At 41.7% G+C, this 72,089-nt stretch overlaps 1 protein-coding gene across 2 annotated transcripts; it reads left to right on the forward strand.

Moving 5' to 3' along the window:
- The first annotated feature begins 32,745 nt into the window (after positions 1 to 32,745).
- MMD (monocyte to macrophage differentiation associated) lies at positions 32,746 to 59,318 on the forward strand. 2 transcript variants are annotated; one of them, XM_058560617.1, is made up of 7 exons: positions 32,748 to 32,974; positions 40,500 to 40,581; positions 43,809 to 43,969; positions 47,140 to 47,214; positions 48,857 to 48,958; positions 51,082 to 51,151; positions 57,428 to 59,318. In XM_058560617.1, the coding sequence occupies exons 1-7, from the start codon at positions 32,949 to 32,951 to the stop codon at positions 57,626 to 57,628; spliced, it is 717 nt and encodes a 238-aa protein (XP_058416600.1). In that variant the 5' UTR covers positions 32,748 to 32,948; the 3' UTR covers positions 57,629 to 59,318. The 2 variants fall into 2 exon arrangements, with proteins under 2 accessions (XP_058416601.1, XP_058416600.1); XM_058560618.1 differs by lacking the exon at positions 48,857 to 48,958 and having other exon boundaries at positions 32,746 to 32,974.
- Positions 59,319 to 72,089: the final 12,771 nt, after the last annotated feature.

The raw sequence follows: 72,089 nt of genomic DNA on the forward strand, positions 1-72,089 counted from the left end.
TAGGTGAATAAAGACAAATCCCTTGCTCCTTAGGTACTAAATTTGTCATAATAAGGGAAAGATTCTTTAACAGAGAGTTTCAGAAAGTAGCTCTAGGGTCCTAGAGGAGGAAAAAAAGACTTCTATAATTCCTTAGACACAGCAATTGGCCCCCAAAGGAGCTCTCCAGGGTCCTAGACCACATCAGAGCCCCAGGACCCCATAGACCTGAGCTTTCTATCTCTGGGCCTAACACATTATGAATTCTGCTGTCCAAATCACAATGAATGATAAATACTGTGGATTGTTAAGTACTTATGAAGTGCCAGCTCACTGTACTGGGGTTTTACATTCTTTATTCCAAATCCTCATGACAACCCTACATGCTAGCTTTTATTAGCCCATTTTCCAGATGAGGAAATAAAGACCCAGCGAGGTTAAATAACTTTTCTGGTAAAAAGTGGAGAAGCCAATTGTGAAATCTATATCTAGCCATCTAAATCCAAAATGTAATTCAGGGCCATATACTTTCCACTGTACTAGACTGCTTCCCCCAAAATCTGCCCTAAATTATTTAAAGTTTGACCTCAGCTAGCCCCCAAAGAAGTTAGAGAAAAATATGAATTTGGCTACCACCCATTTCTACAGGCTTTCCCATCTGCTGCTCCAAACCAATCTCCCAGTGGATTCCTAATGTAGCCTACATTTGCAGCCTTCTTCTGCAAGAGGTTTCTGCCCTGAATTGTTCTATTTACTAACCATATTACAGAATCAAAAACAATATGACTTCAAGGATACATTTAACTCACTGAGGGGAAGTCTTGGAAGTGTTTTTCCTCATTCAAGAATTGAGACCATAAAAATAAACAAGTTGTATTTTTATGGATACTCATAGAAATGTATTTGCTTTCTATTTTTAAATGTACAGTGCAATTTTTACATTCATGAATAATTTATTTTTTTGTTTATTGTAGTATAATTTACATAGAGTAAAATGTACACTTTTAAGGTGCACAATTCTGTGAATTTTGATTATACAATTGTTATTATGGACTGAATTGTGTACCCCCAAAATTCATGTTGAAGTCCTAACCCTCCATATGACTGTAATTGGAGATAAGGCCTTTAAGGAGGTAATTACAGTTAAATGAGGTCATAAGGGTGAGACTAATCCAATAGGACTGATGTCCTTATAGGAAGAAGAAAAGATAGCAGGAGTGTGCTCCCACCGAGGAAAGGCCATGTGAGGACACAGGAAGAAGGTGGCCGTCTGCAAGCCAGGGAAAAAGGCCTCAAAAGAAAGCAACCCTGCCAGCACCTTGATCTTGGACTTCTAGCCTCCAGAACCACAAGAAAATTAATTTCTATGGTTTAAACCACCCCATCTGTGGTATTTTATTATGGCCGCCCTAGCTGACTACTACAGTTGTGTAAGCACCACTATAATCAAGATATAGAATATTTCCATCATTCCAAAAAGTTCTCTCTTTATCCTCAATCAGTCCTCTTGCCCCACCTCCAGTCTCTGGCAATCACTAATCTAATTTCTGTTGTGATAGTTTTACCTTTTCCAGAATGTCACATAAATGGAATCAGACAGTATGTAAGCTTTTTAAGTCTGGCTTTATTCACTTAGCTTTAGCTTTGAGACTCATCCCTGTTGTGGCACGGATAATCATTTATTTTTGATGAAGATGTTTAGAGAGTGTATGAGCAAGAGAAAAGAAAGAGAGAGAGAAGGAAGAGGAATAGGACGATAGTTTCGAGGAGTACAAGGATGTTGAGTATAGAATCAGGTATTTGAGAAACTGAATGCACTCAAAATATGGTACGAAGTTTAGACAAATCTCTCCCTTCTCCCTCTCCTTGGCCTTAGGTCAGAGTTGAGGTAATCATATTTCTCTGTTCTCAATATCTTATTACCCTTAGTCTGTGAGGCCTTACTCCTGCCTGATTTTATTATGTTTCTCAATTTATTCTCTACATCACTCCCATTCTCCTGCCCCAGACTCACTCTCTCTAACGTGTTCATTATATGTGCTTAGGTGTATATGGATCCTTAAAACCTACATAGTGCTGATTTGTATATTTATGTGTTTTAAACTGACATAAATGATATCGTGGTACAGGGCTTTTTTCATGCAGTACTCTTTTTAAGATCTATCCATGGTGAGTTAATGTGCAGTACTTTGTAAACCATAAAGAACTCTACAAATATTAATAATAATATAATAACAATAATAATAATTTATTCAAGAAATCTTTTTTTAGTATCTACTATATTATAGGCACTTTATTAAACCCTGGGTATAGAGAAATGATTTTTTAAAAGATACAGTTCCTTTTGGACAAATATAGTAAACAAATAATTGCATAACTAACTATATAAATGAGATTGTAATAACCCTAAAATTGTAAAGAACTAAGTGGTATGAGAGTTTCTAACAGGAGGGCCTAACCTCATCTTGAGTCTCAGGGACAGCTTCTTTGAGGTGGGGACACTTCAGCCAACTTTTTGTCCCTTAAGCTCAGCCTCATAAAAGACCCGTATAAACACATAAATTGTGCATATACCAGATGGGTTTTGCATTTCTTTCAGAAGAGTAAGTTTGAACAAAAGAAATCTAGGACTGAGCTGCAGAAAATTGGGTCCGATGACTGCTTCGGAGAGATGAGTCAAACCCAGGTGACCTGGAGATGACTTAGAGCTACACAGATCGTTTAAAACTGGAATCATCAATAGTGTGAGTCAACTTCTCATTCCACGCAAATGGGTGTCATCAGCAGCACACCAGCATCATCATAAGAAATATGAATTAAACTCCCTCCCATCACGGTGCATTGTGAGTGTGGGTCTGTTTGTTTGCTTGGGTGGAGGAGCAATTTAGAGACAGTAAGGAGCCAGCCCTGACGGTCTAGTGGTTAAAGTCTGGCAGTTGCTGGGTGCGGAACCACACCACTCAACTATCAGTAGCCATGCTGTGGTGGTGGCTCACATAGAAGAACTAGAAGCACTTACAACTAGAATGTACAACTATGTACAGGGCCTTTGGGGATGAAAAAAAGAGAGAGGAAGATTGGAAACAGATGTTAGCTCAGGGCGAATCTTTCCCAGCAAAAAATATATATATATATTAAATCTAGAAAAAATAATGAGAGAGACAATAAGTAATAGAACACCCAGACACAGGATCAAGTCATTACTCTCAACTTTAGTACTGAGTTGCACCAAGAGAAAAAACCCAAGATCAAAATAAAGGATTAAGGCCCTCAAACTGACTAAGCACTTTATTGCATTAATTTCTATTTAATATGAAGGAGGAAGGAGGAACAAAAGAGAAAAAGCACAATCTGAAAACAAGGAGCACATACCCAAGTGTGGATGTTCAGAGAGCAGGCAAATCCCAACTCTCTACTGCCATTGGACTTGAGAACATGCACTGTCCTGTGGGTTAATGGCATTTACAAATGTTTTTCTCTTTAGCGAGAGAGCCAGATAAAGATCTTAAGAACTGTCAACAGGAGTTTGTTTGTTTTTAAATGCAAGCCTATGTCAACACTGCTCTTCATTTAGAGAGCATTTATGTATTTTCTAATAATGCAGACTTACTTGAAAACTGCCTGGTTTATCCTCTCCCAATCTACCCCTACCCCATGAACTAATCTCCTAAAAATCTGTGTCCCTGCACTGGAGGAATAACATGACATTATAACTGCTTACTGATTTGCAATCCTCTGACTGAGGAAATCTGAAATTGCAAACTGCTATGTAGGATTCACCAAAATGCTTGATGTTTAATGGTGCCTAAAAGACTAAGGTCATGGCCTATTTCAAATGTGTTTTGAAAGCCTCTCAGTCTGCTTTTTTTTTTTTAATGTGTTGACATGAGTGGAGATTTAATACCAAAGGTGACTAGAAAGTAATAACATTTATCTGTAAGCTCCAAAGAGTAAACTCACATAATTTTTTTTTTTTTTTTTTTTTTGTGAGGAGATCAGCCCTGAGCTAACATCCGCCAATCCTCCTCTTTTTTTTTTGCTGAGGAAGACGGCCCTGGGCTAACATCCGTGCCCATCTTCCTCCACTTTATATGGGACGCCGCCACAGCATGGCTTACCAAGCAGTGCGTCGGTGCGCGCCCGGGATCCGAACCAGCGAACCCCGGGCCGCCGCAGCGGAGCGCACGCACTTAACCGCTTGCGCCACCGGGCCGGCCCCTCACATAATTATTTTTTAGTCTCACCACGTTGCTGTTTGAATGTGATTCATAATAACAAATACTCATTGGGCCTTCCTACTATACTCAAGAGTAAAACAAAAATTAGCAAAACACTTAAAGAGCCACAGCGCTTAACCTCAGGTCCTTAAATGGACTTCCAGTGACAGTTCAATGACCGTGTTGTTATTAAATATCCATGCCTCTAAACCCATTTAGGGGAAAATAGGGCTCCAAATTTTCATCAGATTCTCGGAGGCTGTGGCTTCAGCAAATTTAAGGATCTCTGTCCTGGTTGTGGAATAAGTCGTATATAAAGACTGAATAATAAATTTTTAAATGTGAAATGGTACTTAAAAGTCGTCTAGCCTGAATCAGTCTTCTTCAGTTTACAAATGAGAAAACTGAGGAAAAAATGACTTGCCCCTAGTGCCAGATAGAATTAAGAAATGGGCCACAGCTCTCATTCTGGAACTAGGGATGTGACTAGGGTAGAGTAAGATAATTAACAGGAAAGACTTGCGGGAGAAAAAGGCAAAGATTACATCTGCTTGAGAGTATCGAAAAAGACCTGATGAGGGAAGTGGCCTTTGAAATAGTCTCAAATGATGGATTTTGAGACATATTACTGGAAGGCTACAGTAAGAGTGGATGGAGTATGAGTGTCATCTGGGCAGAAGAAACATAGAAAAAATAAAGTTAGGAACGTATGAATCTTGTTTGAACAAAAGTCATTGTGTGTGTGTGTGTGTGTGTGTGTGTGTGTGTGTGTGTGTAGAATAGAAGGAGACGGGACCGGAAAGATAGGTGGTGGCCGCATTGTGAAAGGCACCAGAGACAAGACGAGAACTTAACACTTTGTGCACAACCCAAGTTAAGGATTCCACGAAATGCCTATATCCCCTATCAAACTTCTAAGGACTTCTTTAAACACTCGTACCTACTCAGCATTGGCAAACCCTCATAAAAACTGCTGGCAGGATTGTAAATCAGTGCAACCTCTCTAAGGGCAATTTGGAACAAGGATCAAAATGCTTTGAAAAGTGCATAGCTTTTGACTGAGCAATTCCTCCTCTAGGAATTTATTCTATGTAAACAATAACAAATGTGCACAGAGATTTCTCTCTAAAATAATCCATTGCAGTGTTCATTCTAGTAATGAATAATTAGACATCACCTAATGTCCACACACAGAGAATAAGTTAAATTATGGTACTTCCTAGAGATGGAAAAAATATGATCATTAAATATCATATTGTAGAAGAATAATTAATGGCAAAATGTTCATGATAAATTGTGAAGGTTTTAAAATTGTTTTGATTATTTTACCTTCCCTATCATGTTTTTCTCAAATGAGAAGCCAGAGGTTTTGAACTTGCCTGTGTGCCTTATCTGCATAAAAGGTCCATGACACATTTTTAGAGAAATAAAGCAAATTGCAAAGTAGTAAGTATACTATCATCATTAGTGTAAAAAGGCATATAAATACATGTATATAGACTAAATGGATAGTCATCAAAAAGTTAATAGCGGTTATCTCCAATTGTGAAATTAACATTTTAAAAATTTTACTTTCTGTTTGTCTATGTTTTCTAGGTTTAAAAAAATAACAGGTGATAATTTTAAAAGCAAAACAATACAGGCGTTATTTTTAAAAAGAGGGTAATCCGTGAAGGTTGTTTATTTTTTGGTGAGGAAGTTAACCTAGCCAGGATGAATTCTGACCCACGCATACCAAAATGCCACAGGACACTTCCCTTTCTCTGTCCTTCCCATCTTATTTTGAAGACTTGTCTTGTCTGGGATCATTTATTTAGCGGTTTCATTTACCTCTTAGTACTTCCTCCCTTTAGTGAGCATCTTTCTAAACCCACTTTTTGAACACAAAGATTCCAAAGATTCCTACCAAACACATATTCAAAACCTACTTCCTGGGACAGTTACTTCTGGTTTTGTCAAAATTTCCCTCACTGATCAGATGACACTGAGTGATCAGCTGGTAATGACCCTTCTGTTGGAAAGAGGAGGAAGTAGGCTTGACTCTAACTTGCCCTGATGGCCTTCCGGGCTGACTTCTCTCTGCATGAGAAGATGGGGTCAAACCAGAAGTTAAATTCCCATGAGGCCATGCCAGTGGTAGATATATCCTAGAGAATCAGGGCTCTGCTACTGACTCTCAAAAGAGGAAAAAACTATAGGTTATTCCAGATATCACCCAATGAAGATCCCTCCCACTGCCATGCTTAAATTGTCTTGACCAACTGTTCTGAGCATCTGTGGACTTTACTATTAAAACTTGGGGACCTGCCATCCAGTAGACTGGATAAATACACTGTGGTATATTCATACCTGCAGCGGGCAGAGGGAGTGATGGGGATTTCCAGGGAGCTGGTAATGTTCTGTTTCTTGTTTTCAGTGCTGGTTATAAGGATGTGTTCAGCTTCTAAAAATCCATTCTGTGTACATATGTGCCCTTTTAGTATATATGATATACTTCAATAAAAAGTTAGGGGGGAAAAAACTTGGGGATCACTACTGCCATTTTCAGTTGGAGAGCAGTACTGAACTTGCCAAGAGACCTGTAGGATAATGTAAAAGATTTGTGGGCCTCTTGAAAGTGAAAGGAAGGGAGGAGAGTGGAAAACAGGAGTGACCCATATGCTTGGAAACGGAGTTGTACAGCCTCATATTCTGAGGAACTGCCTAGATGGTGTGTACTTCAGAGAAAAGGGTGGCTGAGAGTATGGGAACACACCCTCCTCTTCCCATCACCACCATCATCACCATGGAGACTTGGATCACTAAGCATCTCACTTTTCCTCTCTGAACTTCAGCTCGACCAAATACAAAAGGAGAATATTTGATCTAACCTAATGGCTTTGTTCTCACTGGGGCTTTATGTTTAAGGAAAGACACAGTTGAGGGGGAGGGGCAGAGTCCTACTAAAAAAAATACAGCAATGACTGACGGATTCATTCTTCTTATTAGAAAGCAAAGTCAAACATTCAGAGGTCACTCTCAGGTCACCCATAAACAGGATGTATGCTGAGTGACGTCCAAGCCCATTTTCTGGAACAGGATGGCTACTGTGTGAGCTGACCACTTGGAGCCAGCAGAGCTGGAGCCTTCTGTGGGCTGTTCACAGTAACTTCTTGGTTTGTCCAGACTCATGGTCAAAGTCCTATCGAAAAGCTGAGAACTTGTTCCACCTCATTTCCCCTCCATTCAATGTTAATGATCCATGGGCCAGTGTCAGTCTCCTACTTCTCCATTCTGGGAGTTTTCCTGCATCACCATCACTAACCCAGCTCTATTACCGCCTTTGCTCTGCTGTTTCTATACACAAAACTGTGTTTTCAAACACAGGTGTACAGTCTGGTGTCAACTGGCTATTTGCAAACAAACTGGTAGCCTAACTGGATGCAGCAGGATTTTTACTCCAGAAGTTCCCAAACTGTGTTCCACAGAACACCTACACTCAGGGATATTTACACAAATTCCTTGACAAAAGGATGTGTTGTCAAATAAGCTTGGGGAATGCTGGGTTTGTTCAAGTGTTTACGTGAGAATTTCTCAGAGCCTTTGATAGGTATTGTGAATGTTCAAGAAGATACAAAAACTCAAACCTTTTTTGTAGGGAATAAATAGTAATTCCTCAGGCAGCTTAGTTTAGGAAAACAAGCAAATTCGTTTGTTGAACAAACATTTATTAAGTACCTACTATGTATCAGGCACTGTTCCAAGTGCCTGGAGGATATATCTTTCTCAAGGTCCTTTTCAAAGCATTTTTATTGTAGTGGCAAGAGAAAACAATACACCAGTAATAAGATAGCTTCAGCGTGTGATCAGACACATATGGAGGAAATAGCCAGGGCCCACTTTAAGCCCTCTCTGGGAGCTATTGGAGCTGAAACTTGACAGTAAACATGAGTCAATCATAGCAAGAGCCATGAGGAAAGCATTCTAGGCAAACAGAAGAGTAAGTGCAAAGGTCTGAGGTAGGAAAGACCTTGGGCTTCTCTAGGACCAGGCCAAGGTGTGACCAGGCTGGTGGTGCTGGAGGGTAGTGAGGGATGGAGACAGTTGGAAGAAATGAGGTTAGGGAAGAAATATGTTGGATCACATAGGGCCAGAGAGCAACAATCAGGAATTTGGATCTTAGTCTAAGGGCGACGAGAAGCCACCAGGGGACTTTAAGTAGTGAGGTACTGCCAAGGGAGATGGAGGGAAGTGGATGGATTAGAAATGTATCTTGGAGGTAGAGCCTATGGGACTCTCCAGTATTACTGTCTGGACTCTACTGGTGCCTAAACACGTTATCTGTGCTATGCTGGTACTGTCTTGTGGTTGTGAGCTTCTGTCTCCTAACTCAACTGCAAGTTCCCTCTTTCTAGGCTGTAAGCAGAAAGCAAAGAGTAAATACTGAGGATCAGAGGAGCTGGGTTCCAAGTCTAGGCTCCCATTAAGCAGTTGTGAGAGTGTGGACAAGTCACTTCACTTCTTGGGCCTCAGTCATCTCCTGTGTAAAGTGAAACCAAAGGACTAAGTAGTCTATTTCTAACATTCTGAGATCTACATTCTATGCCTCTCAAGGCAGGGAGGGACATAACTAGACAAACAGAAGGGACTTGGAGATTTGCCCACATCACTTGAAAGATAGCAAGGAAATACAAAAGGTCAAAGATTAGCTTCATGACATTGGGCTTAGTAATGATTTCTTGAATATGACATCAAAAGCACAAGCAGCAAAAGCAAAATTAGACAAGTGGGACTACATCAACTAAAAATCTTCTGCACAGCAAAGGAAACAATCAACAGAGGGAAAAGGTAACCTACAGAATGGGGAAAAAAATATTTGCAAACCATGTATCTCATAAGAGATTAAATTCCAAAATACAGTAGGAACTCCTACAACTCAATAGAAAAAAAAATCACCCAGTTTAAAAAAGGGCAAAGGACTTGAACAGACATTTTTGCAAAGAAGACATACAAATGGCCAACAGATATATGAAAAGATGATCAACATCACTCACTAATCTTCAGGGAAATGCAAATCAAAACTGTGATGAGGTATCCCCTCACACCTGTTAGAATGGCTTTTATTAAAAAAAAAAAGATAAGTGTTGGCAAGGATGTGGAGAAACTGCAACCTTTGTACACTGTTGGTGGGAATGCAAAATAGTGCAGCTGCAATGGAAAACAGCATGGAGTTTCCTCAGAAAATTGAAAATAGAACTGCCACATGATTCAGCAATACCACTTTGGGTATTTATTCAAAATAAAGTTCAAACTCACAAAATGTGTACATTAAATATGCACAATTACAAAAAAGTCAAAGATTAGATATTGTATTAGTTTCCTGTGGCTGCTGTAACAAATTACCACAAACTGAATGCCTGAGAACAACAAAAATTAATTCTCTTACATTCTAGAGGCCAGAAGTCCAAAATCAAGAGGTCAGCAGGACTGAATTCCCTCCAAAGCCTCTAGAGGAGAATCGTTCCTAGTCTCTTCCAGCTTTTGATGGCGCCAGGAGTGCTTGGCATATGGCGATATCACTCCAATCTCTGCCTCTGTGGTGGTATTGCCTCTTCCTCTTCTATCTCAAAACTCTCTGTCTTTTTCTTTCTTTTTTTTTTTTTTTTTTTTGTGAGGCAGATTAGCCCTGAGCTAACATCCAATGCCATCTTCCTCTTTTTGCCGAGGAAGATGGGCCCTGGGCTAACATCCATGCCCATCTTCCTCTACTTTATATGGGACACTGCCACAGCACGGCTTGACAAGCGGTGCATCGGTGGGCGCCAGGGATCCAAACCTGGAACCCTGGGCTGCCAAAGCAGAGCGCACAAACTTAACTGCTACACCACCAGACTGGCCCCTGCCTCTTTCTTATAAAGATACTTGTGACTGCATTTAGGGCCCAGCCAGATAATCTAGGATAAGCTCCTATTCTCAAGATCGTTTATTTAATCATATCTTTTGCCATATAAAGTAATATTCAATCTTTTGCCACATAAAGTAATACTCACAGTTTCTAGGGATTAGGATGTAGACATATCTTTTTGGGGGCCATCATTAAACCCACTATAGACATCAATTACCACCTCACCCCAAATACGCCCTCATGCTGTTTTCAGATATTCATTCTTTCTCTCTAGCATCTCCATTCCACCATGACTTTTGTTTCTCCTTCATAGTGCCCAGTAAAAGACTTTGCATAGGGTAGGTAGTTATTCAATGAGCACCGTTCTCAAATAGAAACCTCCAGAAACCCTTCAGTAAGAGTATCCTGGGTGCTTCCCTTACTAGTCAAAGATTAGAAAATCAGCTAGATGTCAGCTCATTTGTAAAGAAATCAAAAAACACTTAGCTAGGCATGAAGAGATTTGGGTTTTAGTCCCTACCCTGTACCAATCTGTTTTATGACCCTGGCTAGGCAAGTATCTCCAGCTGTCTTGACATTGGCTTTCTAAAGAGAGGGGCATAGTGCAGTTGGCTTCTAGAAGCTCTTAAACCACTTATATTCCACAAGAAGAATTTGTAGGGGAGGGAAAAATAATATTTTCCTCTACTCATCTTAGGTTCATTGGCCCTGCAAATTAGACTGGCAAAAGAAAGATTAACAAGAGAAAAACACAGAAGTTTATTAACACGTGTGTAGCACATACACACAGGAGTATTCAGTGATAAGTAGCTCAAAGAGTTGGTTAGTATTTGGGCTTATATAGCTTCTTAACAAAAGAACAATAAATTTGTAGAGAAATGGCAAGACAAAGAAAAAGGACTTGGAGTTTTTAAGGGCAGCAAATTGTGAAAAGGTAAATATATAAGGGAAACTAACAGAAAATAAGGGCTAGTTAGTAAAGTTTATTATGTAGATTCCTCTGGTGCCATCTCAGGGCTGGTAAGAGTCTAGAGTTGTCTCCAGTGGTGAAGAATCATTCTCCCCTTCCTAATAGAGAGGGTGAGGGCAGAGAGTTTGTCTTGTGTCTGCTTTTTCTCAATTGCCTTCAGCTCAAAATAATCCTCATATCAGAGTGGCATATTTTCAGAGGTGGCATGCTCTAAACCCCTTCAAATTCAAGATTAAACATGTTCTTTCTCAGGATCCTTGGAAACACATATTTTCTCTAATTTACAGAAGAAAAACATAGCCTTTTGCCCTCTCCTACTGCAATTTGGGGAGAAGCATCCGCCCTAGAAAGAAGAAAAGGATGAACATTGAGATAAAAATCTTCAAGTTCCAGTCCTAATGGCCCAGATCTGAACACTCCAGGCTTTTGCAAAACAGAGGGTCAAGTTTCAACGATTATTATCTCTACAGTAAGCGCTACTGCTGTTTTGGAAAAAGTTAGCAGATCCTTCAGCTAACAAACATTCCTAGGCCTAGCAATATATAACCAACTGGATGCCTGTTTCTGTCTTCTACCAGTATCTTTTCCCCTCTATCCCCCCTTCCCACACCGCAGCAAATCCTCATGAAAACTTCCTCCCATAAATAATTTAAAGAGCCCAGCTATTACTTAGAGATATTATAACAGAGGATCAGACAAGGCACAAGAAAAGGAAAAGACTTATCCTATCCTCTTCATCATATTCCCTTACTTTAGTCCTAAAGGAAATATATGAACTTTTGTACCAGAGAAAAAGGAAGAAAATAACATTAACTGAGCACCTACTATGCACCAGGCCTTTTTCTGGTTTTCTTATCCTCACAACAACCCTGTGAATAGATATTATCAACTCCTTTAAAAGATATGGACAAGCAACCAAAAGGTGGAAAAAAGCCATATGTCCATTGTCGGATGAATGGATAAACAAAATGTGATACATATATACGCTGGAATATTATTCAGCTTTAAAGAGGACTGAAATTCTGACACATGCTACAGCATGACTGAGACATTAAGACAGTATGCTAAGTGAAATGAGTCAGACACAAAAGGACAAATACTATATGATTCCACTTATACGAGATACCTAGAACAGGCAAATCCATAGAGACAGAAAGTAGAATAGAGATTACCAGAGATTGAGGAGAGGGGAAAAGAGAGAGTTATTGTTTAATGAGTACAGACCTGTTTGGGACGATGAAAAAGCTCTGGAAATAGATAGTGCTGATGGTTGCACAACATTGTGACTATGCTAATGCCACCAAACTGTACACTTTAAAATGGTAAAATTTATGCTATGCATATTTTACTACAATTTAAAAAAAGAATATGGAGGGGCCAGCCCGGTGGCGCAAGCGGTTAAGTGCGCGCGCTCCGCTGCGGCAGCCCGGGGTTCGCTGGTTCGGATCCCGGGTGCGCACCGATGCACTGCTTGGCAAGCCATGCTGTGGCGGCGTCCCATATAAAGTGGAGGAAGATGGGCACAGATGTTAGCCCAGGGCCGTCTTCCTCAGCAAAAAAAAAAAAAAAGAGGAGGATTGGCGGATGTTAGCACAGGGCTGATCTCCTCAAAAAAAAAAAAAAAAAAGAGAATATGGAAACTGTGAGGTTAATTGTCCAAGCCACACAGCCATTATAAGGGGAAGCCAGGGTTTGAACCCATCTGTGTGACGTGTGATAAATTATCATGTGGAAGAAAAACATCAGTAGATCATGACACACTTATCTCCAAAGCAGATACTGCACTTGAATAAACATTAGCTTCTCATGTCTACTCCAAGCTAATTCCTTGAGTTGAGGTTGTTTTTCAGATGAAAACTGGGTGAGTGGAAAGAATATGAACACATCACTTATTGAATATTTTCTAATCACATCCTTATAAGTCTCTTCTGGAGATGGCCTTGTTTGCTGTGTTATCCCCTGATTCCACCTCCGTTTGAAATTGAGAATAATTGAAGAAAGAAAAGAAAAATAAATCAGACTCCTAAAGCCTACAAATAATGTCCTTAATGAGAATAAACATAGTGATTCCCCTAGCCAGTGTTAGAGAATTTTGAGAAGTCACTAGACTGTTACACTTAAGGTCATCTTTGTCTCCCATCCCAGGTATTTGGCACAATATCTGGCCTATAGCAATATTTGGAAATGTTTTAACTAACTGAATTAAAATTTGAAATTTGAACCTCAAACCTGACAGGAGAAGCTCTATATGACCAGCCTAGATACTGAATAATCCAAAGTCTCTAATGGAAAAAAGTGGGCTAAGGTTTTTTATTGGTTCCACCTGTACCACCACCACCACCGTTATACACAGAGATTAACTCTCCTCTCTGGTGCCATGTCCTGGGCGTGTTCACCAAAGGACCACTGAAGAAGGTTTAAGTACTGTATCCTTTTTTGGTAATAATGAAAGCTAATGTTGACAGCCTGACATGATGTGCCCAGCAAAGTGATACAATATGAAGCACCAAACATGACCTGGGAAGCACTGCATTTTTGCCCAAAATATTTATCCTGAATATAATGAGGCCTTTAGACCTAGTTTCCAATTTATAGGAAATACATAAGACAGATGAATAAGTGAACACCACAAACAATTAGACCCTGACAGAATGTAAGACATCCTTCAAGACAATTGGCCTTCTTCACAACGTCAATGCCATGGGAAAGTGAGAGGGGGAGGGGAGCTGCTCTTCTAGATTAGAGGAGACTAGAGAGATATCAAATCAAACTACATTATGTGAACCCTCAATGGATTCTGGTTCAAAAAAGGCTTAAAAATGGATAATTAAGAACATCTGATTATGGACTAGAAATTAGACATTTGAGAATTATAATTCATTTTCTTATGTGTGATAATGGTACAGTTATGAAGGAAAACATCTTTTTTTAGGGCATCCACACTGAGGTATATAGGGCTGAAGTGCCATGAGGTCTAACACTTATTTTCAAAAGTTTTAGCAAAAGAAAAGCAGTACATGTGTGCACGCCTATGTGTAGGTAAAGCAAATATGACGAAATGTTGTTAAATCTGGATGTTGATATTTGGGTGATGATTGTACTAGTCTCTCAATTTTTCCATATATTTGAGCATTTTCAAAATTAAAATTTATTTTAAAAAATCGAAATCAAAATTACAACAAAAAAATAGCTAATGTTAATCGAATGTGTGCTATATGCCAGGTAAGACTTTATATTAGCAGCTCATTTAATCTCTCAACAACTCTGTGAGATAGGTACCAATATTCTTCTCACTTTAGCGATGAGGAAACTGAAAAACTTGCCCTGAATCACACAGTAGTTGAAGCGAGCTGTCATTTCTGGTCACTCTGTTTTGCTATTCAAAATATTCAATTATACAGTACAGACCTCTCCAGGAGAGAATATGGGGCCGTTTCAAGGCCAATTCCTGACAGGTCTGAAGTGAATTATTTCACTTACAATAAATGCCAAAAACTGACATGATGTAAGCTCAGAATGAAAACTCCCACCTGAATTCCAGATCACTTAGTGCTCTCCTGACCCAGGATCATGTCTTCCATTTTTACCGCTTAAATATTCATGAATGCAACTACCAATATTGCTAAAGCTCCATCTCTTAGGAAGTTGTGTAATAAGACGACCTCAATCCTGCCAGAATATTGTCTAGTTTTTCATTTAGCGGTCAACTCATTCAGTTTTGGTAGCAGGAAGAAGAAGTAGTCAAGTGGGCTCAGTATACTTGGCCATTTGTTCCACCTCTGCAACTAACAGCTGTGGGACCTGGGGGACATCACTTTACCTCTCTGGGCCCTTCTCTTGTGAAATGAAGACTTTGGCCACAAAAAGTATAAGATTCTTTCCAACTCAGCCTTGCTGTAACCAGAGCTTAGAATAATCAGTTTCACAACCAATCTGTTCTATTTTTTTCAGTTATGGAATTTTTTTAAAGCAAGTTTCTCGCAGCTGGACAAATCACCTCCCCTCTAAAGTTTTATGGTTCTATTTCAAAAGTGTCCTCCGTGGCCACTCCCTGGCCTCTTTTTCACCTCACGAGTCTATTTATCTGGTAACCAAGCGCAGAGACCCCTTGTGATCTGAGGCAAGAGATTCACGGTTCAAACAGTGTGGGGGTGGAAGGGGTGAATTTTAAATTGTGAAGTCTGTCCCTCAGGTCAGAAATGATCTAGTATGCTGAGCTCAAGTCTCAATCTTCTTCACGTCCTCAATTTCATATTCCACTAATAGTAGGAGATGCACTACGTAAACCTTAAACTACCCAGGGTTAGGAATAGTCAGATTGATAAGTGGAGTGTACAAGGACGTTGCTAAAATCTGGTCAGTCTCCAAAATTGTCCCAGTCAAAGAGCCTTTCCATCTCGTGGTCAGCAAGAGTGACCAAGGCCATTTCTTCCAAGTGGTTAGAGGTGACGTGGATTCTAATCTAATTGAATGGTCGAAAACGGGCCCCGGGTTTAATTTCTACAAGTTGCATGCCGGTCTACAATTACCCCCATATTTCAGGTGGAAACCTCAAGGCAAATGGCAATACAGATAACCTTGCACTTCTACCTACCTGCCCACCTTCTATCCATCTGGCTGCCACCAGCCCCACCCCAGCTCCCCCATGGAGTGTTTCCTCAACATTTTCTTACTTAGGAAAAGGCTTTTAGCAAAAGGAACTTTGCATTGTGATTGATTTTTCACCTTTACTTTACACAAACACTAAAGAAATAAAACTTAAAATGGAGGCCTTTCAAACTTCTTTTAGAAGAGATTTAAATTTAAGGTTGCCAGTATTATTTGTTGTCATTGTTAGTTTTAAAAATATGTACAGAGGTATGTTAACTTCAAGAGCCCTTTCCCCGCCTCCTTTGTTGAGGGAGTCCTTTCACCACCACCACCCCCCAGCAGCCGTGGGAAATAGACCTGGCTCATTGCCAAGCTTGGGTGGGGACACGGAAAGGCCTTGCTCCGCTTTGGTAGTGCCATCCTTGCTCAGAGGCTGACTTCCCTCCCTCCTCCCAGGACATCTGGCACCAGTATTTCCAAATCAGGACCAAAGGCAACAAAGTGTAAACTCTACATTCCATGCCTCTAAGAAAGCGCTGTGAAAGTTCCCTTCTTGGGAAGGAGGAAGGTGGGGGAGTAAAGGGAGCTGCCACAGGACTGCATATTTTCAAGGCAAATTCTCCCATCTTCCCATGGAAAGAGACTTCCAGAGGAGACTGGTTAGGGTAATATGTCGTGTCCCCAAATGTGGTCCACGTACCCTCTGCTACAAAACAATCCCATTTTTAAATAAGGTTGGGGAACCATGCGTATTAATGACTCTTGGAGATTCACGCTGCCCATTGTCAAGTTAAAGTTCCTGAGAAAGCCTACTGTACAGCCTACTATGCTTAATGCAAGATTTCCAAAAGCCATTTGACCATACAGACTTTTCTTCTCTCTTTTTGTAACACCTATTAGCATCAGTTCTGAGGAATACAAATTGGGAAATGCTGGTTTAATGGAAAATCATGACCTTTGGTGTTAGCAAATCTAGATTGGAATCACCTGATGACCTACTTACTGTGGGGCCCTGGGAAATTTACTTAACCTCTCTGAGTCTCTGTTTTGCCATCTTTAAAAGTAAGCTAATCATTCAACCTCATAAGGGTATGTGAGGATGAAATAAGCGAAGATATTGTTCGGCACTTGATGGGAGCCCGATAAATGGCAGTTGCCATTTATTAAAATGACACCTTGTGGAGTGGAGGTTGTGAGGCACTTTCCAGATCCCCCTTCGTGAATAAAGGAAGGACTTGTTTCCCCAGCTGCTGGGAATGCTGCCAGAGACAGCCCTCAGCTCTCAGCCATCTTCAGGAATTGTCTTGGTTGAAGAGAACCACCTGGCCCACGGACATGCCACATCCTTAGGGCAGCTGTGGAGGGAACAAAGTTCTGACTCTCCCGCCTATTTGGGGACCGGTCTGAAGGGCTATCAGAGCTTCCCACGGGGTTGGCTAAGGCCTCCCTTGAGATTGTATGCAGCCTGTCTTCTCATTCTCCTTCAGTCCCCCTCCCCTTTCCTTCCCTCCTGCCCATTCCTTTTCTCCTCTCCTCCCCTTCTTCCCTTCCCTCCCTTCTACAGGTGTTAATCCAAGAGCACTCCCTAATAAACCTCCAGCACACAAATTTCTACTTCAGAGTCAGCTTTCTGGGGACCCAGTCAGCACTACTGTGATTCTAATAGCCCACCCTCCATGAGGACTTTGATGGCAGGAAAGAGAGGCACGCATGGCCTAAATGGCCTCAGCACGACCTAGATTTAGGCATGTAATAAGTATGAGTTCCTTAAAGAAATGCATCCCATGCCAGGAAAATGTCCTCCCCATCAGTGTCTCGGACAGGTCCCCTCAGTGACACAGGGTGTGGTCTTGCTTCTCAAAGTCTGGCTCATCTGCAGCACCTGAGCAGCTTGCAAACGACGGGGCTCACGGCCCACCCCAAACGGTCTTAGGAGTAGGGCTTGGATGATACCGGGAATCAACATTTGTAACAAATCCTCCAAATGATGCTGACGCAGGCCATCCTTGGGCCACCCTTGGACAACCAGTCCTGCAAACTTTTTCTACTTTAGGCATGGCAAGCCATATAGTCTCTGTTATAACTACTCAACTCTGCCGTTGTAGCATGAAAGAAGCCACAGACCATATGTGAGACAAACAAGCATGGCTGTATTTCAACAAAACTTTATTTACAGAAACAGCCAGGAGGCTGGATGTGGCCAAAGGCCACACTTTGCCAACCCTCCGTCCCAGACTCATTATTCAAGGCATGGTCCTGGGATGGTCGACACCACCTCGGGCCCTGCTTGAAAATGCCAAATCTCAGGCCAAGCCCCAGAATTATTGAATCAGAATCTGCAATTTAACAAGCTGGTCAGATGATTTCTAGTACATTCAAGTTTGAGAAGCAATGCTATATAGTGTCTATTGGGACAAGGTCACAGATCAATATCGCCATGAGCTGGTTAGCTTCTTTCTGTGATTACAAAGGAAAGACTGGAACCTAGGCTGTGCCAGCTATCATGCAAAAGTGTGCCACATAGAGCAGGTCAGCTCCAAGTGCCCCTTTTCTGGGCAAACTAAGTAAATTCTGACTTTCTAACTGGAGGCCAGTGGTTAATTATAATCAAGCTGATATAGAGAGAGGGAAAGAAAAAAAAAACACCTTCTTATCTTTGGAGGGAAGTAGAGTGGAAGAGATCATCTTGATTGCCAAGCACTAGAGCTTATCTTCCTGATTCATGCAGTCCTGTTTTTCCAGTACAGACTTTGCAATATTACATTAGTCAAATGATGCTGCAACTTCATTTAAATGACATAAAATGTCCGCTTGTGTCTGACCATGATTCTGAGGGTGGCTCATGCCAGCCCATCTGTTTCTCTGGAGAATATATCCAGAATTAATTCTATTGGAAACAACAGGCTCATTTTGGCAGGACAACCCTGGTAAGTGAATTTAAAAGGTCTGTGTGCTATCTACTGGGGCTTTGGGGAAAAAAGGGAGTAGGATTGGCAATAGATGTTAGCTCAGAGCAGGTCTTCCTCAGTGAAAAGAGGAGGATTAGCACAGCTGTTAGCTCAGGGCTGATCTTCCTCACAAAAAAAAAAAAAAAAGAAAAAAGGTCTGTGTGCCAGAAGAATTGTCCTCACGAGGGACATCACCAACATAAGGGGAGAGACATCTTGATATATCTCCCTTCTACCCATATCCTGACAAAAGCCCAGAGATGCTTTCTTGGCCCCACTTAACCACTCCATCCTCTAAAGCAGTGGTTAACAAAATTTTTCTGAAAAGGGCCAGATAGTAAATATTTTAGGCTTTGTCAGCTATAAGGTCTCTATCACAACCATTCAACTCTGCGTTGCAGCGCAAAAGCAGCCATAAACCACATGTAAAGGAATGGGGGGTGGGGGAGCTTGCTTAATAAAACTATATTTACAAAGAAGCAGGCAGTGAGCTGGATCTGACGTTTGGATTTTAGTTTGCTGGCTCTAGAGTCTGGTCTAGACCACTGCTTCTCAAATTTTAATGTGCATAGAAATCACCAGAGTATCTTGTTAAAAATGCAGATTCTGATTCAAGAAGTGGGGCCTGAGATTCTACAGTTTTAACCAGCTCCCACATGATGATGAAGGTAGTGGGCTAGGACCAGACTTTGAGCAGCAAGGATTGAGTTTAGACCAGTAATTCTCAACCTTGGACCCTGAAATCACCTGGAGAGCTTTAAAAATACCAATACCCAAGAGGAGTGACACTGATGCCCAGTTCCTACCCTCGCCCCCTGAAATTCTGATTTCACTGGTTGGTCTGGAATATGGCCTGAGCATCAGGATTTTTTAAAGCTCCCCGGGTAATTCCAATGTGCAGCTAAAATTAATTGTTAGGATAGAATTTAGAAGGTGAGGCATTCATGTCAACTCTTCTGTAGAGGAAGAGATACTCAACCAGCAAACACTTTCTGAACACTTAGCACATCCCAGGGAAGGTCATCTCCTAAATGCGAGAAATGGAAGTGGAGTGAAGGACTTGAAGAGGATAACGAAAATTCAGAACAGGTTCTAAGAACATGGGGAGAAGATGCAGAGCAGGGGACAAATTGATTTCCCAGTGCTATAATGGGCCAGTTGCAGCTAGAGACATTTTTCAACTGAATAAAAGGAAGAATTTGCTGACAGTAAAACTGTCCAAAGTTGTCATGGGCTCCCATCAAAAATGGCGAACGCCCAGTCACTGGTTGATGTCAACCACTTGTGAAATCAGCATTTTTCATGCACAAAACTTATGTAGAAAGGACAGCAGAGTGGAGCGTTACTAGTAATTTTGGCTATTAATAAACTGCCAACCTTTGCAAATGAGTGACTTTAAAAATATAGTTTAGAATGCAATCAAGTCTGTCTCTGTAATCGCATCCCTCTTAATTATTTGCATTATTGATTCACTCTGAGTGGAAGGAAAAGGCGTGGCACAAAGCTTGCCAGGAATTTCACACAACCCACAAACTGTCTTATCTCATCTGCACAGGTAATGTATCTCACACGTGAGCATTATCCATCAGGTGTGGGGTAGTGGGAAAAAGGGCTGCGAACTGCTGAGACGGATGGCAACGTGGTAGTGGGGGGATCCAAGGACTGAATTTGGAGCGGAGGTGTTGAACCCAACCGCAGTTAAAAGTCCTTCCCACTCTGATACTCGGTGATTCTAAGAAAACACCTGTGCTTCTGTTTGTTCTTTTGGTTTGAGAGGAAAAGCTTCATATAAGTGGGAGAATGAGTCGCTTCATAAATTATTCAGGGCTTGAAGTCCTTTAGAGAATTGCTCTCTGGTCTTTGATTGAGACAGGGATCTTCTCCCATATCTCAAGTATGGGTCGAGGCTGCGTTTTTGATCTCTCAGATGCAGAGAAAGGCCACACATAGCTAACTAGGCCGTAGGTAACTGGGCTTCCTCCATCTCGTATCTTTATGATTATCAAAAGCATCATCTTGTGCATAGCTTGCAATACATTCTTTTCCTTAAAGCCCAGAATTGTTGTTTGAGCTAGGTTAGATGTTGCTGCAAATGGATTTCATAACTAGCGGGAGGCAGTGTGACATAGCAATATACCTGGATTCAGGTATCAGCTTTACCACTTTCCAGGTGGTAACCTTAGTTGGGTTGCTTTCTGCTCAGTGCCAGCCTTACCATCAGTAAAATGAGGATAATGATGCCTACCTCAGAGCGTTATTATGAGGACATAATACATATCGAGTGCTTAGATTAGCACCTGGCAGGTACAAAGGTGTGTACTCAGGCTATGTTGGTTATTATATAATTCTCACCTTCTGGGAGCTGGGAGAAAAATACACTTAAATGGCATACTTTTACAACACAAGCAGCCAACAAAATAAGAACATAAAACAAAAACAAATTTATTACTTCTCTTTTATAGATTTTACTTGTTTATAAAATTAAGCACCAACTCTTTAGCTTGGCATCAAAGTCTTTCATGATCTGATGCCAACATTTCTATACACATAACACATTCTTCCCCATTAAGTAAATAACCTATACTTGAAATAAACTGGACCACACTAACTGTGATCCCAATAGGCTCTATGCCTTCCCATCTCTGAAAACTTATTCGTGATATTTACTCAACCTGTATGTAATATACTCTTCACTCACCTTTGCTGGTCATTATCTACCCATTCTTCACCAGCCAGGCCGAATGACTTTTTCCATGAAGACTTTCTTTAAAACCCCAGCAGACAGAATGTATCTATACTTCTCTGTGGTAGCTTAACACTTCATGCCTCCAATACCATATTTATCATACTCTCTCTTGGTTTAGAGTTATTTTGTGAAGCCCATCAGATTTTAACTGTCTTGAAAGACAGAAATTACTCTCTATATCCCATCCTCTGACCAGACCCCACCATCACCACCTTCGCAATAGGCACAGTGCAGGCCATGGTGCCTTATACACTGTAGGCATTTGACAAATGTGGGCTGGGTATGTGAATCTCTGGGATGCAGAAAAGCATATCATTGGAATGGAGATTGGGAAGAATTTCCCATCTACCCAAGTGGGGCAAGAAAGAGCAGATGGCTATAATCCAGGGGCTGCGAGCACTTATTAATATTAGATATTTAATATCTGAGAACAAAGTCTTGCACGCACTTAGTATTGAGCATCTTTTAGGTGCTCATACCCATCCTCCCTTCTAAAAGCACTGCCCCCCACTCACAGCCCCTGATGAAATGGTGGGTAAGTCATCTGTCTGTTCTACCACAGTCCACCCTCTAGCCTGAGTTGATTGGATCAGGTAGCCAATTCAGAGAAAGCCTAGTGACCTAAGGCCTTGTGAGACAAATTGAGCTCAGCCAATGGCTCTCTCCATTGAGAATTTCGAATCAGGACTTGAAAGTACTCAGTCAGGAGCTGTAAACCCCAGAATTGCTGTCATAACAATAACAACAACACAGCTGTATTTATTGTGCTTATACTATGTGCCATCACTGTGCTGAGAATTTGAGGACATTATCTTACTTACTCCTCTCAACATCCTGTGAGGCTGATGCTGATATTAGCTCCATTTTATACATGAGGAAACTGGAACACAGAGAAGGTAAGTGGCAAATCAGGAGTCGATCTCAAGCAATCTGTCTCTAGAGTCTGTGCCCTTAACCTCTGTGCTGAAATGTTTATTTCCCCAGGGCAGGGCAGGGCAGGATGAAATGTCCTGAAGACTCAGAGATGGGGCACCCCTTCGAAGGTCACGGACAAGCCAAACAGTAAGCAGAGGAAGCCAGTCTACAGAGGAAAAAACAACAGCAGCAGCAGGAGAAGCATAGAGAGAAACGTAAATGAAAGATTATGCAGCCACAGAAAGACCTCATTTCCTGTCAGCTGTAAAATTCCCAGGGGCTTGGCAATATTGCGTTTCCTGCCTTAGGATTTTGTGAACTCGACTGTTTATGATAAACTGACCTTTGTGTGAGCTAAATTGAGTGGGGTTTCTTTGAGATGAAAAGAACTCATGTGCACTTGTTCAGAGCCTGTGTTTCCATACTGAAGGTTCAGCCCGTGGACTCAGAAGTCACATTCATTGCATGGTCCTCAGCTCAACTCAGCTCCAACTCTGCAGACCCTCCCGCTCGGGAAAGAATTCCTTACTCAGAGTCAGAGGACCTTGTTGGAGTTCTAGATCTGCCATCTTATTAACTGGTGTGACCTTGAACTGGTCCTTCATGTGTTTGAACCTCAACAGTTTCATTTATTAAATGGGTGTGGGGGAGGGGACAGCCAATAACAGAACATTTGTCCTGCCTCCTACCTCCAGCCAATAATTGTGGCTGTAGCTTAACTCAGACAGAGGATGTGAAAAGGCTGTGCAAATACAGAGCATTTTTTTAAGCCAAGCATTCCATAGGACTTGTGTGTAAACTATGGCTTTTATCAGTGGTGCTGGGCCAATCAGTAAAGAGAAAGGTAATGTTATCACCATGGCATTTCCCTCACTGGATTCTGTGTTTACAAAGTCACGGGTATTGCCAGAAAATACTCACGTTCCTTTGTTCTTGCTAATGAATCAACTCTGGAAGCACCAGACTCTTTATCAGTAAGACGGATCTACTTTTCCAGGGCCCTATTTACTCAACAGCAGGAACACTCTCCTGGGCCAGTTCTCCATAGTCTTGGCTCTGAGTCTTCCCATGTTTCTCTGCTTTGCCAAACGTTACCTTCTCTGCTACCTTGGGCCTAGATGGCCTCCTCCACACCCCCCCCCCCCAACAAGGTTGTGATTCCAGGGGACCCTTAATTGATTGCAGAGAAAATTACATGGCAACAGAGAGATGGCCCAGAGAGATATCAGCTCGAGAGTCTAGTCAACTGTGTGATTCTCTGATACTGTTAAGTTTACAAGATGCAGAGGGTTTTAAATTTAGTTTAATTTTTATGGTGGGTTTGTTTATAAATGAACCATGCCTTCCTCATCAATATTACTTTGTGGGGTTTTCCCAACTTCAGAAAGGTTTAGTGTCTCACCAAAACCACGAAACTCACTAAATGAGTCTTCCTGTCTTGTAACTCATACAGACATGACCAAAATTTCCTACAAAGAAATTATGAAATAGTTCATGCTTGCTTTACTAAGTTATGGAGTGGGAAGGACGCTGGGAAGAAGAAGCCCTGAGATAGGGTTGCCAGATAAAATACAGAATGCTGAGTTAAATTTGAATTTCAGATAAATAATGAATAAACAACCAATACTTCATGGGACAGACTTATACCAAAAAATTATTTGTTGTTAACTGAAATTCAAATTTAACTAGGCGTCCCGTATTTTTATTTGCTAAATCTGGCAACACTACCCAACTCTGACTCTTACAACAGATAATATTTAAATTCTCTGGATCTTTGGAATCCTCTGCAAAATGAGAAGGCTGAACAAGATGAACCTTAAAGTTTCCTACAGCTCAATAATTATGTAATTCTGTGACTCAAATACTAATGAACTACAAATGTGATATTGGGTGAGTTATTTAATCTCCAGGAGGATTAATTTCCTCATCTTCAAAATAAGGATGTCACAGAAGCCAATGTCACAGAATTGTTAGATGAATGTTCTGGCTCATGTCTTTGTCAAAGAGAGACAAAGCCAGAGGTTACAGTCATGCACCAACTAATAAAGTTTCAGTCAACGACGGACAATATGGTCCCATAAGATTAGTACCATATAGCCTAGGTGTGTAGTAGGCTATATCGTCTAGGTTTTCGTAAGTACATTCTATGATGTTCACACGACGACAAAATCGCATGATGATGCATTTCTCAGAACGTATCCCCACCATTAAGTGATGCTCAATTGTACTTAAAGTGATGAAAATAGATTTTATTCAGTAACTACTGACAGTAGGGGAAAGAGCTGAGCCCCATTCCAATTTGTGCAGAGGTGACTGGGCGTTTAAAGGGAGAATGAGGGAGTTGGGGTGGAGGAGTGATCAGGGGCTCAAGTAGAGTCAGGGAAGTGAAAAATTACAGAGGACTGGTTAGTGTAAATGCGATTAAGCCAGCTGTGTCTCTTAGCTGACAATTACTGAACCAGGATTCTATCCTCTCACAGAGACTGAGAGACAGAGGCCCTATCCTTTCTGATGATTACATTTCAAAGGAATGGCTTTCAGGTCCTTGAGAAAGACACTCCTAAGTTGTAGGAGACACATATACATCTCAAAGGGGCAGAGGAAGGATTTACAATTTTAAGTGTTTTTTAGTAAAGGCTTTAGGAAAGGGAGGCCAGGGGCCTATTGTCAGGTGTTGAACAAACAGTAAATTATTTTAACAACCCTGAGATTTTCAGACAGGAACTCAAAGGGGGCTAGGTCTTCCCAGCGACAGACCTTAGGCTGCTAGAAGTCCTGTGAGAGTTGGTCAAGTCTCTTAGTGCAGGGGTTTGGATGGAATCTTTATGTGCCCAGAGTTCTTTGCAGTTCTCATCTTCAAAAGTGCCTGGCATAGGAACCTGTGCTTAACAAATGATCATTCATTAATTCACTCAAAATACTGTAAGATCCTTCATAATCAAATTGTATCCAACTAGAATTTTTTACAACTTGTGCGTAAAGAAAGAGCTTTTGATGCAAAGTTTTAGTGCTAAAAAAAAGGAATAGAAAACTTGCTTAACTTGCTTAAAATATCATTAAGTCTTAGGAAATTGTTGGTAAGCAATGGACATGCCGCAATTTAAAATGAATCATTTTTTCATTAAGACATCTCTTAAAACATCATCAATGTTTTTGTTGACATGGAGTTGATGCTCTACAGGCACCAAATACACATATTTAAATTATTCTAGAATTTGTACTGTACGTTAGCTCTCAGTTTGTCCTCCCTTCATTTAGTCCAAAATAAAAAGATTTCTCCATTTCTGAATAGGTCAGGGTACTGTATTGATTTAATTATATCTATATTGCAGCAGATCTGAGCTGGGTCTAGGGAAGAGCGTATGTCCTATTTTTGTTTCTCTTTCCTCATTAGATTTCTATTTTTAAATGGCACTGAATTGTGAGTTGAGCGTGATGCTCACAGAAGCAGTCATGAATGGAATTGTATTCCTCCTTGAGTTTTCACAGATTTAGGCTTTGTATAAAGAACCAGTTCATCCTGCTTCACTACCATTGGCATCACCTTTGTTCTGACCTTGATCGCTTCTTGCCTGGATTATTATTCTAGTCGTGTTCTGACTGGTCATGCCACTTCCAGCTTCACTCACAGTATCTATTAGGATAACCCGCATGTGACAGTAGCCCAAAATAAGAGTGCTATAAATGAGATAGAAATTTATTTCTCACATTCTTAAATGTCTGAGTGGCATGGCAGCTCTGGATCAAAGCCATCAGATCCCAGGCTCCTTCCATCTTACTGCTCTGCTATGTTACTGTCGGGGAAGAGGGAGAATCCCCCTCCGCCCTTTCCCTTAAGGTTCTTATGGCTGGCCAAATAATTAAAAGACAGGGTAGCAGAAGAAAATAATACCAAGTTTAATAACATGTATACATGGGAGAAACCAGGGAAACTGAGTTTCTCGACAGAATGGCAGAGATTCTCATCTTAAATACCATCTTCAACTAAAGACAGAGGATGTTGGGGGTGGGGGGTTTGGGATTTCAGAGGGAAAGAAGACAATTCACATGGAGAGGAAAATTTAAATGTTTGTCAGACAATTCTTTGCAGGGCCACCTATAGAGAATGTGGCCGGAGAGACAGAAATTATGGTAATCAAGAGTATGTAGGTTTAAGTCCTCTTCTTCCGTCCAGATAAGAGTTTCCAGAGATAAGGTCATCCCCCCACCTCTTCCCAGTACACAGAGGGAGATACCTTTACAAATGTAAATATTTGGTAAACAGAACTTTGAAAAGAATGGGCTTAGCAAGGACCCTGCCAGTCTGTCTGTCCATACCCAGAGTTAAATTCCTTTAGGCAGTTAGTGGGGGAGGTCAAATGTCCATCAGAGAAAATAATCAAGGTAAAGAGACATATTTCAGAGTGGCCAATTTTAATCTCCCACATTACATAATCCAAATGCCTTTCCCCCATGTCCACATTTCAGCCTGTGGAGGAAAAGGAATGAATAAAGGGATGGCACAACTTACCTTTAAAGGCATAACCCAGGGCTGGCCCCGTAGAACAGTGGCTAAGTGTGCGCACTCCGCTGCTGGTGGCCCGGGTTCGGATCCCGGGCGTGCACCAATGCACCGCTTGTCAGGCCATGCTGTGGCGGGATCCCACATAAAGTGGAGGAAGATCGGCACAGATGTTAGTTCAGGGCCAGTCTTCCTCAGCGAAAAAAGAGAGGAGGATTGGCATGGATGTTAGCTCAGGGCTGATCTTCCTCACACACACAAAAAATAATAAATAAATAAAATAAAGGCATAACCCAGAAATTGCACTTCAGCTCACATCCCATTGCCCAGAACTCATGTGGGTCACACTTAGCTATAAGGCAAGCTGGAAAATGTGGTCTTTATTCTGGGCAGCCATGTGCTCAGCTTAAAAATTGGGGTTTCAATCAATAGAGATAAAGAGGAGAAGGATCTATAGTGGTGCTGTCCAATATGGTAGCCACTAGCCACATGTGGCTACTTAAATTTAAATTTATTAAAATTAAATAAGAGTAAAAATGCAGTTCCTCAGATGCAATGGCAACATTTCAAGTGCTCAATAGCGTAACTGGCTAGCCACTATGGTATTGGGGAGCACAGATACAGAACATTTCTATCATCATTGAAAGTTCTACTGGATAGAGTAGACAACCAGGAATCTTGTTCACACCCCTCCAATCCATTCATTCTCCATACAAATTTTATCAGAGAGATCTTTCTAAATATAAAAATCATCACCTCATTTGTGTGTTTAAAGTTTTTCAATGAATCTCTACTGCTTTCAGTATAAACTTCAAATCTCCTTGGCTTAGTGCATCAGTCTGTTGTTTAATCTGAACACTTACCCCTCATCTTCATCTAGTATACAATGCCTTTCATTTGTATCATGTGGAACTGCAGGTCTTCAGACACATCGTGCTTTTGCATATGCTGTGCTCTCTCTCCTTTGAATGTCAACTTCTTTATTGTTGAGCTTACTTACTCTCTCTTATCTAATCACTGGGTACTGCGACCCAATGTCATGTCCTCTTAAAAGTTCTTCTTCCCAACCTGCCTCAATGTCATTAGAGATTCTTATTATGTGCCACTAAAGCATCATGAACAATCTCCATCATAGCATTTAACACACTGAACAGTGATTTATGGTCAATTGGTTCTTTCTCCCACCACCAGGAGGTTCCTTGATGATAGGGCATCTTATTCAACTTTGTACGCAGCACCTATATGCCCATTAGACTTTCAATAAATGTCCATTGAATAAATGTGTGATAAAGAAAAATAATAAGTTATTAGTTATTTTCAAGTCCTTTCCTTCCTGTATCTTTTAAAGAGGGTAGATCTCCATGAAGACTCTTTGTTTTGCTCAGCAGAGTGATTGTTGGGGATGCAAATAGTAGAAACCAAAAGAGAAAGAGCAAATTTTCTTGCATGAGAAAATATACAGACAGACTTCCTGGAGGTGGGGAGTTTTCCCCATTGGTGTGGAGAACATATGTTAGTGGGGAAATAGGGTTATTTGGGAGAAAAAGAAATAGCAACTCCCAAAGGATGTAGAACTTTGGAGAGACAGAGATGTTTATGGGTGATGCACAATGTAATTCCCTTTTCCACATTCACTGAAATCCATATAGCAGGTGCAAGGTGGCCCAGTCGCATTTGGTTTACAAATAAATGAATGACGCTAGGACTGGACACTTGACAACAGCAGGTGAAGTTTCAGAGCAGTATCTTTCAGTGTGTGCGAGTTTAGAAATGTTCATGGGTATTCACACCCACATACTCTGCTTTTCTCTCTTCGAGAGAAGTTACACTTCATCTTTGTCAGCACTTCTTATTTATCATGAGCAAATAAAATAGCAGAGACCACACAAGGCACCAAGAACCTCTCAAATCTTTTCAGTTCCTCCTTGACCTTGGTAGAATAAAAGATCTCACAGGTTGACTAGCCTCACTAATTTCCTATTGCCCATACCTAAGTAAACAAAAAGTATTAAAATAAATGCTAAATGACCCCAATTAAGGGGTATCTGCATTTTGTTAAATATAATTCTTTATTCTTTTTGACTGAAGCAAAAGTGTAGACGTGAGTTTCTTACAGACTAATACGAAAGTCCCTAGTGTGATCTTGTGGCCTCTGACTCACACTATGAGAACCACTCCCATCAACTTTTGTTTCGTTCCTGTGTTGGTCTTTTGGGGTCCTCTTTGTATTCACTTATCCTCATCACCTCTAAAATCTTCTTTGGAAGAAAGAGCTGCAGCAATCCTGACCCTCTATGCTCAGCAGGGACTTTAAAAACATAATGAGGGATCTACGTTCAAATAATGGTCTTTTTGTGGAAGGGGGTGGTGGTCAGGGAAACAACCATTCTGCCAGCAGAATGTCATGTATTGATTTTTCACTGAGAATAGAACACGACTGGCTGCAGTGAGGAATGACACACAGTCATATACCTTGATGAGGCATGGAGGGAAAAAGCATTGGTCTTGGAATCAGAAAACCTGAGTTCAAATCTTGATTTTTTCACTTATACTTTCAAATTTAAGTAACTCACGAAACCTCTGTTAGCTTTCACTTCTTTATGTATAAAATAGATATGATACCATGTACCTTACAGGATGGTCTTAAGGATAAAATGAGCTAATAGATGTAAAAGTTTCAGGACCATGCTTGGCACTCAAAGAGTTGAAATTGTGTAACCATTGTACATTCCCCACCCATGTGGTCCAGTTTCTGAAAGAAATCATCTTCAAATAAATACAACCAAACAGCCAAGAATAATAAAAAAGGGACTTTCAACTTTAGTTGTTGGAAAATACTAGAGTATCCAACTCCTACTCTTAGCAGAACTTCTCATAATCCCTTTCCTGTTCTCATATCCCACAATTCTACAAATCGTCTTACTTAAATCCCTTCCCACCTCAAAAACCTTTACTAGTAACCCCCAGATCATGGAATGTTTTTTCTCCTACTCATCTTCATCTGGTAGATCAATATAGCGTATCTACCAAGGCCCTTCCTTTCTCTCTGGATCTCTTTTTCTTCCCATTGTTTTCTCCAACTCTTTTCATCATGGAAGTCCAGGAACCGGGCATGAAAGAGACAGGTACTCCTCAAAGGTCAGGTGTCTTAGTCCAATTAGGGTGGTATAACAAAATATCACACACTGGCTGGCTTATAAACAACAGAAATTTATTTCTCACAGTTCTGGAGGCTGGAAGTCCAAGATCAGAGTGCCATCATGGTTGAGTTCTGGTGAAGGCTCTCTTCCAGGTTGCAGACTGCTGACTTCCCCCGTGTCCTCCCATGGTGGAAGGGCCAGGGAGCTCTCATCTCTTTATGAGGGCATTAGTGTCATTCACGAGAGCAGTAGTTGACCTAATCACCTCCCAAAGGCCCCTCCTCCTAATACTATCATATTGAACATTAGGATTTCAACATACAAATTTGGGAGGGTGGGGCACAAACATTCAGACCATAGCATAAGGGAATGTGGGCAAAAGATTAAGTAGGAAAAGACAGCATTCCTCTTTTCAGGAAAGGGGAAAGGCTGGGAGCATTTACATTTTAATAATTACTTTACTTTGTCATATTTGTAAAGAGACAGAGTGAAACCAGTCACAGAACAAGACCTGTAATCAGAAGTTCAGGCAACCTTCCTGGTGCATCTGGAGTCACAGTCTGGAGCAGAGCTGCTACTTTCTGATTGGATGATCCCGGCCAGTGGACTAGATTCCAGGTGCTTCCTAGTACGGTTAGCATCCTGTTCCTCAGCGAGCAGAGCAGGCGTTCTCCCAAGAGTTTCCTTTGCAGCTGGCTTCGGCTACATCACAAATCCTTTCTTCTAGGCACAGGCCCTGCCCATGCAAATATGCCTGCAGTCTTGCAGAAAGAACTATATCTCAGAGCTCAACAAAAATATCACATCCTGCTAATGCGGAAACCTTTCCATTTTCTTCCTCTCCTGCAACACTAATCTCTAAGTAGAATCTAGTACCTCTTCTCTGTAAACAAACTCAGGAGTCCTCCTCAGAAACAGATTCAAACGGACACCACTCTAAAAAAAAAACGTGTGGCAGGTGTTTGCATAATTAATTCAAAGCTGTTTCTTGTGTTTTATTTTTATCTTTTGAGGTTCGCTTTTACTTTTGGGGGAGAGTTTCACCAACAATGAGGCTGATTGAAATTTGCCATCATATTGTTTAAACAAGCCACTTTCAGTTAATATTTCTGCATTTCTGTGGAAGAGACCACTGTAGGTCAAGGTATTTTACTCTAACAATTGAATCTGATTTTTATCGCACTCATTTTTTTTCTTGGGTAAATACTATTCACACTGGTGTTTCTAAACCTACATGGCCTCCCACAAATTTTCCCAATACTAACTACTTCTCATCTTTGTTCAAACCATTCTCCCCATATGAAAAGCTGTGCCAAGTCATACCCATCATCTCTTTCAAAATCCATCTCCACACTTCCTTCTCTCCTGCTCTCCTTTCCCTAATTAGCCCCATCACACTCTGATAGCTTATCTCTGCACCTTCCTAAGTCATTGATAGGATGTGACCTGGCGTCTGTTGGTTTATTTGTTTTTTCAGTCCTTCTTATGTGACTTCATACCATTATTTTTTATCTATTTTTATTAGTTATTTCCTTTGTAACCTTCCCTTCCCCCACCAACTCATTAGCCCAGTGGCCCGACAAATTCCAATTCATGCTCATTTTTCTGACTTGCTGTAGGAAAAAAAACTTTTTTTAAAAACATATACTACTTTAAAACTTAGGGAGAGGCAATCTGGTGTAATTAATGGATCTGGGACTTTAACGTGAGACAAAGCTAGGTATAGATCCTAGTTTTGCCTGTGGCAAGTTTCTAAACCTCTCAGCCTCCTTATCTGTGAAATGGGTAAGATAACCCTTGTCTCCTGGATTTCTTGGGGCAATTAATGAAATAACCCGGAAAGCACCCTGCTGGATCCTGTCACTTGGAAGGTGTTAAAGAAACTTGAATTACCGGGTGAAAGAATTCCCAGCACTTTTCAATGCTCCACTGCAGGCAGAGTAAACACTCCTAACAGGCTGGCCTAATGTCCCCCTGAGTTTCCGGTTTGGCGTGTAGGGGGATACGTGTGGACAGGCTACCTGGAGGGGAGCACATCTAAATTCCAGGAGTGGTAAGGGAAAGCATCAAGAAGTCACCCATCCTTCACTTTCCTTTGAACCTCTCTTCCAGCAAGCCCTGAGTTTAGCGACAGGACCCCGATTCAACCTTTTTGGTTTATTTGGAAGCTGTTCGGATAAAAATAAATAAATAAATTGGAGGACAACATAAAAGGATCCCTGCAGAGGATACCTGTTTTTGTGGTTCTCATGGAATCTCAGAGTTAGAGGATGCCGTAGTGATTTCAACCTCCACGTATGACGGACAAGGAAAGGTTTTTAAATCTGCTTCGCAGCCTCGCGCAATAGCCTAGGCAGAGCTGACCCTCAAAATGATGAAGGAATAAATGAACGGAGGGATGGAGAAACGAAGGGTGAAGCATGGATGAACGACACAGAGCCAGGACTAGAGCTCAGACAGGGGTGCTTGTTTGCTGCTATTTTCTTCACCATTGCTTTTGAGATTCTCGCCTCATCTCCTCCTTTAGAACTGCTCGTCCTCTCCCCACCCCCCGCCTTTTCTGTTTTCACGTTCCACCTCGACCCCTTAAATCAGCGCGCCGCCCTTCCCGCTGTCTTTCCCTCCGCCGCGAGGCCCCGCCCCTCCGCCCAGGCCCCGCGGGAATGGAAGGCAGCGTTGCCGCCGCGCCGCTCGGGGTGCTGATTGGCCGCCCGGCGCGGTGACGCGCTGGCAGGCGGGAGCACGCAGACGGGCCGAGCGGGCGGGGGTGGAGCCGGGCTCCGGGGCGGGGCGCGGGCGCCCGGGGGCGGAGGAGCCGGAGGCGGGAGGCGGGAGGCGACCGGGCCGTTTAAGCGGCCTCCCTCCCGCCCCCAGCCGCCGGGTCTGGCCCCGGCCCTGTCCCGACCCCCGGCCTGGCCCACTCCGGCCCTGCCCCGCCGAGCGGTCCGCCGGGCACGCGGGCGGCCTCCGGAGCAGCCCAAGCCCATGAGGGCCGCGCGCCCGGCCGCCGGCGCTGACGAGACGGAGCTCCCGGCCCGCGAGGAGGAGCGGAGGATCAATGCGGTTCAAGAATCGATTCCAGCGGTGAGAGGGATGGCGCCCCCGCCCCGCCACCCGTGCCGGGAGCGAGTCCCGGATCCCGCCTCCTCCCGCGTGGGTCCCGGCTCCTCACCTGGATCCATCCCCCCGTGGATCCGGCACCTTGGCCGGGGACCAGCTCCCGGGGGATTCCCAGCCCTGCTGTCCCTGGGCGATCCCCTTCCTCCGAGGACCGGGATCTCGTGCTCGACCCTGGTTCCCCCTCGCGATCTGTAGACCTCCGTTTCCCAGACCCCGGACCCGGAGCCTGCCCTCCTCCCAGGAGATCCCGTTGCTCACCCGGCTTCACCCTCCCGTCTTCCATCCAGGCTGGGCTCTTGCTTGCTCTGAGGACCCGAACCCCGGCTGCAGGCGCCGCCCCCGGGTCCTCCGACCCCGGCTTTGGCCTCCACCTCTTATCCCCGGCGTGGGGGGCTCCCCGGGTGTGCGGAATGGGCCCCGGGTGGCTGTTGCGCTCTGCAGCGAGATTTGTGGTAAAGAGGGGGTGCTGGACATGTTAGGTGCTTTGTCTGTGAACCGCCCTAGCAATAGGGAAACTGAGGCACGCTCCGCTGCTTTAGCCTTGCCTGGCCACGTCCGGTACTTGCTGGTTCTCAGGCTCAGCGTCCCAGGGCGGTGCTATTTTGGGCTTTGCGGAGGGGCAGGTTAGCTTTCCGGTGGTGAGACCTGCTGTCGAGGCGCCTGTGTTGGGAACCGGGGAGGAGGAACCCAGGAGGCGCCACCGGAAGGCTAGCCGGCCGGTCTTTCGCTGGAGAGCTGGTGGGAACACCAATCTGGAGAGGCACCGTGGCCTTAATCCCGACTCTGGGTCTCTGCCATCTAGCAGTGGATGGAGACTGGCCCATGGTTCAGAGAGGAAGCTCTGGGCTTTTTTTCTAATTCTTCCTTTTAAGTGGGTGAAAGTTCACCTCTCCTGTGTTTGTGGTAACTCTCCATCCCTTTGTCTGAATCAGGCAGCCGTCCCCACTCCCAGACCTTCACCAGCAGGCTAGCTTAGTGTGCAGTGACAGGGGGAATTTGAGAGAAGAAAAGGAATGCATGAAACCTACTAAGGAGATTATTGTTGAGTTTTTGGGCACTGCCTTTTATTTCAGACATTTAAAGTGCACTTTTTTTTCTTTCCAGCTCCCTAATCCCTTGTTGCCCATTCACCCATTATGCTTGTCTCATTCCCCCACCGGTCCCAAAGGGTAGAGGAGCCAAAAATGCATAGGAAGAGTTGTGGTGGACTGTGCCATCAGGAGGGCCATCCGTTTGAAGACTTGGCTTAACAACTTATGAATATTGCTCCTGCCTCGGGGTGTGCTGAATGCCTGGCACTGTTCCCCCAGTGGGAACATCTTATCAGTGCTTCTAAAGGCAAAGAGGAACCGTGCTATCTGGCTTTAGAACATGAAGTCAGGCACGGAGAGTCTGAAGGGAGAATGTAGCATGTGTTCGGGCATGATTGGCAAAGCCCTGTGCATGTGGTTTGTTTGACTTGGTTTTACTTCTCTGCACATCTGTGCTCTTCCTGTTTTCAGAGAACAGTGGCAATATTCTGTGAAATTACCCTTTCTTATTTGATTAAGAGTTTGTATTTCGGGGCCGGCCCCATGGCTTAGCCGTTAAGTTCGTGCGCTCCGCTACTGGCGGCCCGGGTTCGGATTGCGGGCGCGCACCGCTTCTCTGGCCATGCTGAGGCCACGTCCCGCATACAGCAACTAGAAGGATGTGCAACTATGACATACAACTATCTACTGGGGCTTTGGGGGAAAAAGGGGGAAAAGAAAAGGAGGAGGATTGGCAATAGACGTTAGCTCAGGGCCGGTCTTCCTCAACAAAAAGAGGAGGATTGGCATGGATGTTAGCTCAGGGCTGATCTTCCTCAAGAACCAAAAAAAAGAGTTTGTATTTCTTTCCTATCCTTTGAAATCCTCTCTAGAAAGAAAAAAAAGAGCCTGTTTTATTATATGTTGCACAAACATTAAAAAAGTGTTAAGAGAAATGAAAAAAAAAACCAAACTTCATTTAGGATCCTACCATCTCAGCTGATTGAACTATCTTCTTTTTGCTGGACGCTAATCTATTCGGTCCTTATTATCACAGTTATAATGTGATTTTGTGCTCTACTTCATTCATTTAAAAGCGAAAAATGCAGGCATTTTCTTTTGCGCTGGCATAGACTTTGTAATTTTCTCAGTGGCTGCACAATAACAATGGATATTTAACAGTTATTTTCTTAATGACATCTAGACCTACCCTGATTTTCTTTGAAGATGGAATGATCCCATAACTTCTTGTTTTTCTATTATAGGCTAAATTGGAAAGATATTTCTAAGGGTCACTTTGAACTTGGATATAAAGCCTGCAAATAAAAAGTAATAAAACAAAAAGTCCTGGTTTTTTGTGGTCCACACATTAAAATGTTGAGAGTACTATTCTGTACCTCTTAAAGCAGTGTTCATTATACATCTTTTGAGCATTCATGATAGTTACAGGTAGGTAAATTACAGAGGAACTGGAGGAAGGGACACGCAGTATTTGAACACATGTGCTCCTGTGATAGATTTATCAGGACTCAACTGAAGCACATTTGATTGCAATAAAAACATTTCATTAGGCCATAGTTTGTGGCTATGCCTAAATTATAAGAAAACCTGAACACCTTGTTGGTTTGTTCACAATGGAAACTTGGTGTTCATTGTGGCTTTGGATCAACTTCCGGAGTTCCAGAGTTCTGCCCCTTCCCTGGAGCAGGGCTGTGAGGAGACAGCCCACTGTCCTAAGTGGAGGGCTTTATGCATGCATGGCTTCTCAGAAAGCTTAGGATATGAAAAATCCCCCTGAAACACAGAGCGTATTTTATCTCTCTTGTTTTATCCCTGCCACACCTGGGTCTCCCGCCTAACACACACACAGTCATTCTCTCCCTTTCACAGCGCATCTGACTGATTAGAATAACTGCTAATATTTATTGAGGGCCTACCTGTGCCGGGCAGGGTCTGAGTATTTGTATATTACTCATCTCATCCTTAACTGTAATCCTGGAAGACAAATTTTATACCTATTAAATAGAAGAGCAAATAGAGTTGGAGACTAGAGGGGAACTTGCCATAAACACACACCTAGGAAGAGGCAGGCCCAAGAGTTCAATTTCCTGTCCCTCTCCACCACCCATGCTGCCAGTTCACCTCTTTCTGTCTCCCTGCCCACACCACAACATATGTATGTTCAGTGTAGAGGCCTAGGACCCACAGAGCTTCTACTGTTATCTTGTTGGTGCATACTTATTTCTCCAGCCTGGCAACCAAAAATCCAAGGAAAAGGGCGGTCTTTTCCTCAGCCCCAGCCTCGTGACCACTGGTTAGCTTCTAATTGAAAATGTGGTAAAGCATCTTATTCTAAAGCATCAGGAAGTCTTCCAGGACTGCCTGTTGTCTTTTTGTCCACGTTCTCAGAGCATTGAATCATAGGCATGGAGCAGTCTCCTTATATATGTTTTCTCCCTTATTATATAATGAAGTTAAATGTCCCCCAACAGTATTACTGCCTCTAGCAGTGGACACTTTTCCTGAACATCATGCTCATTTATAAAGGAGAGCTAATAATAAGATGCTGTGCACAGGGATCAGCTTATGTTGCCCCATCAGGTGATGCTGAAGGAGCCCTTGGAATATCCATGGTCTTGGCCTTTAAGAATTTTCTTTTCATGAGATTCCGGTTCTTTTGGCTCCAAGACCGCTGGTTTCTCTGTTACATACAGAACCTGCTGAATCCCCAGTGAAACTAATTGGCGATGGAACATCTCTCGGTTAAGATAAAATAGTTCAGCAGCAGCCGGAATGTCTGTCTTTCCATTCATTCAGCACTTATTTATTAAGCTCCAGCAACAAGCTGGGCATTCTACTTGGGGTTGGAAATGAAGTGGTGGACAAGAGGCCTTCATGGAATTCACATTACAGGGGAAAGGATGAAATAAAAAATAAACAAGTTTAAATAGATTCTTACTAATTGTGATAAGGGCTCTGGTGGGGTGGGGAAGGCTGAAGTGATACTTTAGGTGGGACAGTCAGGAAACCCTCTGAGGAGGTGACATTTGAGCGGAGCTTGACTGGTGAGAGAAGAAAGCTGATCATTCTGGGAAAGAATGTTCTAGGCAGAAATAAACAGCAAATGCCATTGCCATGAGGCAGACAAGACCTTGGTGGTTTAAGGAGCAGAAAGGAGGTGGTGTGGCTGGAGGGTGGAAAGTGAGAGGAAGGTGGCACCCGAGGCTGGAGAAATAGGGCTTGTGGGCCACTGAGGGGTTGCAGTGTTATCCTAAGCACTTGAGAATCCAAAGACAGGTTTAAGCTGGGGTTGGGGTGTGTGGTGTGAGCTAGTTTTAATAGACTATTGCAGCTGCTGTATAAAGAAGAGAGTCCGTATGCGAAGAAACAGGGAGAGCGGTTAAGAGACTTTGTATTTTTCGAGACCAGAGACCAGAGACATCGATGTCTTGATTTAAGGTAGGATCGGTGGAACTGTAGAGAGGTGGACTGATTTGGAATATATTTTGAAGGAAGCATGGACATCATTGCATTTGGAGAATGAGGAACACATAAGAATAAGGACAAGTTCTGGGATTTAATCTTGGGCCTCTGAGATCTGCTGATGGGTTGTAGATTTACTTTCTGAAGGCACAGTGCTATGGGCTACATTTAAAGTGTGCTGAGGAGTGTCCCCTGTGAGTCCCTATCTGTTCTCTCCATAGTTTTGAAATTCTGTCATGGCGGGGAGAGCATAAGGACACTGGGCCAAGGGGAAGCAAGAGAGAGTGTTGAAAGAGAAAGTGATGAATGACCAAACCCTCACTAACTAATAGCTCTATTAAGCGTGGTTCCCATACTCAGGACTAAATCAACTCCCCGCAGACCCTCCGAAGCATGCTGGATACTCTGTTCTAGCACTGGGGAACCGTTCGTGGTGTTACTTGCCTTAGGGGTGTCTCCCGTAAATGGGTGCTGTTTTCCATAACACTTGAGAACCTTCCTCATTCTTTGCAGGGGAAAGAGAAGAGGCTCAGTGTGGGGGAGTTGAATTGCATTTTACATCTGCTTTTCCGTTTAGGTCTTAGGTGATATGATTTCTTCCTTGTGATTTCTTCAGGAGGCTAAATCGAGGCTTGATTGTACCCCGGCAGATCAGAAAGAAATGGAAAAATCGCATTATCAGTTTCCCAGTGGAACAGTTGTGCTGTCAATCCCTTGAGCCCCAGACAGTGCTCTGCTTCTAGCATAGCTGCTCTTCCCTTATTGCCCAAATTTGGCTCTGTCCATAACGAGAGCCCACCTTAAGTCACCAGGGGTGGGATGTTTTTCTCTACGACTTCGAGTTTATTTTTAACCTGAGTGATTCCAGGTGGGCAGGAACTAAGCAGTCACAAACATGGCACCCAGCTTCTTTGCTTTTAGGAGAAAATGTGAAAATCTATCCGTGTTGCTGTGTAACGGCCTGACTATTTTTAGATTGGGCTGCCAGAGATATAAATTGCTATTTTAGGCTGCAGCCTGGTGGTGGGAAGACAAACCTCACTCACTGTTCCCCACACAGAGCACTCTCAATTGCATCTACCCTCAACCATCTTGGAGCCTGCTCTTTACCCTTTGCAATTCCTAATAGGGTATGCTTCTCATAGCCCTGTTGTTATGTCTCAGGGTAATGACGTAGTAGATTCTTGAATGCTTGGGACGCTTTTAAAGCATTCTTCCCAAGAGTATAATTATTTTCTTTTTTACTAATAAGAGCTGTATAGCAACACTCTTGTCCCTTAAGAAATTAGTAAAATTATTTAAAGGATTATCAGAGGAGAAAAGATTTATTTATCTGTGTGAGAGAATAGCTTGGATAAATTGTGAAGGAATTAACTCCATGTTCTCTTAAACGGTTTTCCGGACATCTGGTGAATTCTATTCAATATATATTTTGCACGTTAGTTGGATATATAGTTAGTTGGATATCCAGTATATATCCAATATATATCAACTATATCCAATATAGTTAGTTGGATAGCTAACCCATTGGTAGTCCAAGTGAAATATATTCATTGTCCCAAATTCATTCCCCAGTGGACTTTCCACCTGAACTCTCCATGTTGGATTAATAGAGACTGCCATTTTATTTTTATTTATTTGCTCTAAGGATAACAGGCTCTTCTTAATTCAGGGAGAAAGTGGTAGTCTTTTGTTAATAAACTGGGCACTGTTTAGAATGGCTTGACCATTTGTTTTAGCCAATTTTTGACAACCTGGCTCTGCCATTTGGTTCAGTGTGGTACCGTTTTTCATCGTGTTAATTAATAAGATGTGACTAGTCAGAACTCATTAGTGGCAAATAACAAATCGCCCTCCCCCCAGCTTAAACTAGCTCAAGCAAAAGGATAATTTATAGTGCAAAGCCTCTTGACATCATGCAGGCTCCAAGCGCAGGAATGCAGCTTGAGTGCTGAGATCTGAGTGCTGTCTCACGTCCGTTTGTTTCTCTGCGTCTGCTTCTTTTAGGCAGCTGCTCTTTTATCTTCCTGAGTTTCTATCTCCCTTTTTCCAGAGAACAGACACGCTAAACCGGAATCCTTCATGAAACATGGCAGGGCTATGGGTTGGTTTTGGGGGGATCCTCACCCACACACAAATGGAAGACACGTTCATCTCTTCAGGTCTGATGGTATTGGTGCTTTTCACTGTAGGATTGCTGGTTGCCACCAAGTTAGCCCAAAGCAAGTATAGAATGTGGGCACATGTCTATATGTGTAATAGATTTTGGTATTTAGATACATACACACATTTGTGTGTATATATGAATTTTATAGCTGAAGTATCAGGTCCTAGTCATATATTTGGGTTTTGAAGCAAACTCTTAATTCAGGAAGAATGCAGGTGAAAACGTACCTCTTGGTGGCTGGCCCACAAGCAGCCAGGTATCATTTATTTGGCCATCTGGAACAGGTAATGCAATATAGGGAAACTGGTTGGATAGGCTGCTAATCATGGGATGTAGGGTTTAAAGATCTACATGTATAAAGCTTTATAAATTTTGAGAGAGAAAATAGAAACCTTTCAAATATATTGTATCCCTTTTCATTTAATGGCAGCGACCTGCATTTGTAAAGTTTAGAAAAATTCTTATGATGTTTTTCTGTTACGATTTAAGATTTGGTTGTGCCCATTTTTATCTTTAATTTTTTTTATATAGTTTTGGGGGGGTGGTACCAGTTGAAGGGGCTGGTTTCTGTTTGCTTTTGGCTGGTAGAAGTTTTTTTTTTTAATAGACTGAAAGAATACTTAATCCAATAAACTGGGGCATTTGGTTCAGGACCACTGCTGTTGGCTCAGTTCACACCTGTTTGGTGGCTTTGGTTTTGTTCCCATAACTAGGTATTTCTAGCAGTCGCTTCTTCATTTAGAACAGACCGGACAACCATTGGCAGGCTTCCCCATTGTTCTTCACAGGCTTCGAGCTTTTCTCACATGATGTCTTTTTGTTTCCAAAGGTTCATGAACCACCGGGCCCCAGCCAATGGCCGCTACAAACCAACTTGTTATGAACATGCTGCTAACTGTTACACACATGCAGTGAGTATAATTTTTCTGCCTTTTTCATCTTTCCTGAAGGGCTTTGGTCAGAGGAAGGGGCAATTATCTCCAGTAACCTCAGCCCAAGTGGTTGGATTTAGCCATCTCTGTGACCTTACCTACCAGGGTATCAGTGCTGGGTCATGTCACCAGAATCTCTGTGAGCATGTCAGAGACTGAGTGCTCCAGCCTACACTCAGCTCTGTCCATCCTGGACTTGCTTTGTCTGGCAAGATCTTCTTTAAAAGGATAATAATAGTAAGTACCTGAGTTGTAGGAAAACTGTTTATGAAGACTGTCACCTCTAGAATGAAATGAATCGCTTTTTTAAGACAGTCAGCTGTACTCATTTGGCAAGGAGAGTTCATAGTTTGTTGGAAAGGTGTTTTTTTACTAAGTGATCCTCTGAAACAGGTAGCTGCATCCTCCCCACCCCAACAGTGGGCAGTGCTTCTCAGAGCAGATGTTACTCCATATTGTTGAAGAAAAAGCTGATTTGATCCCTAAATTCTTAATTTTTTTCTTCCTTATAAAAGTAAAACATGCTCATTATAAGAAACTTAGAAAATATTGAAGAATATATAAGAAAAACAAAACTACTCAGAAATAAATTGTTAACAATTTGGTGCATTTCTTCTTTTTGACTGTGGCATTTGTGAATATGTACATATTTTCATAGTTTTCCTATTAGTGTCATACTATTGGCATTTTCTTGTGTCATTTTAAATTTCTCTTGATGTGTGATTTCATATTCCCTTTGAAAGTTGCATTTAGTGAGACTTTTGAGGGAAAAATGGTGGCTGGTGATACAGTCTGAAGACAAGAAATAGAGGAGACCAATTTACTCCTTTAGTGAAGAGTGTTTAGAACAGGCTGCTTTAATTTATTTTAGACAGTGTTGGTACAATATGTAGGTTACATACATATGTCATTAAAATAAAATTTGCTTGAACTAAGTTGTGCCTTTCATTTCTTTAACGCGCCCCCCAACCCCCTACCGCCAAAGAATAGTCATGATGTTTTCTGTAAAGGAACCATGATGCCAAATAAACCCAGAATAAACTAGTTTTTGGTGGATTTCTTTATAATCTAATAGAACAATGCCATTTGGTCATTGCTTAGCATAAATCAAACTTTATAAAGCCTCTCTTTTATGTATTGTAATAGTGGTCTTCAGACATTACTTGGTAATACTGAAACATCATACTAATTTATCGCTGGGTGTCCTTTTTCCCTAGGTGCTAAAAAAGATTTTTATTTAAATAATTCATATGCTGGAATCTTGTTAAAATTTCTTTAGAAAAAAGTTAGTACTTGACACGCCTGCCCTGGATTCCGTAAAAGGGCTTCAGTAATGAAATTTGGGCTCTAGTGGACAGTCTCCCTGGGGTAGATTCTGGAGACAGGAGGGATTTAGTGGAATTCTCTAGACTTGAGCTGACCCCTGGCTTTGCCTTAATGACACACTCATGTGAAGCGAGCTTCACAACACAGAGGGTCAAAATGTTTGCAGTCCAAACTTGGTTTTAAAGAGTGCACAGCCCAATTCGATTGTCTCCTTTACCAGCCTGGGTTTCCATCTTTTATTCTTGACTAAATATTCAATGAATTTAATAGAGCTAAAAGTAAAATTGTTTCTGAAGATAATCGTTGCCCACAGGCCCCTAAGAAAATAAGCGTGTGTGTTTGTGTGTGTGTGTGTGTGTGTGCGCGCGCGCACATGCATGTGTATTTAAGTCTAGATCAGGATTAGGATATAAGGAATATAAAAGTTTGAATAGCAGTTAGTTTATATGGCCTCTTCACTCATGGCTCCAGTATACATCCATTATTTTCTCCGTTTACCAACTGCAAAACACTGATAAAAATTATGAAAATAGTGCCTTGATAGTTTTCATACTAGGAACCAGTAAGAGCAGTCAATGAAGTGCTTATTACTTAGCATGGTGTTGAGCATTTAAGTATAATAGTTTGGCTACTGAGATGCACAGCTCACCTTTAGGAATAATCTTTGCTTGAGATGGACCTGAATAATTCCTTAACTTATCTCTTCTAGATCTGTCACAAGTTAAGGAACACTAGTAAAAGACAAAGTAAGAGGAAAAATTGACAAAACCTCCATGTTAATTTTTTAGAATAGAAAATGTCATCTTCGGGGGCTGGCCCCGTGGCTTAGTGGTTAAGTGCACTTGCTCTGCTGCTGGCGGCCCAGGTTCAGGTCCCGGGCATGCACCGACGCACCACTTGTCAGGCCGTGCTGAGGCGGTATCCCACATACAGCAGCTAGCAGGATGTGCAACTACAACATACAACTATCTACTAGGGCCTTGGAGAGAAAAAGGGAAAAAAAGGAGGAAGATTGGCAATAGATGTTAGCTCAGGGCCGGTCTTCCTCAGCAAAAAAAAAAAAAAAAAAAGAGGAGGACTGGCACACATGTTAGCTTAGGGGCGATCTCCCTGACAAAAAAAAAAAAGGTCATCTTAATAAACTGTATCCTTGGTTTTTGAATTTCAGAGAGTAGTAAAATTTCTAAAACAAACAAAACAAAATGTCCATCATCATCATTTTATTAAAGAGAGGATACTTTAATAAGAAAAAGTAGGATGGGCATAATCTCAAAATAATTAAATTCTGTTTTTAAATTCTATTTTATAAGAACTTTATTGTTTACTGTTCTTAATTTTCTCATTTCATCTGGGCCAATGAAAACCTCAGCATTTGAAAATTCAATGCCCGTCTTGTCTAGGGGATTTAGTCTTCTGTTGCAAGAGGGCAAAAATAGGTGTTGGGGGAAAAAAAAGATAAGAGTATTAAAGTTTGCATTCTGTGCCAGGTATGCTTATTCTAGCATCTGATAAAGTAGTTTATTTCTCCTGAGTGTGTCTGTTAGTATAAAATGTTTATTCTAGTGATAGTCATACTGATATGACTAGACACTGGAATTTGTGTCCATATGAAGTATAAAATATGGTGCAGAAAGCAAAATTCTCTCTAAGATTCTGGTCTCTTAAAATTATTGAGTAGGTGTGGGCTCTGAACAGCAGTACCTGCTTCCAATGCAGCAACCGACAACTTTACCTGGCTCTTGTTGTGGTTATCCAGGAGAGGCAAACGTTTGTTTTAAAATAATCTTTCTAAAATTTTCCCTGGTAAACTTATGTATTTTTACCAAAGGTCTCAATTCATTAAAACCTAGGAGATTTACTTTTCTCTGCCTTTCCTTCAGTTCCTCATTGTTCCGGCCATCGTGGGCAGTGCCCTCCTCCATCGGTTGTCTGATGACTGCTGGGAAAAGATAACAGCGTGGATTTATGGAATGGGCCTCTGTGCCCTCTTCATCGTTTCCACAGTATTTCACATTGTATCATGGAAAAAGAGCCACTTAAGGTACAGTGAATGGCACGCTATTGCAACAGAATAGTTCACTCGGGTTAGCCTCCGAGTGGCTAGTTTTGGTCTGGTGAGGCAGAGTAGACATTTTCCTGCCTTGTAGGCTATAATGCTTTTGCATTATTCAGGAAATTTTCTATGGATTGGACAGAGTTGGAGGACCCTCCTATGTATCTAAGAAAGCAGGCCTTTGCTCAGATACCACAAACAGAATTGCCCTGCTTCCCCAGGACATACAACTTAAAATCCTGAGACCTATTTTCCAGTTGTATCAAGCACACCAAAGATACTGTGAGAGTGTGACAGCTGTGGGGTACTGACAAGGTACTGAACTGGGAGTCAGCAATGGGGCTTAGAGTCCAGCCCTGCCACTAAGTGTTGCATAAGTCACTTGACCTCATGGAGCCTCAGTTTCTTCATCACTAAAATGGGAATGATAATGCCTGACTCAGGGTTATTGTGATAGGTGAATGAGATAATACATGTGAAAATTATTTGAAAATTGTAAAAGACTCTAGCACTAAGTGATGTAAGGAGGTATACTACAGCTTGAGTTCACTATTTTGGAAGTTCAGCTTTCAGAATTAGGTCCTAGATATCTATTCAAACAAAATTCACATATTTTGCTGTTATTAGCTTTCAGGCACTTTCCAGACAATACCATGGTCCCTAACCTCCCAAGAGAAGGACATAAAAGCATTCCTCCTCTGAGTGAAGTGTTAATTGGAGGAATCCAAAGGGAGCAGCACGCCATTTGGGTGGGAATAAGTTCCTTATGAAATAGATTCTGCACAACCCAAAAGGGCAAAATTTCTTCTCAGAAAAAGAGAATTCAGAGCAGACTTAGAGTGATTTAAAATAATAGTAGAATATGCTTTTGGATTTTATGGAATGTCCCAAAAAGTCTCAAACTATTTAAACAATCTAATATTAAGAATGCTTTCTTTCAGAACAGGATTTGGGATTTACATAATGATTACTGGTTTCTTCACACGCAGAATCATAGAGTTTTAGAGCTGGAAATATCCTTAGGGGGTTTGGATTAGATGATCCCTAATTTTCACCTGGGGAAACTGAGGCTAGAGAAGTGCCCAAGCCACTGATACCAGCAGAATGTGATCATCTCAGGACCTCTGACTCCTAGTCCTTTGGCTTTTTCACCACATGCTTCACAATATTGCTTATAGCTTTGCCTGTGAGGTGACGGTTCCCTGGGCTTAAAATAAAGGCACAGCATTGAATCATAAGGGCGCTCTGGGACGCTCACAAGAGAGCCTCACAAGTACCTGTCTTGGCTCTTCAGAACGCACTGTCGCAGAGCCCAGAGGCCAGAGCACTTCATTATCTTCTTGGCACAGTCCCATGCTTGTGGTTGCCTCAGCTGACTCAGCTTTGATGTCTAGGTTTTGGAATCAATAAAGAGTTGTAGATGCTTACTCCAGTATACAGAGCCTCCCTACTGGGGGCTGGACAAGAAAGTGTAATAGAAACCAGACTCTCTTGAACCTTGAAATAGCACTGCTAGAATCATAAGCCACGTGTGGATTTTTGCTCTGCATTATTTTTTTTTTAAATATCCAAGTATAGCCTTAATTTATATAAAAGAGGGAAAGGAGTTAGCATTTATTGAGTACATACCATGTGCTAGGTGCTGTGCTAAACACATTTAATGCTCACACATACTCTATGATAGAGAAGTAATATGGTATTACTTCTATTTTACCTGTGAGGAAAGTGAGGGCCAGAGAGGTGGGTGGCAGATCTTGAATAAAATTGCAGGTCTGCCTTTACCTGCTGTAACAGTGCATAACAATCTGGAAAGCAGAATTAGAAAGGCCCCAAACCTGGCTAAGAATCATAATCATCTCAGAAGTTAAAAAAAATATTCTCCTCTTTCCTCCATCTTCTCCCTCCTCAGCTAGCCCTTTTAAATTAGAATCTTCTGGACTGGAGTTCATGACTATATTTTATGAGCTCCCCAGGTGATTCTGACATGCAGTCAAGCTTGAGAAGCTTTCGCTTTTTTAGACCTGCGACCTAAATTCTTTTCACTTCTTCACTAACACTAACCATGACTAAAACATCCTCAGCGTGCTTTGGTTCATACTGTGTGTGTGTGTGAGGCAAAAATTTAATACTAGTGCTCCACCAAATCATAGCTACTACCCCTTGAACACTGACAATGGATTCAAGACAATGCAGTACATTCATACGTTTGAATTACCTCAGTAAAGGGGGGATTCTGTCTTCTCCATTCTGTGGCTAGACCTCAGTGAGCCAGATCTTTTTACACTTCCCGACTTGTCAGTTTTGGAAGGAGGAACTTGCTTAGAAATCCAAGTGGCTACCCTCTTGCAGCAAACGTGCCATTTTTTTTTTTTGTTTTTTGTTAATGCTGTTCCTAAATTAGTTTATTACAACTTATTGTCTACACTTAGCTATTTGAAGTAAAGGCTTCTTTAAAGATATTCTAAAAAGACATGAAAAATGTGACTTCGGGAAATGTGTACTACTTCGTGCCCTGCACGTGATAGAAGTTGAGGGGTGGTCTGCCCTCAAGGAATTTCATTTTCCTGTTAGCTAGGATCTAAAAGAAATGGAAGACATCAGAAAAGACAGATTTTGTTTGTTTATTTTAAACACCTTGGAGTTTCTGATTATTGTGAGGTTCTGTCCCTGTATCTCATACGTGGTAAGTATCTATTGTATGTGCAATCTTAAAAATAATATAAAGCTTTTACTTGCGGCTTCATATCATTAAAAATAGCTATGTGAGGGGCCGGCCGGTGGCGCAAGCGGTTAAGTGCATGTGCTCCGCTGCGGTGGCCCCGGGGTTCGCCGGTTCAGATCCCGGGCGCGCACCGATGCACTGCTTGTCGAGCCATGCTGTGGTGGCATCCCATATAAAGTGGAGGAAGATGGGCACAGATGTTAGCCCAGGGCCAGTCTTCCTCAGAAAAAAGAGGAGGATTGGCATCAGATGTTAGCTCAGGGCTGATCTTCCTCACAAAAAAAAAAAAAATAGCTATGTGACTTTGAAGGCCAAGTTATAAATGCCATGAGAAACTAGAACAAGAGTGGAAATTGAAACATAGTAGAATGATAACCCATACTTTCAGTCTGAAAGTTTTCTGAAAACTTTGTCTAACTTTTTTTCTCCCCACTAGGACAGTGGAGCATTGTTTTCACATGTGTGATAGAATGGTCATCTATTTCTTCATTGCTGCTTCCTATGCTCCATGGTAAGATACAGTCTTTCTATTTTTGAAGATAGTGTTTTTATGATAGAATTCCTCAGTCCTCCTTTCCTCCCTTCTTCCTCTCCCTGTCCTCAGCCCCCATACATACACCCCACCCGTTTCCCCTCGACACACATACATAACATGCATTTTTCTTTCCATTTTGATTTGCTTGGGTCAGATTGTGTATTTTAAGGGGAGGATGTTGCTGCTGTTCAGAATATGTATTTGGCATTGGATTGTTCAAGAGAAATGCTATCAACTTGTGCATAGGTAGCTCACTCACTTTTGAAATACATTACCTTTGCTTTCCGTATTCTTTCTATGTACTTCTGCTGCTGTTCAGAATACTTGAACATCTAATTGTTTAAGTGGAAATGCTATAAATATGTATGAGGAAAACAAGCTCACTTTTGAAATTTATACTGTTTGTCTTCAATTCACTTCATAGCAGAGTAGCTACTATATATATGGAATACATTTCTCACTTCTTTAGCTATATAATTAAAAGGACTAGCCAAATTAGTTAGCTATTTAAACTATCCGGTATTCAATTCAATTTCCTTCATCTTCCTGCCCTTTTGGTATTGGTCAGATAGAATCTTTTGTTCTTGTGAAACCCATAATTAAAGAAACATTAGTTTTCCTCTGTCAAGACATTGTCCAGTTTTAAACACTCAGAAATTCCTATTATGCCATCACTACTACAGTCATTAGAAATAGCAGGCCTCTAGATTCTGACTAATGCAGCATCTGTCATTCAAAAGAAACCTAATTATCTGTTGGAGTAAGAAGTAAGTGCTTTCTCTCCCCATCACCTGTTACTAAATTATAGGTCTGCATCATATTGGAGTGAGAACACTTAAAGGCTTTTGTGAAGTATACCTCAATTTGAAATAAGTAAATAAAAATTTTAAATGTAGGCTGAGGAATCGTATTACAGTAGGCAATTTGTTCATATGTAGTCTCCGACGTGCAGGTGGTACCTTTGCCATTTGGAAATATTAATTTTGTAGTAGTAGTCAAGCAGAACAACATTTGTTTTTTTCTCTTATCTATTCTTAGTATGAATTTAGTACAAATGAATTTGCAGCATTTTAAAATGCAGGCTTCTCAAGAGTCCATGGTTAAATTCTAACAAAATGTCTGCCATAACATATGTTGGGCTGATTCTTCTCATGTTCTTTCTTGGCAGAGAGATTAATAATGGAGACCTGTGTATTAGCTATCCACTATGAGTATGTGATCCTGGATCAGGAGTTTGTTCAGGGTTCTCATTAAGCTTTGTAAGCAATCTGCTCCTAAATACGTTATCAGAAATAAGAAGGCAAGCAACCTCTACAGCAGTCTGCCTAATAAGGAAAGTTGTCGGTACCACAGGTGTGATGGGACTCACTTCTACGTTCTATTTTTAAACCACGTTGGAACTAATTCTGAGTCTTAAAGGTCGACTGACAATTTTGTCTTTGAGTTATTAATTTTACCCAAATTGCCCAAATAACTCCATGGCGTGTTGAGTGCATTTTCTTCCTGGTCTTACTCTAGTACTTGCTCTCCCAGTTTTCAAGACTAGAGGAAAACACAGGTTCTAAGAATTCCCTTCATTTATCACTTCTGTTCTTTGTTGTCATGTTTACATTTTTAGGTTAAATCTCCGTGAACTTGGACCCCTGGCATCTCATATGCGTTGGTTTATCTGGCTCATGGCAGCTGGAGGAACCATTTATGTATTTCTCTACCATGAAAAGTAAGAGAAAATAATTTACATTTGATAGTTTTAAAATTAACTGCCTAAATTTTATCTACAGTACAACACAATTACTTATATTTGCACTTCAAAATAGTAGAAATACATAAATAGAATAAATATTGTTTTTAACAAATTTTCAAAACCATTTGGTATTCATTATTAGTGGATAGATTGCTGCAGAAAGAAATGAAGGCACTTGTGTGGTGTGATGTAGTTGAGGGACAAGCTGGACCATCATTTTAGAGTCAGTTGGACCTCATTTCACATCCTCAGGTAGACTGGCGTTATCCTCTGTGATACACAGTTATCACGTGAGAAAAATAACTGCTTGTCAATGTTTCTATGAAATTGAAGAGAATAGATACGAAGCGCCCAGTACAACACTTACCTAGATAGGAACCTAGAAGATGTTCCAGACTAGGACTCCTGAGAAAGGGGATGTTTGGAAGGGCATCTAAACTCTTAATATCCTAACCATGGGGCACAATTTTTTAAACCTGTTATTTGTAGCTCTTAGTCAGAAGTGTTAAACAAGATAAAAAGGAAAGCTTATTGAAATTTAGCATCTTACGTCTAGAGGAGACCTTCAAAGTCGTCTTATCCAGCTTCATGCTTAAAAAATGAGAACATTTAGGGGCTGGCCTCGTGGCGTGGTGGTTGAGTTCGCATGCTCCGCTGTGGCGGCCCTGGGTTTGCAGGTTCAGATCCCGGGTGCAGACCAAGGCACCGCTTGTCAAGCCATGATGTGGCAGCGTCCCATATAAAGTAGAGGAAGATGGGCATGGATGTTAGCCCAGGGCCAATCTTCCTCAGCAAAAAGAGGAGGATTGGCATCAGATGTTAGCTCAGGGCTAATCTTCCTCACAAAAAAAAAAAAGAAAAAAAATGAGAACATTTAGGACATGCATTAATTAGTGACTCATCTGGAATTAGGACCCAAGTGTCCTAACTCCTATTCCGTAGCTCTTTTCATTATTTCACATGCCTAAGTTTGAGAAACTCACAACCATGAAATCATTGTCATTGGATACAGTTTATTAAATTCTTTATCTATTGTGGTTGGCCGAATGGCTCTCGGAATTGAACATAATTTGTGTTTATCACAGAGTATTCAATTGTTTTCTCTTTTCAGAAGAAAATGGTAGTTTTCACTAACCTCTCTAAATTCGAAATTCACTTAAATGCATTTTTGACGATAATTAGCAATTCTGAGTGGTGTTGTACAGTATATATAAATCCAAGGAAATAGTTTGCTTCTCGGATTCAAAGCCCTAATTTATATTCTTGGATAAAGTAGAAAGTAAAGTAATACAACTATCCTTCCTCCTATTCCAGGCCTTCTAATGTAAACCACACCCACGCTCCTATTCCTCCCTAGCTCCTTGATATGTTACTTCATGGTGGACTTTGAGTATAAAACACTGAGAATGGGGTGTGAGTCACCCTGGGCCATTCGGTGTGGCAGATATTAGGGACATTACCTAAACTGTGCCAGGTGCTGTTCTAGGCCCTGCAGATCCAAACGTGAATAAAACTTGGCCCCTGCCTGTGAGGAAGATAGTCTAGTTTAACTTGGCAGAAATGTAAGTTGAATTTCAATACACCGTGTTTCTTAGCATTTTCAGACATTCTATAGCCTAATGTGAGAAGCCTTACAAATTGGAGTTTGTGGGTAGATGCAAAATAAAGAGGCAAACAAAAATACATGCCCTTTGCTCCTTGGGGCTCTGTTCCTTTGCCACTGAGAAACCAGGCCCCAAGTGGCATCCCTGTCTATCTTCATAATTTCAGTTTCTTAAAGCTATGGATTGGAAGGCAAACACCCTCGGATTAGAAGGGGGAAAAGCATAGTGGATTGGATTCGATGATAACTACTTCTGGCAGAAAATATTTTCCAGGTAGCATGTGGACTTGGATGCCTTTTCAGTCCTGAAAGGAATGCTAGTTCATTGTTACTCAATGACAGTATTTTAGTTACAGGCCTACTGGTCTCCTACTGGGAAAATACATTTCATTTAAATAGTTAAGAGTTTACATTTCTTTTTCAAAAGGAAAAACTGGTATGGAAATGGTCTCAGTGTTGTAGGAGTAGATAAATTAACTGCATTTCTATCCTGCAGGTATAAGGTGGTTGAACTCTTTTTCTATCTTACGATGGGGTTTTCTCCAGCCTTGGTGGTGACATCAATGGTAAGAAGTGACTTCATAATTTTAGTTACTTCACCTTATTTTCTTTGCAATTGCTGGGACTCTTAATATGTCTAAAGATGCAATATGTAGCTTTTCTTTCTAAAGTTAGGACGGTGTCCATTAGCTAGAGACTCAAAAGAAAAAGTATGTAAGTAACAAAGTGCCAGCAACTTGTACTAGCTACTATCTATGGTTTGGAGAAATTATACATTTAGGTGTGCTTCTTCCCATATGGTAATCTTCTGTATGAGTTTCTTTTGGATAACCTTGTGATCCACCCCACCCCCACCCTTCTCCCAAAGAGCTGTGAGATTGTGCAAAGGTAGGTATTTCTACATAAATTACTTAGTGTCTTAACCCTAAATCCATGGAAGAGGGTAAAATTTGAGGTTTCTTACGATGAAGAAAATATACATTACCAACTTTTTCAATCTTAAGAATTGGAGGGACCTTAAAAGGTCATTTGGTTCAACATTTTATTGGATATTTCTCAAATCTCTTCAGTTTTACTTTTCCTTTCACTTGATTTTAAGTCATATTATTTCCTTTTCTCAGGAAAGTGTTTTTTTTATAACTTTGCTTGAAAATTTGTGGGACTTTTATGGGTGAGAGTGTAACATTACCTGTGGTAGGCAGTTGCATGTATATATTTTGAACTCTCTTTCACATTGAATTACTGTTGAAAAATCTATGTATATCTGTCAATTTGAAACAAAAATAGATCATTACAACCCCACGATCCCATCCAACTGGTGACTGGTGCCTGTAGCTTGTGTGCTCCAGTGTTTTATATGCTACATTTTTTGGCACTAGCCACTATATTAATTAAGAAAGTCACAAGGTGTTTAGTTTGGACTCTCTTCTCAGCCTTCAATGGTCAGAAGAATTATACCTGTAATTTCACCCCTGAGCTCATAGGCACATTGTAAGAATGTAATTTTACTGTACATGATTCTTGCCATGGTCATAAAAACACCTGTAAAAGGTTTAAGAGTTACAGGTTTGCTTATGTTTTTTCAGAGGCTATGTCTTATGAGAATGCAACAAAGTGTGTTCTTTGAGATATGAGGTTTTTGATGGCTTTAAGAATTACCTAGCACCAAAAATACGTAGAGTTTAGATGGTAAAGACAACAGGGAATGATGAGGAGAGGAGTGGATGACTGAAATGAGACAATCTGCCTTGAAGGCTGTATAGTCAAAGGGCTATTCAGGACGCCCAAAGCAATATAAGCAAAGTCTATGTGGATAGGTTACCAATCGTTAGAGTAGAACTTGAAGTAAATCCCCTCGGGGGATCATAAGAGCAGGTTTATCCAGTATTTTTACTAGCCTGAATCTCTAATTGACATTTTGACAAGTGGTACAGTGTTTATAATAATCAAACAGGGTAATCCCCATACTACCCTCATAGAATTTAGAGTCAAGCAGAAAAATACAATTCTTATTAAATAAGAAACTATAATAAAGTTTTAAGTGTCTTTGACTGGAGAAAGTGTAGGCTGCTATGGGAGCACATGACAGAAATACCAGAGGAAATTATATTTAAGCTGTTTCAGAAAGACAGATAGGAGCCGAGAGATAGTACAAGTGATACAAGTGGTGTAGATAAAGACACAACATGAAGGAAGCCCTGGAGAGGACGAAAGCACTAGAATCTTTGAAGAATTGAAAATAGTTCATTGTTTGGATTGTGAGTGTATGTGCCTGTTTGGGTATGCATATATGCATGAAGTGGGTAATTATGCAGATAGCACAAGTCTTGTGATAAAGCTGGAGAGCTAGACAGAGACCAGATCAAAAAGAACCTCATAGGGGCCAGCCCGGTGGTGTGGTTAGGTTCGCACGCTCCACTTTGGCAGCCCAGGGTTCACAGGTTCTGATCTCAGGGGCGGACCTACGCACCACTCATCAAGCCATGCTGTGGTGGCATCCTATATACACAAAGTAGAGGAAGATTGGCACAGATGTTAGCTCAGAGATCATCTTCCTCAAGCAAAAAGAGGAAGATTGGCAGTGGATGTTGCTCAGGGCCAATTTTCCTCACCAAAATTAAAAAAAAAAAGAACCTCATAACCCCTCTGAACTAATAAAGAAACAGTATGAGCGAAGACTCAGAGCTCTGGTTCTGGTCAAAATAATGGTTATCAGACTTATCCTGTTGCCATAGAGAACTATAAAACTGGAAAAAGTATATGAAACAATTATTTATTGGCATTAGACACAGACAGTATAGGTCTGTGATCCTTGAGGGAAGAGAAACCAAAAGATAAGCTTCAAATTCACCCCAGTTGTCTCCCCGGGGACACTTTCCAAACTGTAACAAAAGAAAGTGGAGCCAGAGAGCAGCAGTCTGGGTGGAGGAAACAGAAATCAGCATTTCAGCTGCTAAGCCAGCTGCACTTTTGGGGCAGGATACTGGAGAGTAGGGAGTCTTACAGAGAGAAGTCTCCAGAAATCTACAAAGGCATTTTCTGAGTCCTTGCCCAAATACTAAGCTGGATTTGCGCAGGGCAAGACTCTGCATGCCCTGGCCGAGAAGAGCTATCGGAAGGCTGTGAGATAAATGGAGATTCCGGAAGGTGCCCAGTGCTGGGAGATATGAGAGTTCTAACCAGCCAGGGGTGGAGAGACCGTGCTGAACAACTCAGGTATTCTGTTGACCCTAGCAAGGCCACCCCTTAGGAGAAGAGCTAGACTAGCCCTTGAGTGAGGGCTGATCTGGAACTGCCATAACAAAGCCCCAAAACAAACCTCGAAAGGATAAAATTGATTTTCCAATAAATAAACTGCCTACCAGAACAAACTCAACATTCTTTAAAGGACGACAACAAAATCTATACTCTTTAACAGCTTGGCATCCACTATCCAAGGAAATATTAGTAGATAAGCAAGAAGCAGAAAAATGTGACACACACACACACATAAGGAGAAACAGTTCGATAGAAACAGATCCAAAGATGACAGATGTTCAGATTAACATACAAGGACTTTAGAAGGATGAATGAACAGATGAGGAATCTCAGAAAAGAAATGGAACTATAAAAAAGGAACCAAATGGAAATTCTAGATCTGAAAACTATGCTATAGTAAGAAAAAAGTTTATTGGAGGGGTTTAACAACAGACTGGAAACTGCAGAAGAAAAGATTAATGAACTTGAAAATGAAGCCACAGACCAGGAGAAAATATTTGCTTTGTCCTGGTGTCTAACCAAGGACATGTATCCCAAATATATAAAACACTCCAAATCAATAATAAAAAGCCAATCCTATAAAAATGGGTAAAACACTCGAACAGACACTTCACAAAGAAAGATATACAAGTGTCCAGTAAGCCCTTGAAAAAGTGCTCAGCATCATTAATCATCAGGGAAATCAGGGAAATGAAAATTAAAACCTCAGTGTGCTTCACTACACACCCCGTAGAATGATTAAAATTAAAAAGACTGGCAACATCAAATGCTGTCAAGGATGTGAAATAACTGGAACCCTAATTCATTTTGGGGGAGAGTATAAAATGGTATAACTGCTTCAGAAATTATTTTGTAGTTTATTATAAAATTAAGTGTACATTTATGAGTTGACGAGTATTACCCAACAGAAACGAAAACATATATCTACAAAAAGACTCGTAAAACACTATAAATATTAATTGTATTTGTAATAGCCCCAAAATGGAAAGAATCGGTAAATTACGTTAAATAAATCAATGGAATGCTAAGTTATAGGAATGAATGTTTAATATACACAAGCACATGCACGAATCTCAAAAACATTACATTGAGCAAAAAAGAAGCCAGACACAAAAATGTACATACAGTATAATTCCATTTATGTGAAGTTCTAGAACAGATAGACTTAGTCTGTGGCAATAGTAATAAGAACAATGGTTGCCTTGATGGAAGGGATTGTCCAGGATTGGGAAGGGGTACCACAGAACTTTCTGGGCTGATGGGATAGTTGTGTATCTCTGTAGGGGTATGGGTTACATAAGGGTGTGCATTTATCAAAACCCATACTGTTCACTTAAGATCTATGTGTTACACTCTAAATTAATTATCAATTTCTAATCATTCTTCCCCCCCAGCCCCCAAAAATGAATGTAAGTTCAGGAACCAGGCCACCTTGGTTCAAATCTGATTGTGACATCTAAAAGCTGTGTGGCCTTGGGCAACTACTTAACCTCTCTGTGTTTTAGTTTTCTCATCTGTAAAGTTGGGATAATTGAGGGTTTAATAGTACCTAATTTAGGGTTGTGAAGATTAAATGAGCGAATACATGGAAGTGCTTTTTTTTTTTTTTTGATAATTTTATTTATTTATTTTTTCCTCCAAAGCCCCAGTAGATAGGTGTATGTCATAGTTGCACATCCTTCTAGTTGCTGTATGTGGGACGCGGCCTCAGCATGGCCGGAGAAGCGGTGCATCGGTGCGCGCCCGGGATCCGAACCCGGGCCGCCAGCAGCAGAGCTCGTGCACTTAACCCGTGCACTTAACCGCTAAGCCACGGGGCCGGCCCTGGAAGTGCTTTAAACGGTGCCTGGTACATAGTAACTCGATAAAGACGTTGATAATGAAGAAACATTTTTGTTTGGTTTGTTTTAGGATTAACTCTGTTCTGGTTCTTTGAAAGTTGATAAGGTAAATGTGGTATCGTGAGGAACTATCTATCAACAGAATGTTTGTCAAAACTGGCCTGTGTGCTTGGTTTGGTCTCTCGCTTATTGTTTTAGCAGAACGAACAAAGAGTGGTATCTTCTGGGGCAGTGACCAGCTATGTGACTTTGTTCAGGTTACTTCACTTCTCTGGCCTTACTCTTCGTCTCTAGAATAGGCAGGTTGTTTTAGATGAGGGACTCTTAACCATTTGGGGGTCACATGCCCCTTTGAGAATCTGATGAAAACCTTAACCCTCTTCTAGAAAAATACCCCTAATTCATGTACACAGAGAATTTTTTATAATTAATGGATATTAATTGCCTTATAACCTTAGGAAGTAATATATGGTATTTTTATTTTGTTTTGTTTTTTTCACTTTTTAAATAAAGATAAATCTGGCTCAGTCTCATCTTACAAGGTTAATGAGAAATCCGGTATTAGTCAGTTTGGGTTGGCTTCTTCCTCACCTTTTGACCCTACAAAAACTGTGGGACTTATGTGAACTTTGAAAATAGGACAGATCCTTACCTGTGGCCCTAGATCCTCACTCCTGGTTCCTAGCTCCTGGTCGTCCATTGCTGCCATTGCTTTGGCCCAGGCCCAGGGGCCCCTTCAAGTAGGAGGCTGCATTAGAGCTTCCCCATGCTCCCTGCTGGGCTTGGCCACAGGGACCTGCTCCAAGGCTCATCAGTGCCCAGGCCTCTGGGACACTCACACACCTGTCCCCTTGCAAGGCCTTGCCACCCTCTGGCTTAGGTTTCCACCCACCCTTCAGAACCCGAGACCTTTCAATTCCTATCCCCAGGAATGCAGGGGACTGACTTGTTTCATCAGCTTCCTAAGCCCTGCCTCTAGTCTCTTCCCCTCTCACTCATACAACCCAGTTTAATCTTCTAGGTAGGCCTAGGTCTTTGAAAATGAAAAGCAGCCTAAAAATTCTCCTTTTTGTGCTAAAGTACACACAACTGTTAACTTCCTGCTAAGCTAAGAAACTCCCAGGCTCAGGGACAAAAAGGCCTGGCAACGTCTAGAAGGTTAGGAAGTATGTTGTACCATATGATCTCTGATCTCAGAGGTCACGTCTAGCTAAGATTTTCCTGTGTCAGCCGTAAGGAAACTGCAAGTTCACACAAGCAGGGAAAGTCACAAAAAAAAGCAATCAGTGTAGAACAGTGTTTGAGGAGGACAAAGGGAAGAGAAGACTGTGGCTGAGATGTAAATTATAAATGGAGTGGCGTGGGTGTGCCTCGTAGGGAGGAGAGCTTTTAAAGAGGAAGATGAAAGCCAGGGATTGTACTTTATTAAAATGAACTACCGTGTCATGATGCAGTTGCAGTCTGCTTCAACAGGCCATAGATGAGCAGAAAGTGCTGCTTGTCACTGTGGGACCTGTAACCCTACTGCTTGGTCAAATCAAGACAGTCAACTCAGAGGGTAATCCCGGTGGATGTCTGAGAGACTTTTAAGTTTAGTTCATGTTTACAGGTCAGGATTCTGTCCATGCAGAGCCGCTTCATTGTCTAGAAAATCAGGAGGCTTAGGGGGAATTGCAGTTATCTCTTTAGCTTGTCACATCAACGTAACATCAAAACCTTTTTCTTTTTTTCCTCTGTTGACAGAATAACACCGATGGACTTCACGAACTTGCCTGTGGGGGCTTAATTTATTGCCTGGGAGTTGTGTTCTTCAAGAGCGATGGCATAATTCCATTTGCCCATGCCATCTGGCACCTGTTTGTGGCCACGGCAGCTGCAGTGCATTACTATGCCATTTGGAAATATCTTTACCGAAGCCCTACAGACTTTATGCGCCATTTATGACCAATCTGTACTAGGTCTCCAAACCAGTATTATTTCAATTATGGCACTTGGGAGTGGGGTAAGAGCCGAAAATTGCACAGAGAAAAAGAAGACAACTGCACTGACTTTCTTTATATCTTTTGAATATAATTACTGTGAAAGTATAAAGGCTGTGTTCTGGAATTTTCCCCCTCACAGCAAATAAATAAGGTAGTGAATTAATTATTCATTCCATTCCACTATCATGAAGGACTCTGGATAGACTTGGCCAACTGATGTTTACAAACCAGAATTTTGTATTTTAATTTTACAGATTTTACTACATGATTTTTCTAAATTACTAAGTCAGGTTGTAAAAGTCAGTGCAATAACAAATCTTCCTTTTTAAGAGAAAATTATTTCTATCTCTTTCCCATTAGCTGTGTAAAGAATCATGGACAGAACTTACACTACTTTTACCATGTTTCATCTTGGCATAACATGGTTATTTTTTAAATAGAAACCTTAGTTTTTTGTAAATTTTTAAAAAATATTTCATTGAAGCGCATCTCTGCGTTTCCTCATCCATGTGAATTTTTGCAGCAAGCTGTCAACATTCCACAAACGAACATTATACCTCTTCTGATAGTTTTATTAAGCATGGAGAAATTGCCAATTTTTAAAAACTGCAGTTTTCCAAACTTTTCTGCCAGCCTCTGACTCTGAATTCTGTGCTGCTTTGGGCCATCTACTTGACCTAGTTTGGTTTACCAATGATGGACAAGTATTTTGATATCATCAACTTTTTCAGAAAATTCAACTTTTTCTCTTTGCCTTTGTCATGTTTTCTTCAGGGTCTCTGAAAACAGTGGATGAGTATTCCATCTGAATTATGAGAATATTATTGGGTTGGCCATCCACTGAAAACTGAAGAGACTTACGAATTACAGTGAACAGTGGTATTGTCTGTCTGGTGCCCGACAGTTAAGTCATCGTCACTTAGCTTTATATTATCAATTTGATATTCATTTTAAATTATGAAACTAGATGCATGAATTCACATTTCTGCCTTTCCTCTGCATCTCCTGATATACTTTTCTTTTTCATAGAAAAATATTTAAAGCATTGTTTGACAGAAACTCATGTGTCGGTGGTCCATGGGTTATATCCTGGCTCAGTGGAGTGATATTTAATATATTATTTTTGGTTTTCCCTAAGTGTCTTATATTAAGATTAACATATTAGTTGTTTTGTTGGTTAATCTCTTGTTGGTGTTTTCATAAATGAGCTGACCCTGCCTTTAGATTGGGTGCTGATATCGACTACTTTCTAGTAATGGGTTTGATCAATGGAATTGTTGGTTTGATGATACATTTAGTCTCATTCATTGAAATTTTGTACTGATTTGGCTTTAAAAGAGGGTTTATTTTGTATGTGTATGTTTAGAATGCTCTGATTTTGGTGAATTGTATGGGAATGAGGCACAGAAGAACTGGTATTTACTGGTGAATTCTTAAATAGGCAAAGTACCCAGTGATAATGCCAACCAGACCACCCCTTTCTGCATGATTCTGAACATCTAGATGCCTGTTGTTTTATTGTGTATTATTTTATTTTTAATATATTAACTTTTGTAGATTCATTTGAAGTCTACTCAAAAGTAACACTGTCAAAACCACTAAAATGTATGTAAAAAATTGTGCTGTAGACTAGAATAAAATTGTTACTTGGATTTGCTCCACTGTCTCTAAATTAGATGACTGTGAAAATGATAATGCATTTTTGAGAGCCTGAGCTCATCCAGCATTTGTAATTCATATACTAGCTTTTTTTTTTTTTTTTTGAAAAGTCAGGATGGGAAGAAAAATAAATGTGCCCTGTCATCTAGAACTTTCTAGTCACTTTTTAATAATTGAAATGCCATAGCCAGCTCAAACATTAAAATCAACACACATTTTCAGTTTAAAATATACTAGTTGGGGCCTAAAGATTATAAATTCTATAAATGACATATCTTTAGCAAGAGAAGCCTTTTGATTTAGCTTGTGTAATATACTGTAGGACTGAAGTTACAGGCTTTTATATTACCAACCAGACATACATCATATTGCAAACCTAACAACTCTGAGAGTATTAGGTGTCATTCTCCATCTTCTACAGTGCAGGAAACTGGGTGAGAGAGGTTTACCGCTTCATCCTGAGTCAGGGAGCTGGGCCAGGAACCCAGCTCTGTCCTGTTCTAAAGCCTGCATTCACTGTACACCACTCATTGTCAGAGTCAGCAAAAACAAACGAATGGAAAAACTTGAACTGAAGATTCATCAGGCATGCACATGGAAAAGAAAACTCTATTCATGGAGTTTAGAGCCTCCATAGACCCTCAGGCAACCGTCTGTCAAATCTAATTTTGAAGGTTGAATGTCTTGAAACATTGTTCTTCCAAAGAATCCTGTCCTGTAGTCCACCAGGGTCACCTCATCTATTTCTAGAGCATCCGCCCACTGCTGTGCGGTTACCTTCCTGATCAATATCTCCAGCCTAGAATTGTTGTTGATGACAAGACCTCTCTAATCAACTGCCCAGACACCCCTTGGCACATTTTACTCAACCTGTCCCAAACTAAGTTTATTATCCCAAGCCGAACCCATTTCTTGGAAGTTTCCTATCTTAGTTATTGGCATGGCCATACCCATTCATCCATCCTTGATTTCTGTCACCTCCCCCAGATCCAGCCAGTCAGCCAGAGTTGTCACTTCCACACCAGTCACAACTCTCTGATCTGGTTCCTCACCCCATTCCCACTGCAAGACCCTGAAAAGCCCTACTTAGCAGTCCCCATACTACTGTGGCCACCCCCTCATTTGTCCCCCTGCCACTGGTGACACCCCTTCAACGAGCCATGCTCCACAGTGCTACCAGCATTATCTTCCTAAAAGAGAATCTGAGCATGTCTCTCCCCTGCTTCAAAACTTCCATTGACTTTTAGCCTGTATGACTCAGGCCAACCCCCTTAGCATGGTCTCTTTGCATGCTGACTCCTCTTCCCTCTCCCCGACTGAACCCCATGAGACACCAGCTCCACAGTTGATCTCACAGCCTTCCCCCACAACACCTTGCCCTCACAGTGCTTTTGTACCTGCTGTTCCTCAGCCTGGAATGCCCTCCCCAGCCCTTCTCCTACCCTGGCAAACGTTGGCCCATTCCAAACCTCCCTCAGATGCCACCTCTACTGCGCTGTGGGCCCAGGCCCCATGCACGGTTAGCAATGCCCTCCACTTTGGCTCTACAGCGCTGATATTCCTTCATGGCCCCTGTCATATTGCACTGGGATTGTGTTTGTTCCCTCTGTGGTCCTGGGGCTGACCTCTTTCAAGGCAGGAGCTGAGTGTCATCCACCTCTATCCTCAGCTTCTAGCATAGCACCGGGCTCACAGTGGGAGTGCAAAGAGCGCTTGTGAATGAAAGGAGAGAGGGAGGGGCAGGTTAGAGAATGGTGTTGTGGAGGAGAGAGACTGAGAATAAAGTGCTTTTTAGGACAGGCTTGGTCTTGACCAAGTTCATCTTGTCCACCGTGAACACTGAGGCAGGCTCTCACTAGGTGCCTGGAACCTGACTAGCTTCCTTGGCCTCACTGGCTTCCCTGACCAAGGGTCAGCTAGAACATTCGTGGCAACCACAGGAAAGTTGATCAGAAACTGGCATGGAAGTATTAGACAGTGTGTCCTAAATAAGGAAAAATCCAAGCTTGTTTATTGAAGCTTCCAGGGAACCAACTATCAAGAATTTATAAGTCTGGAAATTATTTTGCCTACCCTACAGCCGTCCGGTCCTCTCTGCTGAACATGATAAAATAAATAGAAATAGCATTCAATTCTGCAACCTTTGAGCCTTAGTGCAGATTGCACTCAAAAAAGCAAGAATTTTAACATAGTTTTTAATATTATTTTGTATATTTTTACTCTAAAAATCATGCAACTATATAAAACACTTTGGAATATAGAGAATAGAAAACTAAAAATTACCCAGAGTTCCCTCATTCTAATGCATTTTCGTGTATTTCCTGTCAATCTTTTTTCCCTCTATTTATAAGATTTGGTTTTTGTTTTATATAGTTGTAAATATACTATATATGCAATTTTATACACTACTTTTTTCCCACTTATTATATCATAAGCGTTTAAAAAATGTTATTATTTAGTTTTCATAGCCAGAAGTTTTAATGGCCCCATTATCTTTCTGGACCAGATATGCAGCCTATTGTGCTTAATCAGTCCCCTACTTTTAGGTTTTTAGATTGCTTCATATTTTTCGTTATTATAAACAATGCTGCATTGAATGTCGTAGCACAAAGCTTTGGCTATGTTTGTGATTGGGTCTTGAAGGTAATAATAATAAACAGTTGAGGCAATTGAGGGCTTCCTATGTATTCGGTACTGGTACTGTGCTGGTTTACATGGATTATCTCACTTAATCTTTACAAAAAACCTTATGGGTAGATAATTTTATTATCCCCGTTTTACACATGAGGAAATACACACAGATGAATGAGTTTCCTTGTTCAAGGTAAGTGTCAGAGCCACATGTGCCCGGGAAGCCTGGAGTCTGTTGTCCTTCTTAGGAGTGTAGTCTCTGGGTCAAAGGTTTTTTAGTGGGTTTACCCAAAGGAAGACCTTTTAAAAATAAAGCTCATTCCAAACCTCCACACTTTCACTTGGCATCTTCAGGTTATGTCTGCTCTTCTCATGTGCCAGTTAGATGGAGAGTGAAATAGGAAAATCACCAAAGGAAACTGACCTCGAAGAAGCTGGTTCACCTCCCTCCTTGTGAAGCAAAGTAGTTTCCCAAGAGGACTCGAGGAATGTTTTTAGTTTAACAAGGTTAGAATTACTGTATTCATGTCTTTCTGCTGCTTTTGCTATTTTAAACAGACAGTGCCAACATGTTCTTACGTTCTGTGCCATTCCCACCTACACCTCTGCAATGCATCGGTGGTGTTATTTTTCCAAGAGACAGTGCCACTCTGCACTGTGGCCGCTTTGCGAGGGGAGTTAAGCTATTCTCATCAGGGGCCTGTTCAACACAACAGAACGCTCACATTCTCCTACACAGCTCATTATCACCCAGACTTGCACTGCAGTCAGAAGGCGTTAAGTCGAAATAGACTGGCTAGGCTTAAGGGGGCCTCGGGAAAACATTTGGAGCCTTACCTCATCTCCTGGGAGGGGACATAGGTCCCCTTGCCACTCTTACTCTGTGCCAGGCCAAACAGTGCACCCCAACAAATGTGTCAGTCACTGAAAAAGTCAGGGACATTTATTGGTCAAAAGGATTTGGTTCTCTTAAAATCACAGGTGTTTTCTTTTTTTTTTTTTTTTTAATTTTTTATTTATTTTTTTTCCCCCAAAGCCCCAGTAGATAGTTGTATGTCATAGCTGCACATCCTTCCAGTTGCTGCGTGTGGGACGCGGCCTCAGCATGGCCGGGGAAGCGGTGCGTCTGTGCGCGCCCGGGATCGAACCCAGGCCGCCAGCAGCAGAGCGCGCGCACTCAACCGCTAAGCCACGGGGCCGGCCCCACGGGTGTTTTCTGAATGCCATCTTTGAGTTGTGTGTTGAGTCAGCATGGAATCAGCCAGCCTGTGATAGATCGGCTGAGTGAGCTTAGGCAAGTTACGTACTACCTTTGGGCCTCAGTTCCTATCTGCAAAAGAGGTATAGCACCTCCCTCGTAGTACATTCATAGGATTAAATAATATACCAAAAGTGTCTAGTTTATGCATTCTGGTATATGATTGGCACTAGATAAATGTTAGCTTCTTTCCCATATGGCTGAGCTTTTAAAATGATAGTTATAGCCCACCTGCAGAGATCTTTCATGCAGAAACAACCTGAAGGAACAGTTCAGTAGCACTCTTCAAAAATTTTGTGCATTTTTTAGCTCTTAAAAAATGGTCCTGGATCAAACTATGTATGGCCAAAGCTAAACTGAGGCACGTGGTCACCCCAGGCTTTCTGATGATTTTGTGTCCTTTGTAACAAATGCTCTCTAAATATTCAATATTTCTTGAGACAGAGGCTGAGCAGTCCATGGAGAAAGAGTGGAAAAGGAGACAGCTGGGCAGGTCTCTTTGTGCCCAGATGGGAATGTGCATACTCCACTTAGTCCAACCAGAGGCCTTTAGTTAACTGAACCCACATGCCTTGGACAGCAATTTGGTCACCATCCATTGTTCCATGAGCATGCTTCTTGGGAGACTCACCCACCAGACCGACCCTTAGTGGCTTATTAAAGGATTACTTCTAACTATAGAGCTATAATGTCTTCTCCATCTTATTTCCTTCCCAGTGATGTCGTAGGGTCTCCTAGTCACACATTCATCAACAAATGTTTATTGGGTATCAAGTATGTGCCAGGGACTGGTCTAGGCATTGGAGATGCTATAATGGAAAAAAAAAAAAGACAAAACCACTGCCTGTTGCTCAGACCAGATGATTCCCCACCCCCACTCCCTTTTTCTGGGTGTGAGGCCTTGGTGAGTTTTTGCCGTTCTGTTTTTTGCACTCTACAGATGCCTGTGGCCAGTGAACTTGACAATGTGTACAGGCAACTAGAAAGTGGTGCTGATTTAACTAGCTTTTCACCAAGGGTGCCTTACTTCAGGCAATAGATTTGTGTCTGCTGGGCTGGGTTCGAATTCCCTGTCTGAAAATCAGCTCTTGCTTTGGAGAGCAGTCAAGAAGCTCACTATGTAAAGGAGCCTGTGGCGAACTCTGCCCTCAAATATGTAATCCTTGAGAGGGAATGAATCACCCTCGACTTCAGCAGCACATTTGTTCGTGTGTGGCATGTTCCTTTGAAGCAGGGTTTACCTAGCCTCCCAGGCAAGGATGATGAATGAGAAACACCTGTCTGGGCCGAGATGTTTTCTGTCCTTGTTTACAGCATCTGGGCTGCCTATAGCCACTCCATCATTCACCCCAACCCTGCTATGTGTCATACATGTGTTAGTGGCTGGGAATACAATACCAAAGAAGGTAAGTCTCTGCCCTCCAGGCTCCTACAATCTCCTGGGGAGAAGGACGTGGGGACAAATTAGCAATTATAATGAAACATAATCTCAATGTTTGTATTGGACGCTATTATTGGAGGAGGGAGTGATTAACTCTTCCCAGGGGAGTCAGAAGGCCTCTCTGCAGAGGCAATTTCAGTTGAGATTTGAAGGGTGAGTGAGGAATTACTAGCAAGACAAGAAGTGAGGGGGCAGAAGGGAAAGACAATATTCCAGGCATAGGAAACAGCGTGTGCAGGGGCATGTGGTAGGAGAAACCATGGCAGGTTTCAGGAACAGCATGGAACGTCTGGAAGGGGAGATGATGATAATTTAGACTGAGTGCCTACTGAGGGCCTGTTACACATGATATATATATATATGGAAGATGATCTTGTATGCATGTGAATTTTTCTGCAGCAAACTCTGATTCCTACACAGGTTTCTTTGTCCCAATATTTCTGGGTTTGCTTTTCCTTTTCCTTTTTTTCTACCCCTCACAACCATGTAACACCATAGAATTCTTATGGAAGACAAATATTCTATGGTTCATTTGACCTAATTCCTATGTTAGTGTATTAAAATTGAAATAATGCATGGTAAAGTACATTATGAACTGGTTGGACAAATGATCCATCATTAGAGATTATTATCCTTTGCTGTTGACATAGATAATCAAGATCTGAGGGTATTTATAGAGACCTTCATCCAGGCGTCCAATTCATTCAACACAGAATGAGCCCCTCTTATGTGCCAGATGTTCTTCCAGGTGTTGGAGATACAACAGTGAACCAAACAGACACGAGTCCTTGCCCCGTGGGACTGACATTCTAGTCGGGGGGAAGCAGACTGTAAACAAAAAGTATAGGTAAAACATATAGTATGTTAGACGGTAGTAAGTGCTTTGAAGAAAAATCAATCAGGAAAGAGACAGGAGTGCTGGTGGGTGACGTGCCCTCATAAATAGGACACTTGGGGAAGGCCATTGAGAAGGGGAGATGGAGTAAAGACCTGAGAGGCCTGACACCTGCTGGGAAAAGCATTCCAGCAGAGGCCACAGAAAGTGCCAGGCCTGAGGAAGGAGTGTGCCTGGCCCAGAAATATTTTGAGCTGGGGGAGAGCAGTCTTGGCAGTGAGGTCAGTGGGGTGACAGAGACTCTCTCCTTTGGTGAAACTCTTGTCAGTCTCCTCTGAGTCCTCTTTCAGACTAGTCCCTGACTTTGGGCTCTGTCCTTGGCTGGTTTAGTCCAGTTTAAGCAAAAATCCCCCACCCTTGATAGCTAATGAAATTCCTCATTCCCCGCCATTGCTATCTCATAACCCCGGCCTGCCTTCAGTAAGAATCCCCCTGGCCTTGATGTTTCCTCTTAGTAATTTTCCATCCACTGATCCCCACCCTGCTCCTTGGCTAGGAATCACCCTTTGTTCTTGTAGTAGTTAGAGTTGAGTCTGCTCTCTCTTCCCAACTACAAAACCCCATTGCAGTAGCCCCCCTGAATAAAGTCTGCCTTACCGTCTTCAATAAGCGTTTTGGATAATTTTTTCTTTAACAGGAGTACTGAATGGTGGGATACACAGGGCCTTGGAAACCACTGTAAGGTTCATGGGTGTATGTGTGGGGTTGTTCTTAGTAGTGAAATTCCTCATGGAATCATTTATCCTTGGGTATCAGAAAGATCCTAGCATCTGGATTCTGAATACCGAGTTGAGTCCTGGCTCCTAAACAGTGGAAAGGACCTGGGCAAGTCCCTGAGTTTCAGTTTTTTTATCTCTAAAATGCAGATTATAGGAATAAGACAATCAACCTCCGGGGGTAGCGGAAACACTGTAAAAATGTTAATTTAAAAATGAGCACCCATCTTAAAGATAGAAAGTGTATTCCCAATGTATTCCCAAGCAGCGCTGAATTGTCTAATTATTTAGGAGGGGAGATTTGCAACTCACTAGCTGGGAGGGACCCGAAGTCACCCTGGACGACCTTCCTCCCCTATCCACCCCCACCTCCACCCCTCCCTGGTTGTCCTTTGCTCCTTTAAAAGAAAGCTTCTTTGTGCAGTGTCTCATCTCTCTTCTGCCCATTGATTTAACTTGTTCATGTGGAGGCCTCAGTGGTAGAAATTGCATCCTATATCTGGCCCAAGTCTGTCTTTTTTACTTATCAGCTTTAGGAGCTTGAACCAGTGAGAGATTAAAAGAAGACTGGCTCTTCACAGATGTGAAGACGCTGGTGTGTCTCTTCACAGATCTGTTTTGGGGGTTGTGTCCTGGCAACCAGCAGAGAGGAAAAGAGCGAGTGACGTGGCCCTGCTGAGCCTTGATTTCCTCCTTGTGAAAGGGAGGATTATTGTATCAGCCTCAAAGGGCCATGGTGAGATTATCTGCTCAAAGTATCTAGCACAGGACTTGACAATCAATACATGCCGAGTTCCGTTCCCAACTATTCTTCTTCATCAGAGGTGCTCTGGAGAGTGTGAAATAGCCCTTGCCTAGGGATTAGGACAAAGAGGTACAAGCAGATTGCTCTCCTACTTAGCTCCTTTCATCCCATATTAATGACAGGCGGCCCTGCTCCTATCCAAATCTCTTCCTCAAGCCCATCAGCTACGTGGGCCTTGCTGCACTAACCATGTCTCCCCTTTGGTCTCCATCACACTTATCCTCCCTAAGGAACTTGACAGCATTGTCTACTCTCCCTTCTTACACCTCCCCTCAGCCCTGGCCTCCCTGACATTGCTGCCTCCTGGTTTTCCCCATGCATTTCTGGCCTCTCTTTCTCAGTCTTCTTTTCTGGCTCCTCTTGCTCTACTGGTCCTTAAATATTGGTGTCCCAGGTCCTCCTTATGCCTCTTTCTCTCTCTCCCTACTCACCCTCAGTGATCTCACTGATGTCCATGGGGGGGGGTCTCTATCCCCAAACTCTCTCCTGTCTTCCCGATCTTTAAACCCATTTGCCTACTGGCTATTTCCACATAGATGTCCCATTCCCATCTCAAAGTCAATACAGTCACGCGCTGCACAATGATGTTTCGGTCAACGATGGACCGCATATATGACAGTGGTCCCATAAGGTCAGTACCATATAGCCCAGGTGTGTATACCATCTAGGTTTGTGCAAGTACTGTAGGGGAGGAAGAAATTTTCCTCTACCCTTCTAAGTTCTTCTGGGTGGTCTAAGAATTAAATTGACATGAGACAGATTAACAGGAGAAAAACAAACAAAAGTTTCATAACATGTATGCATGGGAGAAACCCAGGAAAACTGAGTCATTTGCCGAAATGGCAAAGCCCTCACCTTAAATACCATCCTCAGCTAAAGACAAAAGAAGGTGTTGGGTGTGGGGAGAGTCAGGAACTTCAAAGGGAAGGAAGACAATTCACAGGTAGGTGAAAAGGAGCAAACGTTTGGAAAACGAGTGTTTGGCCACACAGAAACAGAAGAACACAGAGGGGAGCCCAACAAACAGGCTTTTCTAGGTCCCTCCCTGTCTACCAGCTAGTTCATGTTATGCTGAGGGGATAGCTGCTTCCTGAGACAGGTTTTTTAATCTGAATTCTTTTAGGCAGTAAAGGGGGAGGTAACAAGAAAAACTTTCTGAGTCTTTTGTTTCTTAAAAATAATCAGCCTAAGATAATCCTCATGTTACAGAGATACATTTTGGAGTGGCAAATTTGTTCCCTTCAGTACATTCTATGATGCTTGCCCAGCAATGAAATCGCCTGACAATGCATTTCTCAGAATGTATCCTTGTCCTTAAGCAAGGCACGACTGTATCTTCAAAGCTAAATGATCATCTCTTCTCCCAAACCTGATTCTTCTCCTCTATTTCTTATGTAAGCCAACAGGATGATTATCTACACAATCACCTACACTAGAAACCTGGGAGCCATTCTAGACTTCTCCAGCCCTCACATCTATCCCCCACATTCCATCAGTCCCCAAGTCTCATACTCTACTCAGATTATCTCTCTCTAACTCCTCACCTTCTCCATGGGCACTGCCTTAGTTAAGGCCCTTATCTATTCTCAGTTGGTTTACTGTGGTTTACTTTGTTTCCTGAAGCATTAGAGCAAATTGATGACGCCTTAGGGGGTGAAAGCTGTGTCAAACCAACCAAATCAACCAGAAAGCATTCTGGAGGACCAGTAAGAGCACCCACTTCAGAAGATCTAAGGTCCCATCTCAGCCAGGTGGATCACTAAGGTCCTTTCAGCTTTAATTCCAGGGCAGCAAGGGCCCTGGACTACAGTAACCCACAAACCCAGGTGATTCCAAGGAATGCTCTAATAATAACATCTCCCAGCTTAAGACATTCCTCTTTGGAAATTTTCCAAGTGCTTATATGGCTCTCCCTCTGCCTTCTTTTTCAATTTTCTTGGGAGGCCATTTGGAGGCAGCAAATGTTCTAATTCCTTTGTTACAGTTGGAGAAAGTGAACCTCCTAGGAGGCAAATAATAACCCAAGATCACACGGCAAATTGGAGAATCAAGCCAGGGCCTGCACCAGGGCAAAAATAACTTCTGAAAGGCCACTGTACCAAGTCTTCTATGAAGCATCATCTGCTCTTTATTTAAGTCTGGGGGAAAATTAAATTTGGGAAAAAAGAATAGAAACATAATTAAAGGATCTGGCAAGAGAATATAAAACCCAGAGGGAACAACTCATTCCTTTGTGCCTTTTTTTTTAGCTGCTCGAGCATGCACATGATTTTTTTTTATTCCTTATTCCCAAATGTTCTTTTTCTTTTTTTTTTTTAAGTCAAATCTTAAGGTGCTGAAGCCCAAACACTTGAGCACCTGACTTCCTTGGGGCCTGACCTTCCCTTGATTTACTCTGCCAGGGGCTGACCAAGCAACTCAATTCTATTCTTTTAATTTTTTTTTACCTTTTTATCATGGAAAATTTCATATGTATACAACGGTACACAGCAACTCGACTGTAAACAAAAAGACAAATAATGCAAAACAAGAAAGCTAGGCCTAAGTATGTATTTCCATCTCAGGAAATTGTTAGCCCATTTTTCTTCAACTGCAGTGAGGTGGGATGAACTCAAAACTTGAAGGAGAATGTCTGCATCCAGCTCTCTCTCTTCTGAACAGTGTGGCTTTTGGAAAGTCACTCTGAGGCTTGCTTTCTTCACTTGCAAAATAAGAATGATCAACCCCACAGAATGGCTGTGAGAATGAGATGAGATAATGTCTGGGGATATGTTTTGTAACTTATAAACTGCTTTTAAAATGTGAAGAACTATTATTAATATTTCACAGGGCCCTTGGAGCATTGCCATGCCAAGTGTGGTTAACAAGCTCAGGAATGTAGACAGAAGGTTTGTGTGACAGGAGCTCTGCCATGCCCACCCTCTGTTCAGACTTGGTCCTGAACCTTTCATCTCATGCCATTTTGCTTTTCACCCACTTGACTACCAACCTTGCTACCCGCTACTCGTTTTCCTCCTTACTTTGAGGACAATTTGTCCAACAACCTTGTCTTCCCAACTTTACCCAAGTGGCACCCATGATTGTTTTATTCCAGTAAAATCCTGATTGGCAGCACCTCCACCCAGTAATCAGGACCCAGGCAGGAAGCAATGTGGGCTTAGGAAGGAGAACAGGTAAGGAAGACCCCTCATAGCAGTCTCAGCCTCTCCTGTGGGTCAAGGAGGGACCTGCTCACCCTAGAAGGCAGTTTAGTGACCAGTGGTGAACAAGATGAAATCCGTGACCCCGTGGAGCTTATGTTTCAGAGGGGGAGCTGACTATAAATGAGTAAATATACAAATAAATAAAAAGTAAAATAAAAAATAAATAATATTTCAAATTGTGAAGGAAATAATGCAGAGTTAGAGACTAGCAAGAGACTGGAGGTAGAGGATGGCTAATTAAGATAGGGTGGCCAAGGTCACGGGTTGTGGCTTTAGTTTTCTAAGTGACCTCCCTACCCCACCTCATTGTGAACAAGGAAGCTAAGAGCCCTGCTTGCTGCTGGCAACCATCCCATACCCTGAGGGGAGCTATTTATAGGATGAAGCCATTACTGTAGACAACAGAACAGAAAAAGGAAAAATTGCATCCTTGATGCTATGGTTAAGCCACTGTATCACTGAACCCTGAAGTCCACCTAACTCTGGACCTTCTAGTTAGATGAGCCAACTACTTAGGCCATTTTGATTTGGGTTTTCAATGCCCAACCTTCAAAGGTGTCATAGCTCTTGCATGCCTCTTATGGGTTATAATCCCCACCCCAGGCAGCTTATCTATCCAGCTACATGCTACCATGAAGATTCCAACAAACCTAAATTTCTCCATCTTCTTCCATTTCCAGGGATGCCATTACCCAGGTGAGGCCCTTCTTAATGCGCCTAATGTGTTAATGATACTTGACAAATGTCTGTTGAAATGAACTGAGTGAATAAGCCAGAGTGCTGCTTAAAAGGAGAAACGATGCAGGAAGTCCTAGTCTCCCAAAAGACAAGGACATTCCAAAATAAAACATCGCAGCCCTTTCTAGGTCACAGAATGCTTTCACATACCTTATACCATTCAACCTTGTACTACCCCAGGGACCAGCATTATCTTCATTTTATGGATGAAGAAATAGAGAATGAGAAAGGTCAAGTCAGGAGCATGGCAATTAGGTGATACTCCAAGGTGATATTCTGACTCCCAATCTCCTCCTCTTTTCTGGATCCTGAAAATTAACTGGATGATAATTCAGAAGATATTCAAGTCCCAGGTAGCCAGGTGACGCAGAGATGTCCATAGGCTTATTGACCTCCGAGAGCAAAGATTCTAGAGATGCTGGTGTGGAAAATGTGTCTATCCAGAATCAGCCAAGCACTGGAGGGGCCACATATTTGTAATAGGAACACAAGAGCCCTTTGCTGGGTTACTTCAACCAGAGCTGACTCAACCCTGCAGACTCATAGGCAAAGAGGATAATGGCTTGAATAGCACCTTCCTCCCACCTTCACCCTGATAATGCCGGCAATAAATTTATTGCACATTTTTTCAGTGTGCAATTAATCTTTATTTTTTAATTTATTTCATTTTTAATACACTTTTAATGTTAGAATAATTTTACATTTACAGAAAAGTTGTGACGATAGTATAGAATTCCCTTATACCCTCACACCCAGTTATTATTGGGTGTGGGGGTATAATATTAACATCTTACATTAGGATGGTATAATTAGTCATCATTAATGAACAAAAATTGATAAATTATTAACTAAAGTCCATACTTTATTCATACTTCCTTAGTTTTTATCTAATGTCTTTTATCTGTTCCAGGTTCCCATTCAAGATTACATTTAGTCATCGTGTCTCTTTAGGCTCCTCTTGGCTGTGACAGTTTCTCAGACTTTCCTTGTTTTTGATAACCTTGACAGTTTTGAGGACTACTAGTCAGGTGTTTTGTAGAATGTTCTTCAACTGGGATTCACCTGATGTTTTTCTCA

The sequence above is a fragment of the Diceros bicornis genome, chromosome 18, assembly GCF_020826845.1.
Source record: "Diceros bicornis minor isolate mBicDic1 chromosome 18, mDicBic1.mat.cur, whole genome shotgun sequence".
In the NCBI taxonomy this organism is placed as follows: domain Eukaryota; kingdom Metazoa; phylum Chordata; class Mammalia; order Perissodactyla; family Rhinocerotidae; genus Diceros; species Diceros bicornis.

Excerpts from the sequence above, each read along its gene's own strand:
- MMD (XM_058560617.1), top strand. The coding sequence starts at position 32,949 with ATGCGGTTCAAGAATCGATTCCAGCG. Across the intron at positions 32,975-40,499 it reads TTCAAGAATCGATTCCAGCG|GTTCATGAACCACCGGGCCC; the intron begins GTGAGAGGGATG and ends TTGTTTCCAAAG. Across the intron at positions 48,959-51,081 it reads GTATTTCTCTACCATGAAAA|GTATAAGGTGGTTGAACTCT; the intron begins GTAAGAGAAAAT and ends TCTATCCTGCAG.